The sequence below is a fragment of the Ambystoma mexicanum genome, chromosome 6q (genome assembly GCF_040938575.1).
Source record: "Ambystoma mexicanum isolate Mex_15411 chromosome 6q, UKY_AmexF1_1, whole genome shotgun sequence".
Taxonomy (NCBI): Eukaryota; Metazoa; Chordata; class Amphibia; order Caudata; family Ambystomatidae; genus Ambystoma; species Ambystoma mexicanum.
In genome coordinates this window covers 891,416,810-891,488,898 of record NC_090937.1, presented here as the reverse complement: position 1 = coordinate 891,488,898, position 72,089 = coordinate 891,416,810, and positions in this window count along the sequence as shown.

Genomic DNA, 72,089 nt, shown 5'->3' with positions numbered 1-72,089 from the left:
GGCTCAGCAGTCATGGGACCCACGTCTGGGCATACCCGTCACACTCAGGGTGACTTACACAAAAAAAGAGGTGATGGCTGGAAGGTTTTGGAATTAATATTAACCTCTGGCATTGTTCTGGGCAACCCTCCAGATCAATATTCTTCACCTGCCAAGCCATTACAAAAGGGGAAAGAACATATGCAAATCAGGCTTGGTCACACCCCAAAAGTGGCAGTGCAGCCTGAACCGCTTGGTCACATCCCTTCTGCATGAGACCACAATCATCCCCAAATATGTTTTGGTGTGTTGTGCCTCATCAGTGATGAGTAGCGTGGGCCTCTTGGGCCCACAGGCACTGGACCTTCCACTCATCACCTTTTTGGCTTTAGTCTCTCCAAGAGTTGCCACTATGTTGGAAATGCTTCAGCTGGCCTGTTGTTGTTACATTACCCTGTCTGTGTCTCCATTCAATTCCAGGCCTCCTCTGAGACGCATCCACTATTTATTCTATAGAAGTCCCAAATCTGAGAGATTTTTGGAAAGTTTAATAATAATTGAAAGAGTTCTGGCCTCATTGTATGGCTATGCCTTACATATTTCTATAGTATGTTTGGGAGAGACCTGAAATTCAAGGGTCAGTTGGCATCTATTGTTTTATAATTTCCATTCTGGAACTATTCTTGTGTGATTTTGGTTTGTTATTTGTCTACATCTATTGTCCAGTCAACATAGACCACCATTGAAGAGGGTGTGGAGGGAATGTGTGAGGTAACCAAAATGAACATTGAATGTCTACAACACTGCATCCTAAACCCATCATTGTGCAGCTTGTGCATTAACGAATGAACATGAAAACAGATGTGCTGCTGAACAAAGTCCTGCTGTGTTTGAAGAACCAGACCTTGGACAGGGCCAGCAGCAGGTGTTAGTGGGTGAGGAGTTGCCGCAATGTTCAGACATGTGTGTCCATACCATTTAGAATTGGGTACTCAATGTATCAACTAAGTAAGGAGAAAGCGCTGAATCAGGCTTGCTGGTATTAGGAAGAGTCAACCTCCTAAGCATAGCACAGTGGGGTATTAGGCAGTGCCTGAAAGTACCAGAAAATCTTAGTAGAGAGTAGTCTCTATTTCTGGACACTGTGGGACATTGTAATAACTCAGTGTACTTTATAGTTAGTTGTTTGTAAAATATTAGACGTTACTCATCATGCCAAATCAAATGTTCAAGTTTATCATTAGGTGAAATTTGGAAAGAGCAGAGAACAGTTGAGGAATAACAAGATGCTAACATTATAATTTTTAAATGTTTGACTGTAATATATATATGAAAGTTAGAGTTGACATGTTACCATTCAAACTAGTGTGAAAGAGTTGGGTTAGGCAGCCTATCAGGACAACTATAGAGCCAGGCCTATCCCATAGATGGTGCAAGGACACCCCGTCCCTAGCTCCCTGGTATGCAAAGAGTCTTATATTTGCATTGATGCCTCTTTCTCTGTCTCAATGCTTTGCTGTCTCTGCCCTGAGCATGTTTGTTTCGCTAATCTTTCAGATACTGCCCCAGAGTAATGGCAAGAATAGCGGCCTGGTATTCTGATTGAAAACCCAGAGACTACACCCACCAGCATGCAACACACTCCTCATGCCGCTATAATGAAAAGTGAACCAAGGGAAGCAGCATCTTCCAGAGACCACTGACAGGGGGTACGATTATTACAATGCACCTGGGTCCAACAGCCAAAACCCACGCAGACCAGAGGAAATTGTAAGATGAATACAAGAAAATGTTCTTTCTCCCACCATTCAAGAGCTATATGGACAACACAGAACCCACCACAGACTCCTCAAACTTGCTACACTGGAACAGTGGAGCATCAATGGAGGAGCTGGAGGCAGTGGAGGTATTCACATCAGTATGAGAGACGAGAAAACACTCTCCAGAATTTGTATGCACAGTGATTTACTTGATATTCCCGGTCTGTGGACACACGCTTCCCCCCTCACCTGAAACGCTACTACCGGCATGCCAAAATTACTGGCAAATATCAAAAATGGGTGGTGATTCTGGAAGAAATGTGCCGAAAAAACAGTATTGGCACCCAGACTGTTGAATTCCCCAGTGCTGGTAATCCCGAAACTGGAATTACCGGTTCCGGAATTACCAGCAACAGAAATAGCATCATTGCAGGAACAGGAAGCTCTGCAGTGACCATTTTGAATAACAGAATCCACTTAAAATCATCCACTGCCTGCTGCCATTCACCCCATCCAACATAGCAGATTTTCCAGGGAGTGGCAAATCAAGAGTGAAAGAGGTCTGTCTCTGCAAGCCGTGTTTCACAGAGCCTGAGCTGACTGCCTAAACAGAAAATGTTGTCGCAAATTGATAGGCACTTTTTGGGGTTGGCATTTATAGGACCAGTCAGAGGAGAAAGAAGGTCATCTGGCAGGAGGTGGCTGACAAAGTGACTGTATTGATGCCCGTCCCACAGACGCCACATGACTGACACAAGCACTGGGTCGACCTGCGGCTGAGGGTCAGGAACATTCTGTCCGCCCAGCAGAGGGGATCTGCTGTCACAGGAGGAGGAACGGTGGCACCCTGACCTTGATGCCGTGTGAGGAGACATACAGCTCCATCCTGCAGATGCAGGGCATCGAGGGAGTTGGAGCAGCAGAGGCCAGAGCTGGGACCCAAAGCAATGGTGGTAAGTAAAACAAACCCCATGTAAATGCCAATTGTGTGCCCAAATAAATGAATCCCCAGGCAAAAAAACAGTAAATGGGCAAGGGAAAACGTCCAATGCTTGTCAGTCACAGCAAATGGGCCAAACTCACACATTCATGCCAGGTGTTGTGGGCAGACATAGCCATGCACAAGCACCATAGACAAAATGCACCCCCACCCCCCACACTTGGACACATGATGAGCACCCATGTGTACCAAGGGAGAAGAGCACAGTAATCATAGCCCCACTGCACACAAAACCACAAGCCACCATGGCAGACCAACAGCCAATGTGCACTTCCATTACCTACATGTAGAAGCACGCATCAAAGCAAACCGACCAACCAAACTGTGTGACAAGAGCAGGACAAACACAATGTAGCATGAGTGTAATGCAACCCACAGATATGACTCAGTGAAGACTACCTGCATTTGCATCTCACTCCAACAGGCATGTCCTCTGACAGTGACAGGGCTAGTATGTCATCTTGTCAGGTACGTGCAGGCGGGAAGGCTGCACCACCACCTCCATCAGGGCAAGCACCAACACCTCACACAGCCCAACAACCACTGCCTCCTGCAGCTCAACCACCATCACGTCCTGTAACCCAACCACCACTGCCTGTCATGAGTGTAGAACAGCAGGCCCAACCACCACCACAACCACCACAACCTGTCATGACGGCTGCACAGCCGGCCCAACCACCACCAGATATTATGACAGCTGCACAGCTGCCACCCCCACTGCCAGCTGTCAGCAAGGCCCTACCTGTTGCCAGTGGCACCACCATCCCTCCCGTGCCCTACACACCACCAATACTACACCAGCCACTGCCCTATCATGGCAGATATGGCACATAGGAGTAGGAGGATGAGCAGCCCCCTACCCAACCCCATCATTTAGCCTGGTCATTCTGAATAGCCCCACTCCACCACCCTGCCCAACATCCGGTACATGCATGTGCAGATCTGTGCTATGGAGGACTGGCAAGGGGCAATTGCTAAAATGGTCCTGCAACAGCTGTATGAGCTGCAGCTCCTGCAGGACTGAATTCGGGCCAGCAGGAGCACACAAGCCCAAGAAAGTACCTCCACTGCCCTTATCATGCGCTTCTCCCTCTGAATCCCACTAACAGTCCCCCCAACACTCATTTCACTGCAGACCCACCAGAGCACCAAGAGAGTATTTAAGTTACAAGAGTGTGTGGTACAATACCCATTGACATTGACAGTAACATGTGTGAATAATGATGCTCGGCTGTGGTGTTGTCTGTGACAGTGGAATCCCAACAGTCAGGCTGTGCATGCATGCCCATGTCTCACCAGTTCATACATATCATGGCCCTATGTGGCCTAGTCTACTGACTGATGTGCATTGGAGGGGTGTCAGTGTTACATTTTGGTACCTGTAATGCATTGCATGTGTATGTCCTTTTGGGTTTAAAATGGCCTGGTCACTGACTGATACATTGCTAGTCATATGCTACACTTGTGTGTTGTGGCCTGTTAATTGAGACGTGCGCTTGTTGGTCCTGCATGTGCAGGGTGCTTGTCGCACATGCAATTGTGACATTCCCCTCTTGGCTTGTCACTCATGCTGCAATGGACGTGTAAATGTGCATGTACTCACCAAACATCCAGGTCCTTTGTCCTTTAACCTTTGTCCTTTGATACTCCATATAAGCCAGCAGAGTGCTGTTCTGCAGGACCATGGAGTCGTGGGTTGATCCTGGGAACTGGACAAAGCAGTGAGTGTTGGTCAGGTCAGCATTCACAGGTCAACTGGACATTTAGGGTACAGTACTGCTTCTGGTTCCTGTAGACTTCCTCTGAGGTGTGGGGGGGCTACCAGTTCCACGTGTGTGCAGTTCAATGCTGCCAACACATTGGGCATGCCCACAATCACATAGCAGCGGGACTTGGTGGTGTCCACCTGTGCCTGGGTGGTTGGGAGGGTGATGTGCTGGCCCACATGGTGCAGGAGGGGCCCAGTACCTGCACCAGTACTCTGGAGAAAGCATGGTGTGAAATACCATGCAACTGGCTTACAGAGTGATGTAATGTGCCAGTGCCCAGCAAGTGCAGGACCAACACCAAATTCAACAGCTGTGGTATGGCTGTCCTGATGTCAATCTTGCTCCCAACGTCATCCTGGATGAGGATCAGAAGGTCATGAATGGTCTCTCATTTTAGGCGGCTCGGAGTGTACTTCTGGCTGCCTGTGAGGGCCCATGGTTTGTAAGCGATCACGGCACACCTTCACCTCAACTGCATCCCCATCCTCCTCCTCCTTCTGTCCCTGGCCTCCTGTTGCCACTGCTGCTGCTCCAGCACCATCTTATTCACATCAGCATGCACACCTACATCTCCATGGAAACAACAATTAGTTTTTGCATAGTTGTGTTATGAAGAGTTTGTGCAGTGGGTAGGGCACTTTAGTACTGTTCCTGTGTGCATTGGGTGTACCTGGGTGGATTGGGTGCACATGTGGCCTCATTCACCTGGGTCCATTTACTGCCAGCTATGTGGTGGTAGTGTCTCTGGCTTGTATTTTCTGGTAATACTGGCAAATATCTGCCTCTATTATCAGCAAGTCCATGCTCATAAAGTGCTAGTAATAACATTGTGCCGATATTTCCGGCTCATGTTTCAGGCATTGCAGTATTTCCATTGCCTGTGTTACTGGCCTTCGTAATTCCGTCAGAGATATTACTGGTGCTGGTAAAACTGGTGAGTGGGTTCTGTGTAACCCAAACTTTGCCAGTCATGCAAAAGTGCTAGTACCCTGTAATACCGGCACTTTTACAGGATACCAGCAAACTTCTAATGACCCCCTTAGTCTTCAGTGAGAGGTGTTTGGGTGATGTCGGAAAAGGTGCAGGATATTCAAGAGACCAGATATGAATGTGCATTAGGTGGAGGAAGAGTTGTAGGAGAGTACTGAGATGTTTGGAGACAGTGATTGTAAGCTGTTGGGGTTGAGAGAGTGTTACCAATTTTGCTCTATATCTGTATGTGAGTAAGTGAAAATAAGAGGGAGCTAAATAAAGAGGAAGATCGGGAGGGAAGAGAGGAGTAGATGTAGGATGGGTGAGAGAAGGAACAGGATCAGGAGGAAGGAGGAGAGCAATGATAGGAGGTGTGAGAGGAGTATAGGATAAGAAGAAAAGAGAAGAGTAGACATAGATGTGAGTGGAGGAATGTGGTCATGAGGGAAAAAGAGAGCAGATATAGGAGGAGTGAGAGGAAGAGCAAGATCAGGAGGCACGAAGTAAGTAAAGACAGGAGGAGTGGGAGAGGGAGTAAGATTAGGAGGGAGGAGGGGGAGAGTAGAGAGAATGAGAGGGAAGAGAGTGAGGTCTACAGGTAAAGTTGAGAGGAGGAGGGAAGGGAAGAGTGAAAATAAAAACTGAAAGGCAATCTACAGAGAGGAACGTTATGGCAGGACTTTCAGACTACCATGATTTAGGTCATCTAGAAAGTCCCTGAGGGAGAGAAGGAAATATAATGCCACAGCCTTTAGGCTTTCACAGAATAGGGGATGTCTGGACATCAGAGGAAACCTGTCTATAGTGAACTAATATTATATTAAGTATTTCATACAGTAGGGGGCATGGGATATAAAGGTGGTAGCTCACTTCAGGACAACCATACAGGGACCACCCTAGACTCGGATCCCCAGTTGCCTTAATTTGTATGATGTATCTCAATAAAAAGTCACTGTCATTGTAAAATGAGTCATTGACCATGTTGTCTCACTGGGCATCACACATATCCTGGCTGCTAAACACACAATGATGTCAGGTTTGCACTGGCCTCTGTAGCAATAGGCAAATTCTCAAAATTAAGAGCCAACATGCTAGTGTGGTTCTGTTATTTGGTCAACATGGGCCATTTTGATAAATTACATGTGTTCAGTTAAATCTTTGACTAGTGTCACTGAAACAATATTGTTTAGAATACAAACTTAGGTAGATCCTTTATCCAAAATTCCATTTTAGGAATTACCCAAGCACTTATTAAGAAATCTGCCACAAAAACAATAATTTGCCATTTGCGAGTGTGGGGCATTTTTTTAGGATTGACTGGCCATAGTTTAATCTCCAGTCCATTCCTCAGTGATACTCCAATGAACCTCTTTATTTAAGAGTCATTGACAGCGATACCGTCTAAACTAAGATATAACCATATTATAGATACATGGATGGATGCCTGGACAGATGGATAAAAACAGAATCACAAAACATGCTACCCCAAAGCCCTTTGGAGTACCAAAAGAACATTAACATACAATGTCAACATTTCCATACAAAATGAGTTTTCCTGTAATGTGGGCATCAGCTGAAACTGCTGACAATGGCAACAAATTGATATATCATCCATTCAACTAGGGTGATGTACAGGAAGGACATCTTTGCTGAAACTGCTTTGCACCTTGAGTTCTTCCATTGATCTTGTAAAAAGTTTTTTATACAGTTTAAAAAAACATGTACAAATAGAAATCACATATAAATATAAATCATCTTCATACTTACATATATATATATATATCATATAAAAAATATGTCAAATTTTTTTTCAGAATTAAGAAATCGTAGAAAACAGCACTATTATTCAAGAACAAAATTAATACATCCCCTTTTACTCTGAAGGAAAGAAAGAGAAGATTTTAAAATCAAAAGATAAAATAGAATAGTTATGCATACAAACAATAATACAAAAAGGAAGAAAACACTGCAGAGGGAGAAAGATAAGCCAGAAGCCTCAATTGGAATGATATAGCATAGTTACAATTTCACGGGTACGGTCATATTTTACAACTCCTCTAACAATTTTACATCCTCTTCAAACTTTCTCAAGAGCTTATCAGCACTTTTCCACACCTGAGTTATGGCTTTGATCTTTCTCCAACTATAGCCAGATACACATCTCAACCAGAAAGATTCACAGGCTATATCGCCCATGTCTTCAACAAATCTAGAATAATACTGTTCGTAAGCAGATCTCATGCCAGGACATTTCGTAAGTATATGTCTTTCTGATTCCACTTTCTCACTATCAAGACATATTCTACAAGATCTTTCATTAAGTGGGATACCGGCCCATGCACGTTTTATCTCTAGCACATTAAGGGGATTAAGCCTGATATTCAAAAAGATACGGTGTGTTACTATAGAAGGAAGGGGTTTTAGATATTCTTGAGGTTCCTTATAACTGAATGTCATCATGGAAAAGGTATGTAAGGACATCATGCTGGCAACCTTCCCTTGGCTTCTGACCCAGTCAAACTTCTCAGCACAATTTTTTTATGATTTTACCAGGGCACCTTCGCCATGTTCCCAGCAAGGGGTCCAACCTATCATCACAAAGAAACACTTGTTAATGGCCCGAAATGTATTCGTTCATGTCCCAGAGCCACTATCCAAAGCAGTTTGTAAATCAGACAGAAAGGAGTTAGGTGTTGAAAACATAATCCGTATGTACAACTCAGCTCTATTTATATTAATCAGAGAAGAGAGAGATATTAATCCCATCTCCAATCTAATAGTGTATAGTTGCTAAACCCCAATATTCTGCGCCAAATTAGACCTTCAATTTTTTCTGCCCAAGAAGACCAATCTACATAAAATGCCTCAAGAGCATAGAGGAAGGCAGCAGATCATTTCTGTCTGTAAATAGTGCGTATATCAAGTGGGCTATACCCTGAAGTTTCTTTTTTTTTTTAAAGAACAATACCGCCCCCATTGTGGCAAGTGCCTTGGTTCTCTTATTCAGTTGTAAATGTTCATTAGCACTGATCATATCTGAGCTAACTTCATATCCAAGGTACTTGTATGTAGTCACCCTTTTAATATTTCCAATAGGGCATGGTATAGTCGCATTCTTGCACCTTTTGAGACCTATGGCCAACATTTTGTTGATGTTTTTTTAGGCCATTTTTGTCAGCATAGGCACATACGGCTTTTGCACTATTACAGATCCTGATATAGGTATTATCAAAAATTACAATGTCAACAGTGTAACAGATCCATCCCAGCTTATTACTGCCAATACTGGGAAATGCATTCAATTTATCAACAAATATTTCCCCAAAAACCATGAAAAGATTAAAAAAACATAGGGGCAAGAGCACAGCCCTGTCATACTCCCATCCTAACTGATATCCTATCAGAAATCAGGCCCAGATAATTAAGTCTTACCCATGTGTTGTTTTGTTCATACATTAGCTTACATTTGTTTAATAAATGATCTGGCATGCCCAGGTGCTCACGTTTTATCCAAAGCAAACTTCTGTTTACAACATCAAATTTGGATGAGAAATCCACAAAAAGAGTACAAAGAGGTAAATCCGAGGGACTATTGGCCTGCTTAATGAGAGTATTCACCAGAATGATATTATCAATAGTGGCACAACCCCTGCAGAACCCAGTTTGGGCTTTGTCCAAGATGTTTTTATGGGCTATCCACATATTTATTTCAAAAAGGACAAATGTGCCGAAAACATTGGTAGGCACATCTGTGAGGGTCAATAGACGATAATGATCAGGCAGGCTCCTCTGTCCACTTTTAAATATAGTTATATTTATGGAGGTATTCTATGACTTGGGTATGTCTCCAGTATATATAACTTTCCAATAGATAATAACTAGTATATCAGGCCAGATGTTGGCATTCTCCTTGATGATAATGTTGCACGGACCATCATGGCCAGGAGCTCGAGATGTTTTCAATTTCTTGATAATATCCCGAACATCATCTCAATTTATTTTAAGATTTTGTATAAAATGTGTTTCCAAAATCCCATTATCTCCCCTACATTTTTCCTCAAGGTATTTTACCAAATGTTCACTGTCTATACAACAAACCAATTCTTGATTACCTTTTTTGGTTACCGCTCTAAAATGTGCCCACAATTTTTTGCTTTCACCTGCCAGAAGAATATTGACCAAAGTTTGTCAATTGACATTGTAATTAGAGACGCGATACAGATGTAGCCAATTCCTACAGAGATTCTTTATTTTCTGCTTCTCCAAGTTATAGTGGGCACACGAAAAGGAGATATATTCCTGGGCTTTAACTGCTTTGAGCATTTTTTTCTTTTCACAGTTTATAATCTTGTCAAAGGGAGAGACATGATGAGATGTTGTGGGGAGTGGAAGCAGTTTTTGTCCAATTGGCATCATACCATGCATGCATAGTGAGACCCATTCAACAGCCTTCAGCCGAAAATGTAGCCATATCTTCAATTTGGAGGCTCTTACTGCAATTGCTGGATTTGGCTAAGTTTCCGTCAGACCAACCCAGTCGCTTACCTCCTCCCAGCACAATAACCTCCCCAATGTTATCAAAAGTTGACACTTCAAGGGTCTTCAATGTTAGAGTACAGATTAGTAGGGAATGGTCACTGAATTGGGTAGGCTGAATGTGGAATCAAGACAAGAGGTCGAAGAGACATGTACTGAGATAAATATATGTTACGCTCACCTGGTCTCTGCGGAGGTGTTGGGGCACTGTTGGAGCCCTCCCGGGGGTGAGGTCGCTCAGGTCTGACTTTGCCCTCTGTGCTTATTTGGTGACTGGTGGTAATAGGTGATGCTGCTCGGGACTGCTCCTGCGTGGAGAATAGGTGATGTGAGTATGCCAGCTTGTGCGCCTGATCCCGTTCCAGACCCCTTCTCCCAAACCGTGGTACCTGTGGGATGCGCTGTCCCTGGAAAGCTCACCTGTTGATTAGTTTTGGTGAGCACTCCGTCCTGCTGCTTCTGGCAGGGGCGCTTGTATGATCTGGACCGAGTTCCTTCACTGGTCCCTTGCACGTGGAAGTCCAGTCCTGCTGCGACTAAGCCACTATACAACAGGTAAGTGTTCCTGTTTGCCTTTGTCTTTCCTCATCTGTTTTTGTTGTATTGTAAAGTTTGTTGTCTTGTATTGCTGTCCGTTCCCCTTTTGATGTTTGCTCTTTTTCTTTCTTCCCTTGCAGGTAATGTTGCCAGCCCGGCAGAAGCTGCAGAGCTTGAGGCGACAGCCAGAGGGAATGAGGAATGAAGCTGCAGTGGTACAGTAGCTGGTAAGTTGTTAACTAGGGGGCGCGCAGGGTGCAAATGCGGTGCGGCCCTTGGACGGATGTTCTAACCTTGTCTTTCTTCTTCTTCACAGGGTCCAAGTTCGTGGATGTGGAGTGCAGTGCTGCGGTGTCGGGATCAAGATCACTGGATCGTGGATGTCAGGAGATGAGTCTGCAGATGAAGCAATGAAGCACCGGTTTCCTGCAGGTGAGTATGCATTAGAATGCCTGGTTTGAAAAGTAAGTAAACTGGTCCAAGCAGCGGGGAGCGTCATTTTGCACACGAGTGCACAGTAACGCGAAGAACTGGCCTTAAGGATGGAGCAGCTTATATAGCTGAGCTTCTGAAGCCACGCCCACTAGGTTCAGCCTGCCTGCCACACTCTGCCACACCTGATGAGTCAGCACATGAAGACCAGGCCTAGGGAGCCATACACGATGAGTCAGCACATGAGGATGTTCTCTGGAATAAAGGCTTTCAGCTCCTGGAAAGTTCTTGTAAAATAAAAACACTCCTGCACTGAAATAAAGTAAAAGCACTAAAATAATAAAGTGTTCCTGCTCACATCTCTCCTAAGGCGCCAGGACTCAGTCCAACCAGGGCCCTGGTGTTAATAGGTCCCAGAGGGACATAAGTGAGTCAAGTGACCCATTGCCCCATCACTAGATGGTGTGGGTTTTGTGTTCTGGGGCCAGTGGCCAAGACAATATAGTCTATGGCAGAGGAGTAGTGCCCACTGGTCCAAGTTGGCTAAATCCCTGTTCTTCCCTTCCCAAATCCATTTGCCATATACAGATCAACATCATCAAGAAAAACCCTCCACCTTTCCAATTTTACATTACATTTTCTTTCCGCCTCATCCCTATTCTTCTCATTCTGGCAATCAGGCAAGTTCTTGACATTTAGATCTCCCCCAATCATAACATTTACCTCTCCACCAAAAACAAATGTATCAGTCAAATACTGATATTTTCAATTGGATATCAAGGGTGCATTCATCTCCCGGTGGATCATAGATATTTACCAGGACAATTTTAAGCTCACCATCAAGCAGAATTGCAACCAACAGCAGATTAGCAATGCTGTCCATTTAAATACATTTGGAGGATTTTATATTATTTCTAAGCAATATGGCTAAACCTCCAAAGGCTCACACCCTTCCCCATTCTTTGCCTGCTCAAAATATACAGTATGGCCATCAGAGACGAGGTTAAGTAACAGCCACGTCTCCTGTAGAAACATTATTTCAGCATACTCAAGCAAGCTGTATGATCCAGCCTTGCTGAAAAGATGACAGTGGCCACGAGTGTTCCAGGAGAATATAGCTAATTTACCTCATTTCTGGTTATTACTTGGTGGCAAAAGGAGCATAGCCACTCCCAGTGTGAATTGATGATATCATCTTTAACCTCTTGGATCTTTGATTTTGTACCTTGTCAGGCGCCATCATTTTTTGTCTCCCGGAATTTTGTCTGTTTTTTAGGCATTTGATAAGCGTCAACTTCGTACCCATGTTTGTTTTGTTTAGATCAGATCTCACATTTCAGATAAGCATTACCACCGCCTCAGAGAAGCAGTGAACCGCGGTCAGATCTTTGGAGCATTGCTCCACAAACTTGAAATCACTGCTCTTCACAATTCTCAGAGACAATTGTGAGTGAAATATCTCAAGCAGCATGCTTCTATTTATAGGCTTTTTTAATTTATTCCACCCTGTAGAGATAGTAAAAGATTTCTTAGGCAGGAACCAATAATTATCCTTCATTTTTGACCCACCATCCATATTAGCCTTTAGATTGGAACCGGGATAGGCAGGCACACTATCCCAAACTTTAGCAACTTTCTGAACAGGTGTTTCAACAGATATTATGCTGCTTTCAGTTGTAGTATCCATTTGTTCCGTGTTGGTATCACTTGTACTTGATTCCAGAGTGACCTTTTCAGATTCTTTAGACTTATTTTTTTTTATTGTTCATTTATAACGCGGTTAATACAAGCAAGTGGTTTCTAAGCACGGGATCAAGATTCGAAGAACCTGTATTGCACTGTGTTGCCTTGCTTCCAAGACAAACGCGTTGCACCTGAGCTAATCTTCATCCCTCTGCACCAGTATGCTCATTTTCAATCACAAAGGCATGCAAACCATTCATTATAAAGTTTATAGATTAGGTCAAAACAAATTCGATAGCACAGACAACCTATGAGAAACAATATAGACAAAACACATATTAGAGAAAATGATGTCAATTAACTCAATAATGGAACCCTCAGGCTGAGGGTGCGGAACCTGATCTCCACACAGCGCCAACACAGCAGTGGGACAGGTGGAGGACCCCCTTCCCCACTGAGGCTGCAAACATGGGTGGAGCGCTGCAGCAGTGTCCTCCACCTTCAGGGCATCCATGGGATCAGGGATGCTGAGGCAGGAGTGAGTCCACCTGCAGATGCTCGTAAGTACGCAAATATGAATGCCATATGAGTGTATGTTGAAGCCAGGAGTGGCCCAAAGGACCCATTTCCAACCCCCCCTGCCCCCAGGCAGTGCATGACTGGGTCAAAGGACCCATTAACAATCCCCCCGAGGCAGTGCATGACTGGGCCAAAGGACTCATTAACAACCCCCCCAGGCAGTGCATGCCTGGGCCAAAGGACCCATTAACAACCCCCCCCAAGGCAGTGCATGACTGGGCCAAAGGACCCATTAACAACCTACCCCCCCAGACAGTGCATGACTGGGCCAAAGGACCCATCATGATCCAGATGGTGATCCATATCACTGCAATGCATTACCGGCAACAAGCCGATGCATGTAAATGCTACTATTAAATGATCAACCTGTATGATGCTTGTGATGCACCCATTAGGCACCACCACATAACTAAATGCATGCCCTCTGTGTCCCCACAGCCGTATCGAGTGACAGTGATACTGCACAACAGCCCAGGCAATCAGCTCCTGCACGTGTGCAAGCAAGCATCCCTGCCCATGAGGATGCTGCCAGCAGTTCGGCATCTCTGTCCCCAGTAGCAACTGTAACACATGTGCTGGCCACCATCACCAACATCTCCACCATCTCCACACTGCCTGATGCAAGACAGGTGCCACGGGCACCCATCATGCCAATGCAACCCACCACAAAGAGCATCTGCACTGCAGTGGAGGCAGCATGTAGTGACAACAGTGCCCCGGCAGTGCAGTCTGATGAAGGGCCACATGGGGAGGTTCCCACCCTGGATGACTTGGAATCGTTCCATCAGCTGGAGTTCAGCCCCCCATCACTCCACAGTCCTATGAGGTCACCTACCCCCTCAATGGCAGAGCTAAATTCCTGCATGCAGAGGATGGAGGAGCAGCAGGCTACCCTCACCCAGCTGGTGGAGAGGCAGCTTGATGAATCTAGGCTGCAGAGGGAGTGCTACAGCACATCTGTACGTCGCCTCTCAAGGTCCATTGGACACTTTGCCAGCACTATAGTCACACTGGCACGCCATGTGCGGGAGGGCAATGACAACACCTCGAGGATCATTGTGTCCATGTTGATTGGCCAACAGGCAAATCTTGCACATTTGCCTCCTATTCCAGATTCTGTGCCATCCAGTACCACCACCCCATCCAGCTCCACCACTGCCAGTCCACGGAGACACTCGAGTCGGCTAACAGGGCTCTCGGGCAAGGATGCACAAGCACAGAAGTGCATACGGAAATGATGGTATGTGTGTCGGGCACTGCAGGACACATGTGGACTAGAAGGGTGTGAGGGGGTGGGTACGTTTGGGTGGTGGGGGAGGTCCATTAGGGGGTTTGTGAATTGGGGCCTGGTTGGGGGTGGGTACGTTTGGGTGGTGGGGGAGGTCCATTAGGGGGTTTGTGTATTGCGGCCTGGTTGGGGGTGGGTACATTTGGATGGTGGGGGCGGTCCATTAGGGGGTTTGTGTATTGGGGCCTGGTTGGGGGTGGGTACGTTTGGGTGGTGGGGGAGGTCCATTAGGGAGTTTGTGTATTGGGGCCTGGTTGGGGTTGGGTACGTTTGGGTGGTGGGTGGGCACGGGTGTACAGCTTTCCTAACCATTGCACCTCCTTCCCTGTTGTGATTTCATCAATATATCATCATTTTAAAAAAAACATACATGAGTGGACATCCATCATTTCATTTGCAGTACAACAATTCATTTACTGGCATCACCATATCCATGCAATGCTGTGAATGTGCTGTCTCTCAAAAGTAAATGTGAATCAGTGGATCCTGTGCTTATTGTCCATCTAGTAGACCCCCAGGTGGAGGTTGTGCCATCCCATCCCCATCTCCATCTCCGTCTACGTCTCCATCCCCATCTTCATCATCTGCGTCTGCGTCTGGGGGCTTGGAATGTTCCTGCGCAGGCACAGATTGTGCAGCATGGCACAAACAAGCGTCATTTTACCCGTCTTCACTGGGCTGTACAGCAGTGAACCGCCAGATCTGCTCAAACAGCAGAACCGGGCTTTCAGTAGTCCAAATGACCTCTCAATCATGCCACGTGTGCGGACATGTGGCCTGTTGTACGCCTCTTCATGTCTGTTTCTTGGCCTCCGTACAGGCGTCATCAGCCATGGCGTGAGTGCATATCCAGCATCACCTACATGGGATGTAGATGTGGGGGACATGTCAGTGTTTGTAGTATCATGTCTTCATCAGATACAGTTTGATCTTGTGTCTATTGTTCATTCATGCATATGTGGCATGCAGTGGTTGGACCTGTGGGTGGTTCTGTTCTTTGGCCATCGTAGAGGACGTTGGCAACTGGACATTGACCAACGCATTGGTGTGCATGTGTACTCTGCCCTGCGGGTGACATTGGCTTGTGAGTATGGCATTGTGCAGTGATGTGCACACATGGCAGAGTCAGTCCACTGTGATGATGTATTCGATGCAGGACGTCTCATGTACAGGCATCATGTGCATTGGGAGGGCAGTGTTGCATATTGTGGGTGTGGGTTTGCAGTGGCTCCAGGTGTATGTGCCAGCGGCAGTTCAAGCTGTGTGTGTCATGTTGCAGGGTGTGTACGGGGACACTGTGGCAACCTGTTATGTGTTGCTTTGTGATGTTTGGGTTCTTCTGTCTATTCAGTTGATGGGCCGGGGGGTGATGCATGTGCAGTCTCAGCGGCACACTCACATTGCTCATTGCCCTGGACACACACACACCACTTCCACAGGGCCGGTGCATTGGCATCTGTACTCACCCAATAGCCATGTGCTTTGTCCAGCATAGTGATCCATGTACCGTGGCAATGTGGAATTCCGCAGTACCATTGAGTCATGGGTTGAGCCTGGGAAATGTGCGCAGCAATGTGTTATTACTTGCGTGGCATCACATACCATCTGTACATTCAGTGAGTGGTACTGTTTCCTCTTGCGGAACAACATCTCGATTGCACGTGGTACTGTCAGCTCAATGTGGGTGCAGTCGACTGCACCTATGCAATTTGGCATGCCTGCTATGGCATGGAAAGCCAACTTGGTGGCAATTACCTGGGGGAGGGTACGGGGTAGGGCAATCTGTTCAGACACATGGTGCAACAGGGCATCCAGTACCTGTACCAGGATTTTTGAGAAACAGGCTTGTGATAGGCCGTGCAGCTCACCAACTGTGTGTTGATAGGTACCGGTGCCAAGAAAATGCAGAACAGACACAACCTTCAGGAGGGGGGGGTGGCGGTGGGGGTGTCTATGTGGCTGCTGATGTTGTCCTCTATCATGGCAGTGATGTACAGGATTGTTGGACCGTCCAGCCAGTATAATGTGTGGATCTGTCCTGGGGTAAGGTTCCAGGGTGAGGCCCTGATGCGTGGTATTGCAGGCTGCCTGTGGGGTGGTGCCGGCTGGACAATGGGGTTTGCCATGAGTACAGGGTTAGCTGGTTGCCACCTGCGCCTCCTACCCCTCTGCCTCCTCCTCTGCAACATAACTGCCATCATGTGCAGTGCTGCTTGTTGGTTGAGTAGGCCCAGTCCCAATGCTACTAGAGCTGCTGCCTGCATAGTTCTGTTTGGAGTTGGCCTGGGTGTGCCCCTTTTGTAGGCTCCCAGTGGCCTGCTGGGTCCAGCTGGGCTGATTTGGTGCACCTGTGCCCTGATTCAGGTCACCATGCACTGTATAACGTCATGTTCACGGTGACGGCGGTACCACCACCGTGATCACAGTTTTAACGCCATTTTTCTGGCAGTGTTTCCATGTCCGCGCTACTTGTGATGCTCGCGGTGTTTAGTATTGCTGTTAACGGAGGGGTTTCCGTGCAGGCAGAGTTTACGGGAGCTTAAACTCTGCGGTGGCGGTTGAAGGTGGTGCTATTTCTGGGTCCGCAGGTCATGATTAGGCGGACGTGGAAACGGTGCCGGTATGGTTATACCGGCGGCATTAAGTCAGGACCGGTGTACTTGTAATGAGGCCTAATTTGTTTCCACAGTACATGTTAAAAGACCGTATTGTAGCTAGTATTTGAAAAGGCACATTACCAAAGAATGCCTACTGCAATGCAGACACAACAGCTGAGATCTTTTCGTAGCAAAACTATTTCAATTAAAAATCCATTCATCACTTTACATATTCCCCCACCAATACTTCCTGCATCAGTAGAATATATAATTTTTAATGTAAAACACTTACTTTGACTCATGTAGAGAATGACGGAGTTGTTTATAATCTCACCAGCATGTAGAAATGGATTTGGTATATCAAAAATGAACCCTCTGAAATAGGTTCAATCTGTGACAACAAGCCGCAAGACACAATCACAGATAATAAAGTGGGAACTGTGAAAGGCTATTTTGCTATGTATTGGAAAAGGGAGAAACGTCTGACTTTCCATGGTGGCACATGATTGCGTAACAGCATTGACAGAGTGTTTAATCCACCAGCCACACCTGTCAGCCACTGGGCATGTGTTATGTTTGTGCCATAAAAGCGGTCGACATTAACTTGCCCAGTTCGGACTAACTATTACCACAAGAAGGCTGTGGCAACGAAGGATGATTCTCAGTTTTAAAGGCATACAAATGTAAGTGGTGTTCCATAGAAAACTCAGTTACAATTCATCACCATGAGGTCCACAGCAGGTGTACCAATGATTGATTGGGAAAGTGCGCAAGGGGTGACCATTCCTTTTACGCTAAAGCAGCATTGCACTTTCCAGTACAAAATCTTGTATTTGAATAATGGGAGTGAGCATGCCACAACATTGTCAAAACGTTCCTTTCTCCCCTTCCTTCCCTCTCCCCCTCCCTTGCTAACCCTCCATCTGCCAATGCTACTGGGGTCTGGTCCCTTCAGAGTCATACAAGGAACAGACTACACCACAACAGTCCCCCCAACATCCTCTGCCAGCACTTGCCATCTGGATCCCTTCCCCAGACTAGCCCAGTTGGGTCCTCCCTGTTCACCTCACTCACCCCCCCTTCCCCTGGCACTTCCCACCTTGGCCCTCCCAGCACTTGCCAGCCCCCACACTTGGGGGTAACCCACTCCTGTATTTCTCCCTCTACCCTCTCCCACTCGCACTTATCACCTTGCCATGCACTTGCACAGTAGGATTGTCACAAGGCCAATATAACAGTTGTGTGTTTGTTCTACTTTTTTGATTCCCATGTCCCCCACCCCCAACTTGTCTTGTGGCACCTTTAAACACCTGTGTATAGACGCCATACAAATGTCCAATAAAATAAAAATAAAAATGTTGTAGATCTGTAATCAACAAAGCCAATGTGTCGTTTTTGTAAGAAATGTGCACCATGTCCTTTAGCAGAGTCAAAACGTATTTATATTAACGTTAGGCCCAAGGGCTTCATCAAGAACATGGGTAGCAACCAACATGGGTGGTAGTTGCTCCCATGGGCTACATTGTATGAATATACTTTCCATTAGCTCAAGTGTCGTCTCCCTGGCCCAGCCGTGTCCTGTCCTGTCCTGTCCTTCTCTCCCCTCCACCATGTCTGGTGGAGGGGCCAGTTCTCTGCATTTCAACCCATGTTTTACTGGATCAAGTTAGTACCATGGGTCCATTGTGTGCACAGGTGGTAATGCAAAATCGGCTATCTCATTGGTACCTTAATAAGCATGGGTAATTGTCCTTTACATCCTGTAGGAATCCACACTTGGCAAGAGACAAGCGGGCATTGGACACCAAACCACAACACAGTGATCTGTCCCTTTGCCAACAGGAATTCTTTCGAGGTACTTTACTTTGAAAGAATTCTGCCAACAAACCTTATCGCAATATTTAAGGGGTAAAAGGGGTGGGGAAGGGAGACTATTGAAGGCAAAGTGGACGCTTGGAGAGGAACCTCGCCCCTAATAAAAAAAAGAATAATAATTTGCTGAGTTTTGTCAGCAGAATTCCGACGAAGTAAAGTACTTCATAGCAATTCCTGTCGGCAAAATGACATGGAACCGTGCTATGAGCTTTGCAGGAGTTTACCCCTTTATTGCATATTACTCAGCAACCACAGTCATTATAAGAATAGCATATGAGAAAGATATCATAACAGGTACTTGAAGTGCTGCAAGCACACAGACATGGACCCATCACACTTGAAATGGGGCCTGGTCTGGCATTTTGAATCACGTGCAGGTGGATGGCAGACAAGGGTTGAGCGTTGGCCACATGGTTGATAGTAGACCATGATATACTGTAGATGGTAACTTGTGCTCCCACCGTTAAGCACCTGCAAACAATCCTCTATATTGTATCTCTGTATTCTTTTGTTTTATTTATGATTGGAGAGACTTCAATCAAACACGCAATCAGTACCTCGGGCCGTTTTGCTGGATACTCACCCATCAGCACAGCTTTTTGTAGAATGAAAACCAAAATGAACAAATAATTATGAATTAACAATGGAATTACAGTAGGGGGGATACATTTGATCATGCAGTGGGCCACCTGAAGCCCTGAAACAGGCATACAAATGTTGACTGCCACTAAACTGAGATGTTAATTGCTCCAGAATTATGTATTTACTTAATGAAAAATGACATTGGAGGTGGGATTAAAATGTGCTCAGACCATCAAACGATCAATTTTGCGATTTTGAAGGCCATAAAAGCAACATATTCTTCAACACAGACCGAGCACCTATGTCTCCATGTATTTGGGTCATCTTTGTGATGACCTGATCTGCAGGACAGTGGTTAATGTGACATGATGAAGATGGCTAAAATCATGGATGTGTCTGGTCATGGCGAATCTAACCCTACAAACACAAAGCGGTCCTTGGCTTTCTATTCTTGATAAAATACAATATGAGTGGTGTATTTATCAGTAAATCACTTAACAGGAATCGAAACAGTTAACAAACAGACATATGAGTAACATAAACATTTAAATCATTAAAGGCTCTGCTAAGTGGAGGTAAAGTTCTCCCCACTCCAAGATTGCACATGTTAATCAAGCGATGTGCTTAAACAGTAGCAATTAAAAGGTGTGCCTTTCTTTGTATAAGAGGACATTTCATCATGTGACATGTGGGTATGGGAACATTTTTTACATGAAAATTGCTTTTTATATCTAGAACTGCACCAACGAGACAGTAGAAAGGTTCAGTTCGTTTTTTTCCTTAGGCGCATTGGCAATGAAGAAAATAGAAAAAAAAGCATATGCTGGAGGCTGCTCTCTTAGACATATGTTAAGCGGAAAACCTGTGCAGTTCCCTCTGGGACCACTGAAAAAGATTTAGGCTTACAGGTGTTGGCAGTAAACCCACTTGGTAGCTGGCTGCACCACACAGATTCACCTGGTAGCTGTGGCTGAGCAGTCAGACCTCTCTCAAGAAAAGTTAGGCAGTATGTGGAGTATACACAATAGGGCGATCTACACAGTAGAACAAGCAAACACGGAACAGAGCTTGGGTGTAAAGATATATAGGTTTTTATTTATAACAACACATCTATGAAAAACACTCTGGCACTAATACGGCAAACAACTTCAATTACAATTACTAAGTAAATCAATCCCCCTAACAATAGTTCGACAAGTCTAGATTCAACGGCACCACTTATTTGCAGACAGAGGTGAATGCTTTAACCTAGATGGCACTCTAGTATTCGTTAGGATGGGAGAGAAAAAAAGGCAGGGTATGAAATCAACTCAGTACCAACACTTTTACGAACAAATGCAAGGCAAGTAAGGCAGGGTCTACTGTAGATCGCAAAGTCAGAGGCCAGGCCCACTCGGAGAGGGGCAAGACGATATGTCCCAAAAAGTATCACAGTGGCAATGCACTTCAAGTCTTTGTCGCAAATTGTTATAGAAAGATTGGACCAGTTCAGAATAGAAAGTTAAGAAAGCTTGGAGGCGACCCAATGGAGAGGCGAGGATTAAGACACCTCACGCTACCCGTCACGAGGGAAGCCAGGCGGACACGGTACCTTGTATGTGGAGAGACAGCTCCAGCGGGGGCAGTTGTTCCTGGTGGTGGATGCAAGTCGGGGCTTTGCCAAGAGAGAAGAGATGATCTCGTCGTCGATTGAAAGTGACGATCGTTGCACCACCAGGGAAGAGACCAGCCGTGGAGTGCTCCGTCACAATGCACCACTTTTTGGTCGCGGTACAGTGGATAGTGGCTATCCGGTTGCCGGGGTGCTCTGCACGGGCAATTCGACCACTACGTCCTGGAACAAAGAAAAAGCAAAGGGGACTGGTTGTTCCCACCAGTCAGGGGAAGAAGACTCTCCGGCGGGGAGATCTCCTCTGTCGTCGGGAAGTGGTGAGTCGGTTCAGCAGGGCTCCACCGGAGGTGTCGTCGTTGCAGGTCGGCTCAGCGTTACCCTTGTCAGATTCTTAGGTCCTGTGGCGACTTCTGAAGATCCAGTCCCAAAAGCCCTGCTTTTATGCAGAAAACCCCCATTCATTCAGCCTAGCTGTCAATCAAAACACACTAAGTGGTGAGCGGGGTGGCTCACCACTTGGGCCAATCACACCAGAGTGCGACTTGAGTTGGCAAGGCAACTCAGTCCAGGGTGCCTAAACCCCCTCCCACACCCCCTGTGGTACCCAGACAGAATGGCACCACTTTGGTGGGCTTCTGTGTAGAAGCCCGCCAAAAGTGGAACAAAGGGCTCAACCTTTGGTTTAGGAGTCACAGAGACGAACACAGACGCCATTTTTAAAAACCGAGTTCTGGCAGAAAATACCAACCGATAGATTTATTTAAGACAAATAAACCAATGGTATGTTAGAGATTGACGAGGAAAAGTATCAACCTCCAACAATGGGAAGAATCCCATAGGGTTATATTCGGGGTCGAATATAACAAGTAGTTTCCACTGCCACCAGCCAAAACTTGACGAGGGGGGACGGGACAGTGCCCCCTCGAATAACAGACCATGGGGTAATCGAATTACCCTTACCAGTGCGTCCACAATAGGATGGTTTGTACTAGTTCTGTTAGTAAATTTAGGTCTAGTAAAGCCAATGGTGACTTTACATGCCCGGGGAGACAGGAGTCAGTCCCCGGGTATGGAGTCTATGGTGGGGGTCCCCTAGGACGCCCCGGTGTTACGGCACGGAGGGTGCGTTGTAACACATATAGCAAAACATATGAGACCCTATGGAGTAAAAGACCCCATAGCCCATCGAACACATTGACATTCACAGGAATTAACCACATTCATGTCCAAGAGTGGGAGAAAAGAGTCTCACTCTTGGCAGGATGGAAAAAAAACAAACTCCAGAAATCCAGCAAAGCTGCTGGGGGACTCACTAGGTTAGGACATTCAGCCTAAACATAGAATTCTCCCTAACAACATAGACTCCCATATCAAGGCAAAGGATGCATCGTGTATTGGAAGATTTTACAAATGTCAATGACAAGTACTGCATCTGCAATGAGGTACTGTTACTCAGGACGATCATCAATGTTGTTCAAGAAGCCTTCAACCACTTATGGTGCATCCTAATCAATAAGATGTCAACATCTGCTGGCAGTTCAGTAAACAGATATGTCTCCAGAAATGCAGCAGGTAGCTGCGTTGTTTCCTAATACATGTAAATTGTTCCTCAAATATCTTAAATGGCAGAAATGTCACTTGATTTACATAACATATCACAGGTCAGAAACATGCCGATTTTCTATTTCAAGGCAGTGTCTCTAACATGCTGCTTCACATAATTTATTGCTAGTTTAAAATAGCATACTAAGGTTGCATGAAACTATATGTATTTTCTAATTTGCAGGCACATTTTACATACAAGCAAAATGTCCTACATGAACTTTTTCAATTACAAGGATGTGTACAAAGAGGATTAATATTTATACATATACAAGCTCTACCATGTATGAATATTTGAATGCAGTTATTATTATTATTATTATTATTATTATTATTATTATTATTATTATTATTATTATTATTATTATTATTATCAGGGTATTTATTGAATGCAGACCTAGCTTTGGGAAGCACCGGAACGCTTTACAGTCAGAGGGGGAAGAACACAGTTGGGAAGCAGAGAAAAGAATAGCAGGGAACTAACATGGGAGGGTGGGCAATTGTCAGCATGAGAGGAAGATAGCAGCAAACAAATCACTGAGGGGGTAATTCATGGAATAAATGTGTGCCGAAATTACTGGCGCAAGCGTGAAAAAACCGGCACATGCGTGCGATTCATGGAAGGTCCTGCACGTGTATTTACCGGGATGTGGCGCATACTGGCGCACACGTCACTTCCACATTGTTAACGCTGTGCGCAACCCGCACAGCAACGGTGCACAACATCAGTGCATACATCAAAAAGGGGGTGGAACAAGGGGCAGAACACACGGAATGGGGAACAACATGTGAAAATAAGGGCGTAACTGGGGAAGTACCGCTGGGAAGTACACGGAACGCCCACACGCACGCGAACTACACGTATTCATGGAATCGAATAGGGAAAACACACTCAAGTCAAAACGCCTGCACACGCACAATTACGTCCGCCACACGAAAGCAGACGGAAGCGCCCCTGCGCAACATAAACGTGCGCACAAACAACAAACAAGCATATACAGCTACGATGAATGTCCCGTTCCTCGGAGCAGTGATCGTGGGACACCGCAGGAGGAGGAGAATAGCCAGGCCCCGCATTTTATTGCCCAGGACCAGCCTTTTTGGGATGCCTGATGACCAGGTCTATGGCCGGTATAGGTTTCCACCTCATATCGTCCTAGAGCTGGTCATGGAGTGGGAGGATGAACTCCCATCACCCACCCTGTACTCCCAAGCATTGATCCCCTTGGAGCAGGTGCTCATTTTTTGGCCACTGGGTCATTTCAGCGGACAACTGCCAAAGTGGGGGGCATCTCACAGCCCACGCAGTTACGTTGCCTACACCAGGTGTTGGCAATCATCACTGTGGCCCCTCAGTCCGCAGGCACATATACATGCCCAGGGTATAGTTAATATGTCGAATGACATATTTTCGAATGCAATAATGCTGAAGAAAAATGCCGAAAAAAATGATTTCGTTTTTTTTTTAATAGGGTCCCCCAATCCCATGTTTTTTAAAAAAAATTACAATGTATTTTTATTAGCTAAACCCAAAAAAAACATATAAATAAAAAAAAAAATGTTGCCATTATTTTTTTGGACATTTATGCATTTGAAATTTTTTTTTTGACATTTTAACTGGATACCCATTCCCAGAACACCTGCAGGAAAGCAGGCCGTGGTCCTGGACTTCTACAGGGTGGCACACTTCCCCAATGTGCTTGGTGCCAAAGATTGCACCCATGTGGCCCTACGTCCACCTAGGGCGCTGAGCACATCTATCAAAACCGCAAGCACTGGTATTCCATACACGTGCAGGTGGTATGTGATGCCAATGGAATCATCACCTCTGTCTATGCAAACTATCCTGGGTCGACCCATGATAGTTTCATGTTCAGAATGTCTGCCCCGAGCCGGGCCCTGGAAGCTGGGAAGCATGGCGACACATGGCTTTTAGGTGAGTACAAATGCCTGTGCACATGCATACATGTGACACACAGACAAATACACAAGCCCAACTAATGACAACCATTATCACCTTACCAGGGGACAGTGCCTACCCTCTGAGCACCTACATGATGACGCCCATACGGAATCCCACCACACCACCCCAGGTAAGATACAACGCAGCCCATATTGCAACAAGGGCCATAGTGGAGTGCACATTCGGAGTTCTTAAGTCGCGCTGCTGCTCCCTTGACTGCTCTGGTGGACAGCTACTATATGCACCCCCAGTAGTGTGCAGAATCATTGTGGCAGCATGTGTCCTGCACAACGTTGCAACACGGCATGGCATACCGGTGGACATGGTGGTGCCCCCACATCCCCAACCACACGCATGGCCGCTGCGCATTGGAGGGGATAGGGCATGTGGCGAGGCAGCCCGTACCCAGCTTGTGGCCACATTTTTCATCTAAACTCCATCCCCTGCAGAGTGCACACAGGCCTGGCACATACCAGGTCACAATCGATAATGAGAAAGGGACAGTTAACTGTCAAAACCTTACCACCCTGAGAATGTGTCCACGGAAGTTTCGAATTGTGTGCATCCCTAGCTAATGCAACACAACCAATCCCATGTGACCAAAGGAAACACATGCAAGGTACTTCCCACTCCCTCTTGCTAAACAGGGCATGAAAGGACTGGTATGCCACCCAAACCCTCCCAACACCCCTGAACCCCATCTACCACACCATACCATGGAATGCAACGGCAGAACATCCAACCATATGCACAGCACATGACACAATATTCATGAAGTGCCACGTGAGAAATGTAAATAGGCACCAGACAATTATACCTGACATGGAATCGGAAGAAATGACTGACCAAAACCTCACACCATGAAAATGGTGCCACAAATGCATGCCACCAGTGGTGCAACCAACAACAGTCAGAATACCTGTTGCCATGCACATTGGACAAATAAATTGCCATATCAAACACCGCTCACTGGACAGCACAGTGAGTGTGCATTGCATTGGTCAAAACCCTTCTGCATCATTTAAAAAAAAATGGCATTCAACCAAATAGTACCCTGTCATGCATGCACACGATCAATGACTCAGAAGTGAACATGGATTGTCGTGACACAGCATGCTTGAGAAGGCAATCTGGGTGCACACGTTTGCATGGTGTCAATGTAGTTGGGGGGGCATTGCCTAAGCGTATTTGTCCGTAGGGACATGCATAGAATACATGCATGTGAAATGAAGTGGGTGTCAGTGTCCCGTACACAGCACATGTGAACATAGCACCAACGACCCGACCCCCCTGTGTGTCAAACCACACCTATCCCCTGACACCTCAAAATAAAGCACAACATTGCATCAGCCATTGACCAGCAGACCATATCATGGACAGAGTACCCCACATCGACAATGGCAGACAGTGACCCATTACTGAATAATATAAATCCATAATACGACCTACACACAAAGTTCATCAAAGCGCATCAATGATGGAGGGAACAAGGGAGAAGAACAGTACATTCCTACATGTCCTTCAAACAGTCCACAGTGTGATAGTGCACTGTAAAATCAAAGTACATATTACAAGTGCCTGGAACAATAAGGGAGAGTCTAGGGAGGGAAATGTTGGATGACATAACTAGCATCAACATTCCTATGCCTGACGGCAATAGTCGCAGTGCAAGAGTCACATAAAGAAGTGAGTGAGGGAAGAGGAGGGAAGAGGTGAGGAGAGTAACAAAGCAAGTGACAAACTGTGATAGGTCCACAAAGAATCTAGATAGTGCTGGGTAGGGGGAGAAGAAACACAGAAGGGAATGGGGGAACAGCCGACCTGTAATCAGTGGTGGAGGGACTAATGATAAAAGTAACTGGGAAAATTATACTTAAAATGTGGAAGGTGGGGTGTGGAAGTATGGAGACAGAAGGGCAAATGCCCGTAAAGAACAAGCGCCTATGTATCACCATGGCTGATGGCAATTGGGGTAGTGGTGCAAAATGACAGCCAGAGTACAAGGAGGAGGGTAAAGGGTGGCAGAAAGGGAGAGGGAGGAGAGAAGGGAGGATAGGGCCAAGCTCAAAATGCCTAATGGGGAAGATGGTGAAAGAAAGCACACACAGGGGGCAGAGGGAAACCTGATGGTGCAGGACAGTAGGGGATGTGATGATGAAGGGGGTGATACAGAGGGACACTGACAGGGGCAGGGGAGACAGGGGGCATTCAAGTGACTGAGAAGACATGTGGACAGGTCTAGACAGGGCCTCCTTTGTGGGTTTTTAGTAGTGGTGGCAGGCTCAAGCATCCTGGTTGGCTGGATTGTCACAAGGGCCAAGTGCAAACAGTGGGAGGCGGGAGCAGGTCTAGGACACAAACAGGAAATTCAAATCACGAACAATGCACTCATAACTCAAATGGCACATCAAAACACCAGCCAGGGTTGCAACATGGCCAAAGTGGTGCTAGCAGGGAATGTGTGGTTGTTGAAATGCGTGGTGACAGGGCTAACTCAGCATGCAGGCTTCATGTGGCATATCAAAATCACTGGTGGGAAACTGTCCCAATTCAACATTCTCAGCACATGGACCCCTCCCACCATCAGTGTGTTGTACACAGCCAAAGGGTGCATGGTATCAGCTACACCAGGAAGTGCATTAACATAGACAGTCAATACATAACGAACATCTCAAGCAACATGATGAAATGCACAGTCAGCATAATACTCACCAAAGTGAAGTGCAGACAAGCATTGGAGAAACCATCTGGAATACCCACTAGGGGTGTAAACACAAGTAGAACTGCAGGCTGGCCACAGATATGACGGAATCGCAATGCCCATGTGTGATATGCTGCTACACCGAGCCATCCTTGCGAGCCCATGGAAAAGGGAAGCAGGAGTAGCATATGTGTCAGGACCCCAAGCAAAACATATACACAAGACAAGCCCGAAAAGCCTAAATGGGCCCAGCTGGAACACACAGTGGATGCCTTCCGATGCCACAAAGCACCACACTGTCACATGTATGAACAATTGACAAAATAAAATGGCAAACAAAAATCTACAGAAAATACAAATAAAATCAAATAATCAATTGAAATAAAAAATGAAAAGAGTAATGAAAAAAAAGAATAAGAAAATAAAAACAATTAAGAAATCCAGAAAAAAAATTAAAAGCAAAAAAATACAAATCATTGTAAAAGAACAACAAAATAAAGTAAAAAACAAAAAATAAAATGAAAAATGAAAATAAAAAAAATAACATACCAAAAACCATACAATTTGGATGAAAAATCAAAAATATTTGTCGAAAAAAAAACCTGCTGGAAAAAAAATGTGTATTAAAAAAAAATCAAAAATGGCCATATATGACCCGCGGGTTGGAGGGGCACCCAGGAGGGGGGAGATACAGGGTGCACCTCAACACCCACATGTGTAGATGTTGAGATGAGATTAAAAAAAAACTCACTGGGCTCAGCGCCTGCACGGCCCGACCTATGTGGGAGATAGGTTATCATCGTCACCCTCTGGATGGAAATCAGAAGGTGGACGTGGTGCAGTTGACTCACCACGCCTAGCCGCGCCTTGCCCCTCAATGGCAGCAAGCATGCGGGTCTGGTAAGCCAGGTCCTGCCTGGCAATGAGACTGAGGTCAACATGCATTACCTCACGTGTCACACGTGCTTCCTCCTACAGGGACTGATGTGTGAGATGGAGTTCTGCCTGCATGGCCTCACATGACAAACGGAGTGACTACAGGCTTGCATGGAGTTCAGCTGAGATGGTTCTTTCAAACTGTACCATCCTGTCTTCTGTCCGTCTACTCTCATCCATCATGAGGTCAGCTAGAGTAGATTGGAGGGCTTGGTGTTCCACCCTCAGGGCCTCACGGTGTGCCTCTGCTTGAGCATTAAGTATTTCACGCAGAGCCACCATTTCAGCCTGGTGCGCCCTGTCAGACGCTGCCATGCCCAGCCTGAGTGAGCGGCACGTGGACTGCATAGCCCGCTGCTGGAGCACCATTTACCTTACAGATGGGAGAATGGAATGGGCCATACTTTCCATACCTTGAGCAATCATCTCAACTGCTCCCCCCTGTTGCTGTGCTATAGCAATCATGGAACGCTACCACTCAGTTGACCCCGGTGGCACATGGCCACTGCATTGCTGGGCACCACACCTGCTGGGCCTAGGGAGTCGTGGACCTTGCTGGGTTGGTGCCGCCCGGGCTGCAGGACTGCATCCCTCCGTCGACCTGATGCCACATGAACATGGCCAACTGGTGGCAAGTGTGACCGTGCACCCGTAACCACCACAGGCAGACGTTCCAACCCTGCCTGGACCCCTACTGTAGATGTCGCAGACAGAAGATCATCCAATACAGGATCACTTACCAGCGATGACACGTCATGATGCAGATCCGGCTCAACATAGTGGTCAGAGGATACATAAGAGCCTGACTCAGAGTCAGCACTGGACACGATGGCCTGGAGCACCTGTGGGTTTTCGTGGGCTGCCACCCCACGACCACCACTGGAGCTTAGTTGGTCATGTGAACTGACCACCGTGTCTGAGATGACATCTTCATCCTCTGCCGTCAGTGCATCATCACCTGCAACATAAAGAAAAGAAACAAGGACACGCATGTCAGTAGCACATACCACACACATACAGTTCACAACATTGACAGCCAAATAATGAAACAGCCATGTCACAGGCAACTCAAACCCCAACATGCATCCAGTGGCATTGCAATGCAAGGCCATCCCAAAAGCAGAAAAGGATGTGTGCAAAATGTGAAGGCAACACATGTATTGCAGGTTGCACATCACCTGCATCACACACAACCTCTAGCAGGCATATATCCAATGCCAAAATGAGAGATGGGAACAAATAGATTGCACCTAGCATAAGCATGTGTGAACACACAAATAGACACAGCTAGAAATCTAACCAAACACACCATGATACATGTAACATGCATGTTCATGTGCAGCAATCAACTATGTGAATACCTTTCCATACAGTGAAAGGAGGGACATGGGTACATACATGTCACGTCAACATCACACAGTAGCATCATGTTTGCATGTTGAAGGGCTTAACTTGGCACAGGAGTGGGTGTGTGTGGTGCAGTGCATTTGTAGCCCCTCAACCTACAACATCAACACGTACGTAGTGATGACAATATTCAAACATGATGGCAGTGTAATGGCAATTACAGCCATCATGTGCAACTGACATGCACCAGGTAGCATGGTTTCCATTAAACACCCATCCCTGGCCAATACCAGGGAGGCACTGCATGGCAATGACATGTTCCACACAGAACTGTGCATTGCCAGGCAGTGTAGGCGTGCATCTATGGCATTTCATCATTAAAATGTCACTACGGCTGATGAGAAGTGGACGTGATGGAGTAGAGTTGAGGAATCATCCATACTACATCCATGCATGTAGAAGACAACACCAGTTGAAAGGAGGCCTTGGGCCTGTAACAGGGGGAGCTATGTGATGCAGATGTGCACAGCCTAAAGTCGTGCGTGATGACACACACATTATGTTTTTAATACATTTATTCTAACTTTCACACGCGATTTCACTAGCGCGGCGGGGTACGTGCATTCCGGGGGTGTGTGTGGATTTTCACGCGCGTTTTCGATAACGCGGGTGGGGTGCATGTATTCCGAGGGGTGCACAGGGAGTTTTCCACGCCTTTTCACTGGTGCAAGCGTGGTACGCGTATTCTGAGGGGTGCCTGGGGAGTTTTCCATGCATTTACTTGGTTGGGGGGCTGTATGCTGGTCCACTGGCCTTTGTGCCATGTCAGGGATTTGTGCGATGTTTTTGGCACACAGTGCAGGGTTTGGGGCGTAACTGGCGCTGCTGCAGGGTCGCTGCTCCACTCTGTGCCACGGCTGGTTATGGATGTTAGTATCCATGAATACGCTGTGCCATAAAATGGGTTTAGGTGCAAGCGCCTGGAGCAGACTGTCGCATGCGCACTCTGTGCGCCAGCCGCGTGCGCCACTTGTGCGCTAGATTCTATGAATTAACCCTGAGTCTCAGGTAGGGTGGGGAGTGCAGGGTGTGTGGACCTAGGTGTTCAGTAGGAGCCATTCCTTGAAAAGATTGGTCTTGAGCTCTTTCCCAAACTGTATCCAGTTGAATTGAGTGCATCCTTGCTAAGCATGAAACAGTTCTGATATAAACAGAAACACCTGCATGTTGTGAATTATCGACAAATTGAGTTTTTTCAAACATTATCAGTGGCTCGGGCAAAGCAATTTCAAGTTGTTTATGCTAAAGTAGTATAGTTGAAGATGCATGGTTTGATATTGGGATCAGTCTTATTCTGCTGTAGGCATCAGCATGCTCGGGCAGATGAGGGAATGAGCTTTAGATGTGGAAGCGGTAGACAATTAATAGGGCTGAAAGGAAGAAGATTCAGGACATTAAAATAGCCTTTAGTTAAGGGACCTGTAGAAAAGTGAAAAATGACTTTGTTGTGGGACAGGTAGGAACATTAAAATATTATATGCCATCTCTGTGTAACTGCTTCTTACACTAACACATACCATTGACCACCTTGCATGACCTAAATACATGTTATGTTTTTGCTAGTGGGTGGAAGAGAAATACACAGTATTATTTTGATTAATGAAGGGGATGAGATCACATTCAGTAACTCTAAGTAACTGTGTCATCTTAAGTGTCAATACCAAATACTTTATAATATTTAGAAGTTGAAGAGAAAACTAGTTACCATGTTCAGTAGGCCAAAGGAGATGATCTTATTTTCTTAGTGGCAATATGAGAACTAGTTGCAGAGAAAAGTAATTATACTTCTTGGTCGGTTGAAGGAGATTATATTCAGTGTCTGTAAATGAGTGTTTCTTCTTTAAGTGGCCATAGCAAATACCAGTTGTAGAGAAAATGTCTTATATTTCTTAGAAGGCTGAAGGGGATTATTTGAAATAACTCTGTGTGACTGTGCCATCTTTCTGTGGCCCATCAAAATAACAGATAGTATTTGCAGAAAACGAAATAATGTTATATAATTCTTCATAGGCACTGGGAAATTGTTTTCAATGACTGAGTCTGTTAGTGGCCACTCTAAATAAAGTGTATTATATTTTTTTCAAATTCAGTAACTCTTATTCAACATTTGTAACTGAGTGTCTTGACTTTCAGTATCAAGAACAATTGCTTGTCAGTATATACACAGAAAAGTATTATGATACACCTTCAAATATAAAAGGGATATGGGATTTATTGTTGTTCTATAGAACATTCCTTTGAGCATCTGTGCCCACCTTTGTTCTGTCTGGTTGATAGTCATAATGTAGAAAAAAAATGTCAACTTACAAAAATGTCGAAAAAAAATGTAGAAAACAATAATGTCGAAAGCCTATACATATAATCAAAAGAGTCAATTTTTAGAAAAAAAAATGTCGAAAAAAAAATGTCATTTAGCACTATCAATAAATACATAAACAAGAAGAGTATCATTTACTAGGGGGGGGTCCCCCCAACCCCCCTCACCCAACACCCCCCTGCCACCCTCCCCACCCCCCCACCACCTTCTCACCCCTCATACTCAACACATTTTAATTATATATATATATATATTTATTCAATAAATAAATAAACAAGAAGAGTATCATTTACTAGGGGGGTCCCCCAACCCCCTCACCCAACACCCCCCTGTCACCCCCCTCACCCCCCACCACCCTCTCACCCCTCATACTCAACACATTTTAATTATATATATATTTATTTATTTATTTATTCAATAAATAAATAAACAAGAAGAATATCATTTACTAGGGGGGTACCCCCCAACCCCCCTCACCAAACACCCCCCTGCCACACCCCCACCCCCCCGACCACCCTCTCACCGCTCATACTCAACACATTTTAATTATATATATGTATTTATTTTTTTCAAAAAATTCGAAAAAATGTAGAAAAAATTCGACATTATTGGTTTTCGACATTATTGGTTTCTAAAAATTTTTTCGACATTTGGACTTTCGACATTATTGCATTCTACATTATGACTGACCACCGTTCTGTCTATCTCAAATGCAGCAAGCCAGACTTGCAGGGAGAACCAACTGGCATCAGGTAATATTCTTCCCGTCTGGGTACCTGTCTCACTGTATGGCTCCCAAGTCTCTCCTAGAATCTGCTCTGGGATACTTTCTGCAATCATTCCCCCCCTTGGATACAGATGTGTATTCAATCCAATCTGCTCTCTCCTACAGCAATGTTGTCTTCACACAATCCTGCTGACGACTCTTAGTTTTAGTTCGTTCTCCCTAAAACCTTCTGTGTTGTGCCTTATATAGATTGCAGAATAAACCTTCTTACGGTGTTGTTCCTATCTCAGCTCTCATTGGAGTATCAATCAAATTGATAGCTTATTCTAGTGATGTCACTCCTAGGAAACACCTCCTGTATCTCTTAGGTAAAAAGTCCATCATGGGCTTTCCAAAGAGATTAGCAAAAGCTAAGGATCCACCACACCCTGTAGGATGATGTTATTTGGCCTTGTACTGAAATTAAATACATCTAGTTTCATTAAATTGGCTTTATACTTGTACCATAAGTCTATAAAGTATCTATTGACGTGTGGATCTTTCTAGGGGAATGTATGTGATGTTGCAGGGCTCTGTGACTTTAAAGCTGCCAGTCATAACATGCTATCCTTTTATTTGCAGCAATGCTGGTCAAATGTTGATTATTGTTATATTTTTAGATTCAGCTCATCGTTACCCCCATGCCAATATATTCAATTTAGTTCTACAGCTTTCAGATCCGGAGTTATTAACATATTTATGAAGCTCATTTTTAACATTCAAAACAGTCATTGTGATTAAAGGCATTTGATGTTTTCCTTTGCCCTACTTCACAAGTAAAAACACATAAATTCTGTTTCCGTGAAATGACAGGCAAGATCTACACATTCAGATTGCATATGGAGTTCTTATAATTGTTCTTTTGAAGCTTGGCCCCTTCCTTATCTATCTATCAACTAAAATGAGAACTCCCGCTAATATTCTTACCTGCAGCTGGTCTTTTAATGAACTCCCCCATCTGTAAAAATATAATACATGTTCCTTTAGTGTCATCAGATTCGAACAGACCCTCTTTTAAAAGACACTTGGGGTCTAATTTACAAATCGTGTTCCAATGGGATTTTTTCCCTTTGGAAAATATGTTTATAAATCAGGCCCTTGATTTATTGGTGGGATTGGCCTATCAAACTAATGGACATATCTAATTTTGGAATAGTCAAGAGGACCACTGGAAAGAGTGAATGTAGCTGTATTTGCAAAGTTAAATGTCAAAATGCAAGATGGATTGGTGCTTGTTGCATACACTTGTTTACAAAATACTGAGTTCTCAAGGCCAAAAATAAACTCTGAAGCCAGGCCCAGAGCTAGTGTTTTCATTTTCAAAAAAGAATCATCCCATATTATGACATTGAATGGAAGAGGCACCTTCCTTTCAATCTGCAGTCTCAGGAAATTGAATTCCCTATTTGAAAAATCAAGATTTTAAACACAGGTCACATTGGCTGTGGTGAGCCTTCTATCTGAAATATTGTAATTTCTATAAACAGATGTATCACTCTGCAATGAACATTTCATTATGTGAACCTGTTACTTTGAAAAACACCATCACTTATTTTTTTTCATCCAGCAACAAAAACATTTGAATTCTTATAAATATGGCATTTAAAATAGGCTGAAAATGATTGTTCACATAATTTAACCAGCTTGACCCCAATTTCATTTTTGGGCAAGGCACCCTATGACAGCAGACAACAGCTGTTTATCAAATGTTTGCACACACATTAATAACATTACAGACAAGAGTTGTATAGATTGAACCTATGGATGATCCAGGAGGAGCAATTGTAGAGGTGCAGTTAGCTGGTTGTCTGCTCCACCACTTCCCCACACTGAAGATGAGTCTGAGTATAATGATGATGGTGATGATGATTGTGACAAAAGTAAAGGCGTTGACCCATCTGAGTTGAATCTGCACTATCAAACACATTTGGAAAGCAATGACCCATATTATGAAGAGGGCAATGCCTCTGATATAGGAGGGAATAGCTAAGCTATTGTTCCACCGTTGGTCATTGTCTTTCAAAAACAGCACATCAGATCTAAAAGTGCAACATGTCAGCATATGGTAGCCATTGCACCAACTGCACAACCACCACTAGCAGCATTGCAGGCAGAGGAGCATAGTATAGCATGTCTTCCTGATCCAGGAAGGGACAAAGACTGCAAGATCTTCATGCTAGGTGACAGAATGAGAGAATCTGTGTACCTGCATGTTCAGCAATTCAACTGTGTGCCACAGAGATCTGTGCTCAAGATGGCTATCACATCTTTGGGCCATGATCCACCACCATGCACAGGACAGACATGAACCTAGAAGACCTCTACTGCACCCACTCACAACCATTAGACGGTCACCCTGTCACCACCAATATGCACTACTAATGTCACCCCAAAAAGCCGTTGCTGCTGCAATGGCGGAATCTAGTGACAGAGTGTAGTGTCTTTGACGAACTAGTGATAGATGCCTATACGGTTTGAGCTGCCATTGCTTTGTTCATGAGTCTTGCACCCAATATTTCATATCTGTAATAATGCACAGCAAGATAATAATACGATTATAAGAGGACAGCCAATAGTACGTCTGACCATTTTGTTAAGTCCTTCCTGTGAAACATCTGAAAATAATTGAATTATCTGTCTTAGGCCATCAATGACAATACGATGGCAAATTCACAGAAATACCCAAGTCGAAAGTTCAAAAACAAGGCTGCTTATGTATGTTGACAGGTAATTCACATTAGGCCCTCTTTCAAGTCTTCCATTGTTGGTGCCTACTTTACTCTTTCAATGTAATTTTGACATAGTATTATTATTATTAGTATTGTACTTATTGCGCTCAGGCCTAGCTTCAATTTAGTGATGGCTTGGTCCATTTGTATGCTTCTACATAATGCCAAAACAAAGTGTATTTTCTCCATCTATGTCAGAAGATCGAAACATGCAATAGGTCCTATCGTTCAGAGATTTCATGCAGTAGATGAGGAATATAAGTAATTATGGTAAGAACGGGTGAAGCAGGATTCATTAGATTTATGCTTTCTGACGATTGTGTGGCAATGTTCCAGCAGAATAGATGGCAACCATGTGGCCAACAATTGGCACATTCTTTGCACTCCATTTTCAATTAGTTAATGTCATGCAAATGAATTACTTAGTTTTCTTTTCAATATGTTCACTTCCTTTTGATGTATTCAGACAATGGTGCAATTATGCAACTTCTGCAAATTCTTGTGAAATGATCATACATTTAGAAAACCAGTCCATTAATATTTAGGGACTATTATGCTTGCTCTTAGAGTAGTCAGTCAACCTGGCTACCTCTTGCCCAATGACCATCCAATCTTCTACATGAGGGTATGGTGATATTGGAACATGTGCCCTTCCAAGGAATCCCTGCCTTTTGCTTCATCTACCCCAATGTATGCTCACCTGGAAATACAAAAGCAGGTACCACCATGACACATCTTGTGGTCCTACATGCTTGCCCAAAGAGCAGCACACCCACAGATCTACAATAAGCTCTTGCCGTACCTGGAATTATGTGCCTGTAAACCCAATTAAACACCCATACTGCGCTTGGTCCTTTAACTCTGTCTTCTGTGTCCATAACCCCCATTGTGGCCTTCTAGCTAGGTCTATAAACCTAAATAAGTCAATTTCCGACCAGTCCTCCCCTTGCATATCTACTATCTCTGAGACAAGGATTGCCTGTGCTTGCACCACCTCCTCCACCTCACCGTTTGCCATCTCGCCCTGTGGCCATGGCAAACCCTGCATCTATGTCAGCCCTGCCTCCGCCCCCTCGACCCACTGTGCTAATAGGAAAGCATCTATCACAATTGCCTCCTCCTCAAATCTTGCCCCCCTGTTTCAGTGACAACCTACCCCACAGCTATGTCTTCTTCTCAAATGACTAACCCTCAACTCAGATAACACTTGCTTTGGACGTAGAAATCTGGCTCCTGCACGCCCCAAAATAACAAGAGGCACACCATTCTACTACCAGACCTCCACCTGGCCATCAGTAGCCCCATCAGTCCACCATTGCATCCTCCAAATCCCTACCCGAATATTTCATTGCTATTCCCTTGTTAGGAAAGACTTATACACCAGACAAAATCAACAAAGACAAGTGGCAGACTAGGGCAAACAGATTAATTCAAACCGGGTTCTTAGAAATGCAAAAGGGAAGTGGAACAGTGAAAACAAAGTTGAAAACATGTTGGGGCCAGGCAAAGTGAGGATACAAATAAAAGAGGGTACCTAATAAATAGATAAAGGGGAGAAAATGGAGAACAGAAGCAACTCAAATGTAATGCACTTTCAGAAAGTTCAACAAACGCCTTCAAAGCCTACCAAACCCCCTCTAAAATACATGTTGCGGGATTGCCCTGTTAAACAGCTGCTCATGCAGCCTTACTAAACCCACAAAGAGAAAGTGAAAGTGGTTTGGTCCTTTGTATGGGTCTTGACCTACGAGAGTACATGGAGTCTTCCCAAGTGATTCAGACACTCTGTTTCACCCAAACAGGCAGAAGATTTTCTGGCACGATGGTTATTGGCTGACTGCAAGTCCTGCGAGATCCCATGGGAACAACACCTTGGATTGTGAATGTAACTGACATCATTGCATGCTGACATACCGTATCAGAGGAAAATAAAAATCGACTAACTTCGCACCTCTAAAAAGAAATTAGGTAACAGGACAGGGGAACACACATGGACAATCTTCAAACAAGGAGACGGGCACACGTATTGTGGTGTTCACATTGTTTTATAATGATTAGATAGATTCTCACGCAGAGACTGTGACAATGGTGCTAGTTGTAAAGTAAGGCGAGATTGTTGCCATCCAAAAAACTGAACCTGTAAACGTTCTTGGAAATTGTATTTAGAAAGTCTCACTTGCGTTTCCAGAAATGTGCGCAATGCTCAGGCATTTGGCACAAGCTTTTGTCTTCTGCTCCTTATTCTGCAGGATTATCAGTGAATGCGTCAAGGAAGTTGTGTATGTGCAAATACTCATTAAGGTATTGCTCGGTGCATTAGCACAAATGGTCACAGTGAGTACCCCTGCTTGCACACATAAGTCTCGTCAATTAGAGAAATACATTTTTTTTTCTATTCAACTTTTATTTTAACCTAGCAGATTATTAATATTCATAAATGAAAGCCAATGTGGCAGGCATAGGGCACATATTCTGCTCAACAAAACGTGCCAGGTAGTTGATCACTTGTCAGTGGTTTGTGCTGTCTTTTAATGTGTTACTGTTGTATTTCAGCAGCCTATACTGTGACATTTGGTGGTCATTACTTTAATCCTCCAGCGTTTATTTTTAGCACAACATTTTTTTTAACGCTCACGGCTTTGCCGCAAAGCAGAAAAAGAAAATAGATCTAGCTAAAATGACATTTGCCTTTACGTTGTGGCATTTATTCTGCATTATTATGCCAAATACAGATTGCAATTTTAGAGCCATTACTCAAGTCTGACCTTTGTTTACAGAATAAATAATGTTAGCCATGCATGTGTGAAACTGCATGCAATCAGAGTGGCCAGCCAAGCCTCCATGCACGTGGGAGTACAACATGCCACAAAGATGGGATCGATTTAACAGAAACACATTTCAGATGAGGACTGCAGAAATATATGTTGACATTCAAAATTGCTTCGGCTTTTGATAAAAGAAAAAAAGGCAATCAGTTAGCATTTTCCGTTCCGTAAGAAGTGGAGCCTCAAATAAAAGCAGCATATTAAAATAAATCGGCATACTCACACTACAATATTTTTGGCAAAATACTAAAGAATGTGTTGGTTGTCAGTGAATAATTGCACCACATATATCTCTCTTTATATAGCTTATAGTGAAACAGCCACTGAACTATAGTTAAGGTATCAAGTTCCATAAAACCCCGAAAATGTAATTGCTAATAACTTTTGACTTGCATCACAGATTTGGCTATTTTGCAAACAAAAGGCTAGTCACGCCCCCACCACCTCGACAGACTGGAAATTGTGAAAAATATTCATCAACAAATGAAAAAGTTATTCAAAAAGAGAAATTATGTTTTTGTCCTACTCCGATTCATTTTCTCATAGAGAAAAAGTCCACATTCCTGCGCGGCGCACATTAAAGGCTGGACAGAATGGGACCAGGTAGGAAACAACTTGGGAACAAAGTTGTGACTCGATTTCCGGGATGGGTCTGGGGTTATTCTGTCCATTAGTTGTTAAAATATTTGATGGAGAAGGGACCTTTCTCTCAAAAAGATAGCTTTATATGGCCCATGATGCATTGCAGCAGATAGGCTGAGAGGCTTTTCAGAAAAGAAAAAGCAGCAATTTCCCCACAAAATTCTGTTCCCAATAACTTTTGATTTGCTGGATGGTTGTGGATGAAATTTTCTAAACAAATCGGTTGTCAAGGGCCTCCCTGAAACTGCACATTTTGGGAACAATACATTATAAAACAGAAAAGCTATTAAGATAACAAAAGACCACGGTTTTACAGTTTTCAGCCCAGTCATTTTCCCATAGAGAAAAAGAGCAGTTTTTGAACAGCCGTAGCACAACTCTGGGCAGATGTGGACCAAATAAAAAGCAAGCAAGCACAAAGCGTCGACCTACATTTCTTGACTCTTTTAGGGTAAACCCATCCAGTAGTTTCTAAAATATCTGACTAAGGATGGGGGTGTCCCATGCTTCTTAAAACCTTTATATTGGTCTTGGTTTGCAGAGGCTGAGTGAGGATTATACATTTTTAGATAGATTTGGATAACATTTTCCAATCAAATAGTTTGTCAAGAGGTCCACTGAACTGGACATTTTGGGAAAGAATTTGTTAGAAAATGAAAAAGTAATTATGGAGACATAAAATGCTGTTTTCAGCCTACTCGTATTAATTTTCATATAGAGAAAAAGTGCAGATTTTGAAGAGGTGTAGCGTGAAAACCATTGACAGACTTAGACCGAATAAGAAAAAATGTGGACACAGAGCATTTACCCAATTTCCATGACTGGTTTGGAGTAAACCCATCCAGCAGTTTTAAAAATACTCAACAGAGAACGAGGTGCCCTCTCCACCTTAAAACCTTTATATCGGTCTTGGTGCTTTGCAGCTCAGAGGCTCAGAGAAATACTAATAATTTATGACTTGCTGGATGGATGTGGATGACATTTTCTAAACCACAGGTTTATGAAGCCCCTGAGCCCGGAACTGGAAATGTTGGAACAATTAGCCGATTTTTTTAAAGAAAACATAAAAAGGCAGTTTTCAGCCTTCTCCCATTTGTTTTGCCCTAGAGAAAAAGTGCAGTTTTTTAACAGCTGTAGCCCGAAAAACGCTTGGCAGATTTGGACCAAATTAGAAACAATTTGGGCACAAATCATTGAAATATTTGTTTGACTGGTTTGGGGTAAGGTCATCCAGTAGTTTTATTGTTATTTGACATGGAGCAGAGTGCCCCCTTCTTCCTTAAAACCTTGATATCGGTCTTGGTGCTTTGCAGCAGAGAGGTTGAGAGAGGCTAAAAACCTTTGACTCAATGGATGTGTATGAAATCTTCTAAACCAAAGGTTTGTCAAGGGCCCCCCAAACTGAAAATGTTGGTAACAATTTGTCAAAAAATTAAAAGGACATTAATAAAACATTCAAAATGCAGTTTTAAGCCTACTCTCATTCATTTTCGGATAGAGAAAATGTGCAGATTGTGAACAACTGTAAGGTGAAAACCTCTGGTCACATTTGGACCAAACTTTGGAATGAACTCCCCCACAACCTTACAGAGTCTAATGACGTTCTCAACATCAGAAAGAGAATTTGTTTATGTAGTCAGTTCTAGGGGAACACTGATATGTTTTGAACAACAGCGCTAAAATGGCCTGGCCGTGGATGCTATATAAATACAAATACCAATAGCAATAGTAATAGCAGTCACATCAAGCTAGAGGTCGGGAGTGGGAAAGAAGACACCACATGAAGTTGGGTATTTGGGTGTGGGATGGGGAGCCTTAAATGGGTAGAAAATGTTCCGTTTATCTGAGTAGACCCCGTGAATCTTGCCACCATAAGACACGCTCAGAACAAAATGTGTGTCACAAGAAGCGTTGAGTAATAGGGGGTTATGGGAGTATGTTAACGAGGGAAAAGGCAACCGATGTCGTATTTGATGTCCTGGGTCTTAGTCTTAGCAATGCTCAGTGGTGGCACAAGTTATGGTTGCTTAGCTTACCATAACTGGCGAATTTCAGTGGTTTTTCGGTTTTACTTTGAACCATAACGTACTTTTAACAAAGTTTTTTTACTGAATTTCATAGATTTTTAGTAGCGCAACTTAACCATAACGTCCCTTTAACAACGTTTTTTTTACTGAATTTCATAGGTTTTTAGTAGCGCAACTTAACCATAATGTGCCTTTAACAAAGTTCTTTTACTGAATTTCATAGGTTTTTAGTAAAGCGATTTAACCATAGCGTCCCTTTTTCAAAGTTTTTTTCCTGAATTTCATAGGTTTTTAGTAGCACAACTTAACTATAACGTCCCTTTAACAAAGTTTTTGTTACTGAATACACATATTCATAGTGTACATTTGAAAGATGTTCACTAGGATTCCCTTACTTTATATATACATGTAACATAGAACATACTGAACCCCCAGCTAGTGATTTTGAAGTCCGCGTATTGTGCGTATGTCCGCGGACAGACGTGGACAACATCAGCACTACCCAAAAACTCAGCGGGTATCTTAAATTGTTCTATCATGCCATATGAACACTGCAGAAGTTCAAAAAGCAGCATACAAACACATTATATGTAATAATATATAAGAAGTGGAACCTATATATCTAACACATCAACCATCCATTTAAATATCATATGTACTAAAATGGTATATACCAAAAGAAAAAAGATATGCTTCCAACATAATTACCTCACAGAAATTGCACAACTAGGACCAACAGCAGACCTACAAAACAGTAAGAACACAATTTACCAGAAGCTAGTAAGTAAACTTCCTTTTTCTTATATATTTCGAAACCTTCTGTATTAGGTACAGTAAAAGTAATATATATATATATATATATATATATATATATATATATATACAAATATATATATTACATGACTGTAGTGGCCATGTAGTTATGGTTAAGTTGCTGTTTCCATAGGAAGAGCACTTTTTGGGCAGCTTATAATTTCGCTCCCCCTGGACGAATCCTCACCTGCAAAGTTTTGTGAGGTTTGGTCCAGGGCGGGCAAAGTTATAAGGGGGGTCCCAAAACTTTTTTTTTTCCCATAGTCATAATGGGAAAAAACTTTGCTCACGCCTACAGCCCGAACCGCTGGACGGATTTACACCAATTTTGCAGCAGGAACGGCGTAGTTTTTAAAAAAAAGACAAAAATGTAAGTAAAAAAATTAGTGATATCTGTGTCCGCTTCTCGGACACACTTCCCTGTTTGCTCCGCGGACAGAACGGGGATTGGGCAAGCGACTTGTGTGATGTCTGCGGACATCTCACGCGCTCTCCCATTGGCAGCAGTAAAGCGTGCAGTGCGTCTTATTTTCAGAGACGCCCGCCATCTTAGTTTATTGTTCGTATATTGGCATCTGTGGCAAGCTCTGCGGTGACTTCAGACTTCACAAGTGATTATCACAAGTAACAAGCGAAAATTCCGATGTGATAAGATCAGAGGACAGCGGGGCCTCCAATGGGGCTGTGTGAGGCTCATGTGGATTACACTTCCTGAACGTCCAAAGCTGCTGCAGACTAGCAGGAGACACGCCATCGGTACACGGTGGCCTGCAAAGGACCGAGGAGCGGATATCTCGTTCCCCCCACCCCCGCTCATTACCCGTGTCTCCCTACTGTATCCCCCACCCCCTGCTCATTACCCGTGTCTACCTCCTGTACCCCCACACCCCTGCTCATGCCCGTGTCTCTCTCCTGTTACCCCCACCCCCTCTCATTACCCGTGTCTCCCTCCTGTACCCCCACCCCCCGCTCATGCCCGTATCTCACTCGTGTTCCCCCCACCCCCGCTCATTACCCGTGTCTCTCTCTTGTTTCCCCTCACCCCCCGCACATTACCGTGTCTCCCTCCTGTACCCCCCACCCCCTGCTCATGCTGTGTCTCTCTCTTCTTTTCCCCACCCCCCGCTCATGCCCCGTGTCTCCCTCGTGTTTCCCCCCAGCCCCCGCTCATGCCCCGTGTCTCCCCTGTTCCCCCCCACCCCCCGCTCATGCCATGTGTCTACCTCCTGTAACCCCCACCCCTGCTCATGCCCCGTGTCTCCCTCCTGTTGCCCCCCACCCCAGCTCATGCCCTGTGTCTCTCTCCTGTTACCCCCCACCCCCCGCTCATGCCCCGTGTCTCCCTCTTGTTGCCCCAACATCCGCTCATGCCCCGTGTCTCCCTCGTGTTCCCCCCACCCCTGCTCATGCCCGTGTCTCTCTCCTGTTACCCCCACCCCCTCTCATTACCCGTGTCTCCCTCCTGTACCCCCCACCCCCCGCTCATGCCGTGTCTCCCTCGTGTTCCCCCCACCCCCAGCTCATTACCCGTGTCTCTCTATTGTTTCTCCTCACCCCCCACTCATTACCGGGTCTCCCTCCTGTACCCCCCACCCCCTGCTCATGCCCGTGTCTCTCTCTTGATTTCCCCACCCCCCGCTCATGCCCCGTATCTCCCTCGTGTTCCCCCCCACCCCCCACTCATGCCCATGCCCCGTGTCTCCCCTGTTCCCCCCACCCCCCGCTCATGCCCCGTTTCTCCCTCCTGTAACCCCCCACCCCCCGCTCATGCTCCGTGTCTCCCTCCTGTTGCCCCCCACCCCCCGCTCATGCCCAATGTCTCTCTCCTGTTACCCCCACCCCCCACTCATGCCCCGTGTCTCCCTCTTGTTGCCCCCCACCCCCTGCTCATGCCCCGTGTCTCCCTCGTGTTCCCCCCACCCCCCGATCATGCCCCATGTCTCCCTCCTTTTGCCCCCACCCCCCGCTCATGCCCCGTGTCTCTCTCCTGTTACCCCCACCCTCGCTCATGACCCGTGTCTCCCTCGTGTTCCCCCCACACCCCACTCATGCCCCGTGTCTCCCTACTGTTGCCCTCCGCTCATGCCCCGTGTCTCTCTCTTGTTGCCCCCCACCCCCCGGTCATGCCCCGTGTCTCCCTGCTGTTGCCCTCCACCCCCCAGTCATGCCCCGTGTCTCCCTGCTGTTGCCCCCCACCCCCTGCTCATGCCCTGTGTCTCTCTTCTGTTACCCCTCTCTCATGCCTCGTGTCTCCCTCATGTTCCCCCAACTCCCGCTCATGCCCCGTGTCTCCCTGCTGTTGCCCCACACCCCCGCTCATGCTCGTGTCTCTCTCTTGTTTCCCCCACCCCCGCTCATGCCCCGTGTCTCCCTCGTGTTCACCCCACCCCCCATTCATGCCCCGTGTCTCACACCTGTTGCCCCCCACCCCCGCTCATGCCCCGTGTCTCTCTCCTTTTACCCCCACCCCCTGCTCATGCCCGTGTCTCCCTCTTATTGCCCCTCATGCCACATGTCTCTCCTGTTCCCCCACACCCCCGCTCATGCCCCGTGTCTCCCTCCTGTTCCCCCCACCCCCGCTCATGCCCCGTGTCTCCCTCGTGTTCCCCCCTCCCCCCGCTCATGCCCCGTGTCTCCCCTTTTCCCCCCACCCCCCGCTCATGCCCCGTGTCTCCCTCCTGTTTCCCCCAACCCCCGCTCATGACCCGTGTCTCCCTCCTGTTCCCCCCACCCCCAGCTCATGCCCCGTGTCTCTCTCCTGTTACCCCCACTCCCCGCTCATGCCCCGTGTCTCCCTCTTGTTGCCCCCCAACCCCCGCTCATGCCGTGTCTCCCTCGTGTTCCCCCCACCCCCTGCTAATGCCCCGTGTCTCCCTCCTGTTGCCCCCACCCTCCGCTCATGCCCCATGTCTTTCTCCTGTTACCCCCACCCCCCGCTCATGCCCTGTGTCTCCCTCTTATTGCCCATCATGCCCGTGTCTCCCTCGTGTTCCCCACACCCCCCGCTCATGCCCCATGTCTCCCTCGTGTTCCCCCCACCCCCCGCATATGCTCTGTGTCTCCCTGCTGTTGCCCCCGCTCATGCCCCGTGTCTCTCTCCTGTTGCCACCCACCCCCCGGTCATGCCCCATGTCTCCCTGCTGTTGCCCTCCACACCCTGTTCATGCCCCGTGTATCCCTGCTTTTGCCCCCCACCCCTTGCTCATGCCCCGTGTCTCTCTCCTGTTGCCCCCCCACCCCCGCTCATGCCCCGTGTCTCTCTCCTGTTACCCCCACCCCCGCTCATGCACCGTGTCTCTCTCCTGTTACCCCCCACCCCCTCTCATGCCCCGTGTCTCGCTCGTGTTCCCTGCACCCTTCGCTCATGCCCCGTGTCTCCTTGCTGTTGCCCCCCACCCTCCGCTCATGCCCCGTGTCTCCCTGCTGTTGCCCCCCGCTCATGCCCCGTGTCTCTCTCCTGTTACCCCCCACCCCCTCTCATGCCCAGTGTCTCCCTCGTGTTCCCTGCACCCTTTGCTCATGCCCCGTGTCCCCTTGCTGTTTCCCCCCCACCCCCCACTCATGCCCCGTGTCTCCCTCCTGTTGCCCCCCACCCCCCGCTCATGCCCGTGTCTGTCTCCTGTTAACCCCCACCCCCCGCTCATGTCCCGTGTCTCCCTGCTGTTGCCCCCCACCCACCTCTCATGCCCCGTTTCTCCCTGCTGTTGCCCCACGCTCATGCCCCGTGTCTCTCTCCTGTTGCCCCCCACCCCCTGGTCATGCCCCGTGTCTCCCTGCTGTTGCCCTCTACCCCCTGCTCATGCCCCGTGTCTCTCTCCTGTTACCCCCCACCCCCCTCTCATGCCCCGTGTCTCCCTTGTGTTCCCCCCACCACCCGCTCATGCCCCGTGTCTCCCTGCTGTTGCCCCCCACCCCCGCTCATGCCCTGTGTCTCCCTCCTGTTGCCCCCCACTCCCCGCTCATGCCCCATGTCTCTCTCCTGTTACCCAGAAAAAGAGGAAATGGAGTCAAAAGGCTACCCTGACCCAAGACGGGAAAGGAGGTCACAACATTTGCAGCGAAGCTAGGTAATGGCTAGCTTATTAAGACAAACACCATTAAAGACGGCGAGAGTATCAAGAAAAAACAAGTTTATTTAACACTAACACGATAAACATATTTTCAGAAAACGAGACATATTTTCAAAAAGTGTGCTATTGCATTCAGGATGTGCAACCGTGAGCACATAAATATCTGCTATTTCGTGGGTTAGTAGGCAGAGTGAAAACTTAGTACATGTATTGCTTGGAATCACAATACGATTGTTTTGTCGACACAAAGACTGGTGTTTCTGGTTCGGTGTATTCATTGGTGTTGTTGCAGGTGGAGCCGCGCTGCTTGGATGTACCGAACGGTCTTCAGGACTTATACGTTGTGGTTGGAGTCATGATGGTGAAGTGTGTCCATCTAAATTTTGTGAGAGAGGACTGGGTTAGTCTGGGGGCGGTGTTGTCAAAGATTTGTATGATTTTCAAGAAAAAGAATGCTGCAAATAAAAGGACCTACCGTGGTCGGATAATTATACGTCTGGGTTGAGGTCCAAATTAATTGGCAGGCATCTGCGGTAACGTCAGATGTCAGGAGCTGTAAGTGAACAATTAAATGAAAAAAAGGGTGATTACCCTATTGGGCACCGAATGTTTGCAAATGCCTATAAAGTGATTCGGTGCCGTAGAGAGAACCGCCTGTGTTGAGTACAAGTGGTCGTGCACAGTTTTAGTATAAAGGATTGGCGGTGCTTCCAGTGCTGGTTGGGTTGAAATACCTCACTGCTGATGTGGGGAGCCTAGTAACGGCGTGTGGAACATGGATGCAGGTCAAGTTGGTTTAGCGTACGTCTGAAAACCTGGGCTTAGAACCTAGGGGGTTGAGTTTCGGAGGGCATGGCGGAATGAACATGCGCAGTGAGGTATTTCAACCCAACCAGCACTGGAAGCACCGCCAATCCTTTACTAAAACTGTGCACGACCACTTGTACTCAACACAGGCGGTTCTCAATATTTAGATGGACACACTTCACCATCATGACTCCAACCACAACGTATAAGTCCTGAAGACCATTCGGTACATCCAAGCAGCGCGGCTCCACCTTGTACAGCCACTGCAACAACACCAATGAATACACCGAACCAGAAACACCAGTCTTTGTGTCGACAAAACGATCGTATTGTGATTCCAAGCAATACATGTACTAAGTTTTCACTCTGCCTACTAACCCACGAAATAGCAGATATTTATGTGCTCACGGTTGCACATCCTGAATGCAATAACACCCTTTTTGAAATTATGTCTCGTTTTCTGAAAATATGTTTATCGTGTTAGTGTTAAATAAACTTGTTTTTTCTTGATACTCTCGCCGTCTTTAATGGTGTTTGTCTTAATAAGCTAGCCATTACCTAGCTTTGCTGCAAATGTTGTGACCTCCTTTCCCGTCTTGGGTCAGGGTAGCCTTTTGACTCCATTTCCTCTTTTTCTAGTATACCCACCCTCAGGAGTCAGGCCCCCTTCACAAAAAAGAGGGTTCCGCCCAATTTTTCTCTCATCTCTCCTGTTAACCTCCACCCCCCGCTCATGCCCCGTGTCTCCCTCTTGTCTCCCTGCACCCTTCACTCATCCCCCGTGTCTCCCTCGTGTTCCCCCCACCCCCCGCTCATGCCCTGTGTCTCCCCTGTTCCCCCGCAACCCCGCTCATGCCCTGTGTCTCCCTCCTGTTTCCCCCACCCGCTCGCATTGCCCCGTGTCTCCCTCCTGTTGCCCCCCACCCCCCGATCATGTCCCGTGTCTCTCTCCTGTTACCCCCCATGCCCCGCTCATGCCCCGTGTATCCTGTTGCCCCCACCCCCGGTCATGCCCCGTGTCTCTCTCCTGTTACCCCCACACCTCTCTCAGGCCCCGTGTCTCTCTCCTGTTACCCCCCACACCCCGGTTATGCCCCGTGTCTCCCTGCTGTTGCCCCCCACCCCCTGCTCATGCCCCGTGTCTCCCTGCTGTTGCCCCCCACCCCCCGGTTATGCCCCGTGTCTCCCTGCTGTTGCCCCCCACCCCCTGCTCATGCCCCGTGTCTCTCTCCTGTTACCCCCACCCACCTCTCATGCCCCATGTCTCTCTCCTGTTAACCCCCACCCCTCTCTCATGCCCCGTGTCTCTCTCCTGTTGCCCCCCACCACCCGCTCATGCCACGTGTCTCTCTCCTGTTACCCCCACCCCCCGCTCATGCCCCGTGTCTCTCTCCTGTTACCCCCCAACCCCCTCTCATGCCCCGTGTCTCCCTTGTGTTCCCCCCCACCCCCCGCTCATCCCCCGTGTCTCCCTCGTGTTCCCCCCACCCCCCGCTCATGCCCCGTGTCTCCCTGCTGTTGCCCCCCGCTCATGCCCCGTTTCTCTCTACTGTTGCCCCAACCCCCTGGTCATGCCCCGTGTCTCCCCGCTGTTGCCCTCCACCCCGGTCATGCCCCGTGTCTCACTGCTGTTGCCCCCCACCCCTTGTTCATGCCCCGTGTCTCTCTACTGTTACCCCCCACCCCCCTCTCATGCCCTGTGTGTCTCCCTTGTGTTCCCCCCACCCCCGCTCATGCCCTGTGTCTCCCTGCTGTTGTCCCCAACTCCCGCTCATGCCCTGTGTCTCCCTCCTGTTGCCCCCCACTCCCTGCTCATGCCCCGTGTTTCCCTCCTGTTACAACCCACCCCCCGCTCATGCCCTGTGTCTCCCTCGGGTTCCCCCCACCCCCTGCTCATGCCCCGTGTCTCACTCCTGTTGCCCCCCACCCCCTGCTCATGCCCCGTGTCTCTCTCCTGTTACCCCCACTCCCATCTCATGCCCCATGTCTCCCTGCTGTTGCCCCCCTCCCCCAGTCATGCCTGTGTCTCCCTGCTGTTGCCCCCCACCCCCTGCTCATGCCCGTGTCTCTCTCCTGCTACCCCCACCCCCCTCTCATGCCCCGTGTCTCTCTCCTGTTACCCCCCACCCCCCTTTCATGCCCCGAGTCTCTCTCCTGTTGTCCCCCACCCCCCGGTCATGCCCCCTGTCTCCCTGTTGTTGCCCCCCACCCCCGCTCATGCCCCGTGTCACTCTCCTGTTACCCCCACCCCCGCTAATGCACCGTGTGTCTCTCTCCTGTTACCTCCACCCCCCTCTCATGCCCCGTGTCTCCCTCATGTTCCCTGCACCCTTCACTCATGCCCCGTGTCTCCTTGCTGTTGCCCCCACCCTCCACTCATGCCCCATGTCTCCCTGCTGTTGCCCCCCGCTCATGCCCCGTGTCTCTCTCCTGTTACCCCCCACCCCCCTCTCATGCCCCGTGTCTCCCTCGTGTTCCCTGCACCCTTCGCTCATGCCCCGTGTCTACTTGCTGTTGCCCCCCCACCCCCCACTCATGCCCCGTGTCTCCCTCCTGTTGCCCCCCACCCCCTCTCATGCCCCGTTTCTCCCTGCTGTTGCCCCCCGCTTATGTCCGTGTCTCTCTCCGGTTGCCCCCCACCCCCCGCTCATGCCCCGTGTCTCCCTGCTGTTGCCACCCACCCCCTCTCATGCCCCGTTTCTCCCTGCTGTTGCCCCCCGCTTATGTCCGTGTCTCTCTCCGGTTGCCCCCCACCCCCCGCTCATGCCCCGTGTCTTTCTCCTGTTAACCCCACCCCCTGCTCATGCCCTGTATCTCTCTCCTGTTACCCCCCACCCCCCTCTCATGCCCCGTGTCTCCCTCGTGTTCCCTGCACCCTTCGCTCATGCCCCGTGTCTCCTTGCTGTTGCCTCCCACCCTCCGCTCATGCCCGTGTCTCCCTGCTGTTGCCCCCGCTCATGCCCCGTGTCTATCCCCTGTTACTCCCCACCCCCGCTCATGCCCCGTTTCTCCCTCGTGTTCCCCCCACCCCCTGCTCATGCCCCGTGTCTACTTGCTGTTGCCCCCCCAACAATGCCCCGTGTCTCCCTCCTGTTGCCCCCACCCCTGCTCATGCCTGTGTCTGTCTCCTGTTACCCCCCACCTCCCGCTCATGTCCCGTGTCTCCCTGCTGTTGCCCCCCACCCCCTCTCATGCCCCGTTTCTCCCTGCTGTTGCCCCCCGCTCATGCTCCGTGTCTCTCTCCTGTTGCCCCCCACCCCTTGGTCATGCCCCGTGTCTCCCTGCTGTAGCCCCCACCCCCCGCTCATGCCCCAATTATCTCTCCTGTTACCCCCCATCTGCTGCTCATGCCACGTGTCTCTCTCGTGTTCCCCCCACTCCCCCGCTAATGCCCCGGGTCTCTCTGCTGTTGCCCCCACCCCCGCTCATGCCCTGTGTCTCCCTGCTGTAGCGCCCAGCCCCCACTCACGCCCCATGTCTCCCTCGTGTTCCCCCCACCCCCGCTCATGCCCCGTGTCTCCCTCATGTTCCCCCCACCCCCCGCTCATGCCCCGTGTCTCCCTCCTGTTGCCCCCCTCCCACCGCTCATGCCCTGTGTCTCTCTCTTGTTACACCCCAGCCCCTCTCATGCCCCGTGTCTCTCTCCTGTTACCCCCTGCCTCTCTCTCATGCCCTGTGTCTCTATCCTGTTACCCACACCCCGCTCTCATGCCCCGTGTCTCTCTCCTGTTGCCCCCCACCCCTTGGTCATGCCCTGTGTCTCCCTGCTGTTGCTCCCCACCCCCCGCTCATGCCCGCGTATCTCTCTCCTGTTACCGTCACACCCCCTCATATGCCCCGTGTCTCTCTCCTGTTGCCCCCCACCCCGGTCATGCCCCGTGTCTCCCTGCTGTTGCCCCCAGCCCCGCTCCTGCCCCGTGTCTCTCTCCTGTTACCCCCCACCCCCACTCATGCCCCGTGTCTCCCTGCTGTTGCCCCCCAGCCCCGCTCATGCCCCGTGTCTCTCTCCTGTTACCCCCCACCCCCACTCATGCCCCGTGTCTCCCTGCTGTTGCACCCCACCCCCGCTTATGCCCTGTGTCTCTCTCCTGTTGCCCCCCCACCCCCAGTCATGCCCCGTGTCTCCCTGCTGTTGCCCCCCACCCCCCGCTCATGCCCCGTGTCTCTCTCCTGTTGCCCCCCACCCCCTGTTCATTCCCCGTGTCTCTCTACTGTTACCCCCCACCCCCCTCTCATGCCCCATGTGTCTCCCTCGTGTTCCCCCCACCCCCGCTCATGCCCCGTGTCTCCCTGCCGTTGCCCCCCACCCCCCGCTCATGCCCCGTGTCTCCCTTGTGTTCCCCCCACCCCCCGCTCATACCCCGTGTCTCACTCCTGTTGCCCCCCACCCCCTGCTCATGCCCCGTGTCTCGCTCCTGTTACCCCCACTCCCATCTCATGCCCCATGTCTCCCTGCTGTTGCCCCCCTGCCCCGGTCATGTCCCGTGTCTCCCTGCTGTTGCCCCCCACCCCCTGCTCATGCCTGTGTCTCTCTCCTGCTACCCCCACCCCCCTCTCATGCCCCGTGTCTCTCTCCTGTTACCCCCTACCCCCTCTCATGCTCCGAGTCTCCCTCCTGTTGGCCCCCCACCCCCCGGTCATGCCCCGTGTCTCTCTGCTGTTGCCTCCCACCCCCGGTCATGCCCCGTGTCTCTCTCCTGTTAACCCCACCCCCGCTCATGCACCGTGTCTCTCTCCTGTTACCCCCCACCCCCGTCTCATGCCCCGTGTCTCCCTCGTGTTACCCCCCACCCCCCTCTCATGCCCCGTGTCTCCCTCGTGTTTCCCACACCCCCCCGCTCATGCCCCGTGTCTCCCTGCTGTTGCCCCCCACCCCCGCTCATGCCCCGTGTCTCTCTCCTGTTACTCCCCACCCCCCGCTCATGCCCCGTGTCTCTCTCCTGTTCCCCCCACTCATGCCCCGTGTCTCCTTCCTGTTGCCCCCCACCCCCCACTCATGCTCCGTGTCTCCCTCCTGTTGCCCCCCACTCCCGCTCATGCCCCATGTCTGTCTCCTGTTACCCCCCACCCCCGCTCATGTCCCATGTCTCCCTGCTGTTGCCCCCCACCATCGCTCATGCCCTGTTTCTCCCTGCTGTTGCCCCACGCTCATGCCCCGTGTCTTTCTCCTGTTGCCCCCCCACGCCCTGGTTATGCCCCGTGTCTCCCTGCTGTAGCCCCCACCCCCTGCTCATGCCCCGATTCTCTCTCCTGTTACCCCCAACCCCCGCTCATGCCACGTTTCTCCCTCGTGCTCCCCCCACCCCCCGCTCATGCCCTATGTCTCTCTCCTGTTGCCCCCCACCCCTGCTCATGCCCTGTGTCTCCCTGCTGTAGCCCCCAGCCCCCGCTCATGCCCCATGTCGCCCTCGTGTTCCCCCCCGCTTCCCCCCCCGCTCATGCCCCGTGTCTCCCTCGTGTTCCCCCTACCCCCCGCTCATGCCCCGTGTCTCCCTGCTGTTGCTCCCCACCCTCCGCTCATGCCCCGTGTCTCTCTCCTGTTACACCCCAGCCCCCTCTCATGCCGCGTGTCTCTCTCCTGTTACCCCCCGCCCCTCTCTCATGACCTGTGTCTCTTTCCTGTTACCCACACCCCCCTCTCATGCCCCTGTGTCTCTCTCCTGTTACCCACACCCCCCTCTCATGCCCTGTGTCTCTCTCCTGTTGCCCCCACCCCCTGGTCATGCCCTGTGTCTCCCTGCTGTTGCTCCCCACCCCCCGCTCATGCCCCGCGTCTCTCTCTCCTGTTACCCCCACCCTCCTCTCATGCCCTGTGTCTCTCTCCTGTTGCCCCCCACCCCGGTCATGCCCCGTGTCTCCCTGCTGTTGCCCCCAACCCCCGCTCATGCCCTGTGTCTCTCTCCTGTTACCCTCCACCCCCACTCATGCCCCGTGCCTCCCTGCTGTTGCCCCCGCTCATGAACCGTGTCTCTCTCCTGTTGCCCCCAACCCCCAGTCATGCCCCGTGTCTCCCTGCTGTTGCCCCCCACCCCCCTCTCATGCCCCGTGTGTCTCCCTCGTGTTCACCCCACCCCCGCTCATGCCCGTGTCTCCCTGCTGTTGCCCCCAACCCCCGCTCATGCCCTGTGTCTCCCTCCTTTTGCCCCCCACCCCCTGCTCATACCCCGTGTCTCCCTCCTGTTACTCCCCACCCCCCGCTCATGCCCCGTGTCTCCCTTGTGTTCCCCCGACCCCCCGCTCATGCCCTGTGTCTCACTCCTGTTGCCCCCACCCCCGCTCATGACCCGTGTCTCTCTCCTGTTGCCCCCAACCCCCAGTCATGCCCCGTGTCTCCCTGCTGTTGCCCCCCACCCCCCTCTCATGCCCCGTGTGTCTCCCTCGTGTTCACCCCACCCCCGCTCATGCCCGTGTCTCCCTGCTGTTGCCCCCCACCCCCCGCTCATGCCCCGTGTCTCCCTCCTGTTACCCCCACCCCCCACTCTTGCCCCGTGTCTCCCTTGTGTTCCCCCGACACCCCGCTCATGCCCCGTGTCTCTCTCCTGTTACCCCAACTCCCATCTCATGCCCCATGTCTCCCTGCTGTTGCCCCCCTCCCCCGGTCATGTCCCGTGTCTCCCTGCTATTGCCCCCCACCCCCTGCTCATGCCCGTGTCTCTCTCCTGCTACCCCCACCCCCCTCTCATGCCCCGTGTCTCTCTCCTGCTACCCCCCACCCCCCTCTCATGCTCTGAGTCTCTCTCCTGTTGCCCCCCCACCCCCCAGTCATGCCCCGTGTCTCCCTGCTGTTACCCCCACCCCCACTCATGCCCCGTGTCTCTCTCCTGTTACCCCCACCCCCGCTCATGCACCGTGTCTCTCTCCTGTTACCCCCCACTCCCCTCTCATGCCCCGTGTCTCCCTCGTGTTCCCCGCACCCCCCGCTCATGCCCCGTGTCTCCCTGCTGTTGCCCCCCACCCTAGCTCATGCCCCATGTCTCCCTGCTGTTGCCCCCCGCTCATGCCCCGTGTCTCTCTCCTGTTACTCCCCACCCCCCGCTCATGCCCCGTGTCTCTCTCGTGTTCCCCCCACCCCCCACTCATGCCCCGTGTCTCCTTGCTGTTGCCCCCCCACCCCCCACTCATGCCCCGTGTCTCCCTGCTGTTGCCCCCCTCCCCCGGTCATGTCCCGTGTCTCCCTGCTATTGCCCCCCACCCATGAGCGGGGGTGTGGGCTGCAGCAGGGAGACACGGTCATGACCAGGGGGTGGGGGGAACAGGAGAGAGACACAGGGCATGAGCGGGGGCAACAGCAGGGAGGAACGGGGCATGAGCGGGGGTTGGGGGGCAACAGCAGGGAGGACACGGGACATGAGCGGGGGTGGGGGGTAACAGGAGACAGACACGGGCATGAGTGGGGGGTGGGGGGCAACAGGAGGAAGACACGGGGCATGAGTGGGGTGTGGGGGGGCAACAGCAAGGAGACACGGGGCATGAACGGGGGGTGGGGGGAACACGAGGGTGACCCCTCGATCATGCCCCGTGTCTCCCTGCTGTTACTCCCCACCCCCGCTCATGCCCCGTGTCTCTCTCGTGTTCCCCGCACCCCCCACTCATGCCCCATGTCTCATTGCTGTTGCCCCCCACCCCCCACTCATGCCCCGTGTCTCCCTCCTGTTGCCCCCCACCCCCGCTCATGCCCCGTGTCCCTCTCCTGATGCCCCCCACCCCCCAGTCCTGCCCTGTGTCTCCCGGCTGTTGCCCCCCACCCCCCGCTCATGCCCCATGTCTCTCTCCTGTTGCCCCCCACCCCCTGGTCATGCCCTGTGTCTCCCTGTTGTTTCCCTCCACCCCAGCTCATGCCCCGTGTCTCTCTCCTGTTCCCCCCACCCCCTGTCATGCCCCGTGTCTCCCTGCTGTTGCCCCTCACACCCTGCTCATGCCCTGTGTCTCCCTGCTGTAGCCACAACCCCCCGCTCATACCCCGTGTCTCCCTCGTGTTCCCCCCACCCCCGCTCATGCCCCGTGTTTCCCTGCTGTTGCCCCCACCCTCTGCTCATGCCCCGTGTCTCTGTCCCGTTACCCCCCCAGCCCCCTCTCATGCCCCATGTCTGTCTCCTGTTACCTCCCACCCCCCTCTCATGCCCATTGTATCTCTCCTGTTACCCCCACCTCCTTCTCATGCCCAGTGTCTCTCTCCTGTTGCCCCCACCCTCCGCTCATGCCCCGTGTCTCCATGTTGTTGCCCCCAACCCCCGCTCATGCCCCATGTCTCTCTGCCTCTCTGCTGTTGCTCCCCACCCCTGCTCATGCCCCACGTCTCTCTCTCCTGTCACTCCAACCCCCCTCTCATGCCCTGTGTCTCTCTCCTGTTGCCCCCCACCCCCGGTCATGTCCCATGTCTCCCTGCTGTTGCCCCCCAACCCCCGCTCATGCCCCGTGTCTCTCTCCTGTTACCTCCCACCCCCGCTCAAGCCCCGTGTCTCGATGCTTTTGCCCCCCACCCCCGGTCATGCCCTGTGTATCCCTGCTGTTGCCCCCCACCCTCCGCTCATGCCCCGTGTCTCCATGTTGTTGCCCACCAACCCCCGCTCATGCCCCATGTCTCTCTGCTGTTGCTCCCCACCCCCCGCTCATGCCCCACGTCTCTCTCTCCTGTTACCCCCACCCCCTCTCATGCCCCGTGTCTCTCTCCTGTTGCCCCCCACCCTCCGCTCATGCCCCGTGTCCCTCTCCTGTTACCCCCCCAGCCCCCTCTCATGCCCTGTGTCTCTCTCCTGTTATCCCCCCGTCCCCCTCTCATGCCCTGTGTCTCTCTCCTGTTTCCCACACCCCTCTCTCATGCCCCTTGTCTCTCTCCTGTTGCCCCCCACCCCCTGGTCATGCCCTGTGTCTCCCTGATGTTGCCCCCCACCCCCCGCTCATGCCCCGTGTCTCTCTCCTGTTACCTCCCACCCCCGCTCATGCCCTGTGTCTCTCTCCTGTTGCCCCCACCCCTGGTAATGCCCCATGTCTCCCTGCTGTTGCCCCCACCCCCCGCTCATGACCTGTGTCTCTCTCCTGTTGCCCCCCACCCCCCAGTCATGCCAGTGCCTCCCTGCTGTTGCCACACACACCCTGCTCATGCCCTGTGTCGCCCTGCTGTTGCCCCCCACCCCCCGCTCATGCCCCGTGTCTCTCTCCTGTTGCCCCCCACCCCCGCTCATGCCCCGTGTCCCTCTCCTGTTGCCCCCCACCCCCCAGTCCTGCCCTGTGTCTCCCGGCTGTTGCCCCCCACCCCCCGCTCATGCCCCATGTCTCTCTCCTGTTGCCCCCACCCCCTGGTCATGCCCTGTGTCTCCCTGTTGTTTCCCTCCACCCCAGCTCATGCCCCGTGTCTCTCTCCTGTTCCCCCCACCCCCCGTCATGCCCCGTGTCTCCCTGCTGTTGTCCCTCACACCCTGCTCATGCCCTGTGTCTCCCTGCTGTAGCCACAACCCCCCGCTCATACCCCGTGTCTCCCTCGTGTTCCCCCCACCCCCGCTCATGCCCCGTGTTTCCCTGCTGTTGCCCCCACACTCTGCTCATGCCCCGTGTCTCTGTCCCGTTACCCCCCCAGCCCCCTCTCATGCCCCATGTCTGTCTCCTGTTACCCCCCACCCCCCTCTCATGCCCATTGTATCTCTCCTGTTACCCCCACCTCCTTCTCATGCCCAGTGTCTCTCTCCTGTTGCCCCCACCCTCCGCTCATGCCCCGTGTCTCCATGTTGTTGCCCCCAACCCCCGCTCATGCCCCATGTCTCTCTGCTGTTGCTCCCCACCCACGCTCATGCCCCACGTCTCTCTCTCCTGTCACTCCAACCCCCCTCTCATGCCCAGTGTCTCTCTCCTGTTGCCCCCCACCCCCGGTCATGCCCCGTGTCTCTCTCCTGTTACCTCCCACCCCCGCTCATGCCCCGTGTCTCGATGCTTTTGCCCCCCACCCCCGGTCATGCCCTGTGTATCCCTGCTGTTGCCCCCCACCCTCCGCTCATGCCCCGTGTCTCCATGTTGTTGCCCACCAACCCCCGCTCATGCCCCATGTCTCTCTGCTGTTGCTCCCCACCCCCCGCTCATGCCCCACGTCTCTCTCTCCTGTTACCCCCACCCCCCTCTCATGCCCCGTGTCTCTCTCCTGTTGCCCCCACCCTCCGCTCATGCCCCGTGTCCATCTCCTGTTACCCCCCCAGCCCCCTCTCATGCCCTGTGTCTCTCTCCTGTTACCCCCCCGTCCCCCTCTCATGCCCTGTGTCTCTCTCCTGTTTCCCACACCCCTCTCTCATGCCCCTTGTCTCTCTCCTGTTGCCCCCCACCCCCGGTAATGCCCCATGTCTCCCTGCTGTTGCCCCCACCCCCCGCTCATGCCCTGTGTCTCTCTCCTGTTGCCCCCCACCCCCCAGTCATGCCAGTGCCTCCCTGCTGTTGCCGCACACACCCTGCTCATGCCCTGTGTCGCCCTGCTGTTGCCCCCCAACCCCCGCTCATGCCCCGTGTCTCTCTCCTGTTGCCCCCCACCCCCGCTCATGCCCTGTGTCTCCCTGCTGTAGCCCCACCCCCCTCTCATGCCCCGTGTCTCTCTCCTGTTGCCCCCACCCTCCGCTCATGCCCCGTGTCCATCTCCTGTTACCCCCCCAGCCCCCTCTCATGCCCTGTGTCTCTCTCCTGTTACCCCCCCGTCCCCCTCTCATGCCCTGTGTCTCTCTCCTGTTTCCCACACCCCTCTCTCATGCCCCTTGTCTCTCTCCTGTTGCCCCCCACCCCCTGGTCATGCCCTGTGTCTCCCTGCTGTTGCCCCCCACCCCGCGCTCATGCCCCGTGTCTCTCTCCTGTTACCTCCCACCCCCGCTCATGCCCTGTGTCTCTCTCCTGTTGCCCCCCACCCCCGGTAATGCCCCATGTCTCCCTGCTGTTGCCCCCACCCCCCGCTCATGCCCTGTGTCTCTCTCCTGTTGCCCCCCACCCCCCAGTCATGCCAGTGCCTCCCTGCTGTTGCCGCACACACCCTGCTCATGCCCTGTGTCGCCCTGCTGTTGCCCCCCAACCCCCGCTCATGCCCCGTGTCTCTCTCCTGTTGCCCCCCACCCCCGCTCATGCCCTGTGTCTCCCTGCTGTAGCCCCAACCCTGCGCTCATACCCCGTTGTGTCTCCCTCGTGTTCCCCCCACCCCCGCTCACACCCCGTGTCTCCCTTGTGTTCCCCCCACCCCCGCTGATGCCCCGTGTCTCCCTCATGTTCCCCCCACCACCGCTCATGCCCCGTGTCCCTCTCCTGTTACCCCCTCAGCCCCCTCTCATGCCCTGTGTCTCTCTCCTGTTACCCCCCGTCCCCCTCTCATGCCCTGTGTCTCTCTCCTGTTTCCCACACCCCTCTCTCATGCCCCTTGTCTCTCTCCTGTTGCCCCCCACCCCCTGGTCATGCCCTGTGTCTCCCTGTTGTTGCTCCCCACCCCCCGCTCATACCCCGTGTCTCTCTCTCCTGTTACCCCCACCCCCCTCTCATGCCGCGTGTCTCTCTCCTGTTGCCCCCCACCCCAGGTCATGCCCCATGTCTCCCTGCTGTTGCCCCCACCCCCCGCTCATGCCCTGTGTCTCTCTCCTGTTGCCCCCCACCCCCCAGTCATGCCAGTGTCTCCCTGCTGTTGCCGCACACCCCCTGCTCATGCCCTGTGTCGCCCTGCTGTTGCCCCCCACCCCCACTCATGCCCCGTGTCTCTCTCCTGTTGCCCCCCACCCCCGCTCATGCCCTGTGTCTCCCTGCTGTAGCCCCAACCCCGCGCTCATACCCCGTCGTGTCTCCCTCGTGTTCCCCCCACCCCCGCTCACACTCCGTGTCTCCCTTGTGTTCGGCCCCCCCAGCTGATGCCCCGTGTCTCCCTCATGTTCCCCCCACCACCGCTCATGCCCCGTGTCTCCCTGCTATTGCCCCCCACCCTCCGCTCATGCCCCGTGTCCATCTCCTGTTACCCCCCAGCCCCCTCTCATGCCCTGTGTCTCTCTCCTGTTACCTCCCCGTCCCCCTCTCATGCCCTGTGTCTCTCTCCTGTTTCCCACACCCCTCTCTCATGCCCCTTGTCTCTCTCCTGTTGCCCCCCACCCCCTGGTCATTCCCTGTGTCTCCCTGCTGTTGCTCCCCACCCCCCGCTCATGCCCTGCGTCTCTCTCTCCTGTTACCCCCACCCCCTCTCATGCCCTGTGTCTCTCTCCTGTTGCCCCCCACCCCCGGTCATGCCCCGTGTCTCCCCGATGTTGCCCCCCAACCCCCGCTCATGCCCTGTGTCTCTCTCCTGTTACCTCCCACCCCCGCCCATGCCCCGTGTCTCCCTGCTGTTGCCCCACACCCCCCGCTCAATCTCCGTGTCTCTCTCCTGTTGCCCCCCACCCCTCGGTCATGCCCCGTGTCTCTCTGCTGTAGCCCCCACCCCCCGCTCATGCCCGATTCTCTCTCCTGTTACCCCCCACCCCCGGCTCATGCCACGTGTCTCCCTTGTGTTCCCCCCACCCCCCGCTCATGCCACGTGTCTCTCTCCTGTTGCCCCCCACCCCCGCTCATGCCCTGTGTCTCCCTGCTGTAGCCCCAACCCCCCGCTCGCACCCCGTGTCTCCCTTGTGTCCCCCCGCTGATGTCCCGTGTCTCCCTCATGTTCCCCCACCACCGCTCATGCCCCGTGTCTCCCTGCTATTGCCCCCATCCTCCGCTCATGCCCCGTTTCTCTCTCCTGTTACCCCTCCAACCCCCTTTCATGCCCCGTGTCTCTCTCCTGTTACCCCCCGCCTCCTCTCAAGCCCTGTGTCTCTCTCCTGTTACGCACACCCCTCTCTCATGCCCCTTGTCTCTCTCCTGTTGCCCCCCACCCCCTGGTCATGCCCTGTGTCTCCCTGTTGTTGCTCCCCACCCCCCGCTCATGCCCCGTGTCTCTCTCTCCTGTTACCCCCACCCCCCTCTCATGCCCCGTGTCTCTCTCCTGTTGCCCCCCACCCCCGGTCATGCCCCGTGTCTCCCTGCTGTTGCCCCACACCCCCTGCTCATGCCCTGTGTCTCTCTCCTGTTCCCCCACCCCCGTCATGCCCCGTGTCTCCCTGCTGTTGCACCTCACCCCCCGCTCATGCCCCGTGTCACCCTGCTGTTGCCCCAAACCCCCGGCTTATGCCCCGTGTCTCTCTCCTGTTACCCCCACCCCCTCTCATGCCCTGTGTCTCTCTCCTGTTACCCCCCACCCCCCTCTCATGCCCCGTGTAACTCTCCTGTTGCCCCCCACCCCCCGGCCATGCCCCGTGTCTCCCTGCTGTTGTCCCCCACCCCCCGCTCATGCCCTGTGTCTCTCCTCTGTTGCCCCCCACCCCCTGGTCATGCCCTGTGTCTCCCTGTTGTTGCTCCCCACCCCCCCGCTCATGTCCCGTGTCTCTCTCTCTTGTTACCCCCAACCCCCTCTCATACCCCGTGTCTCTCCTGTTGCCCCCCACCCCCGGTCATGCCCCGTGTCTCCCTGCTGTTGCCCCACACCCCCTGCTCATGCCCTGTGTCTCTCTCCTGTTCCCCCACCCCCGTCATGCCCTGTGTCTCCATGCTGTTGCACCTCACCCCCCGCTCATGCCCCGTGTCTCCCTGCTGTTGCCCCAAACCCCCCGCTCATGCCCTGTGTCTCTCTCCTGTTACCCCCACCCCCCTCTCATGCCCTGTTTCTCTCTCCTGTTACCCCCCAGCCCCCTCTCATGCCCTGTGTAACTCTCCTGTTGCCCCCCACCCCCCGGTCATGCCCCATTTCTCCCTGCTGTTGCCCCCCACCCCCTGCTCATGCCCTGTGTCTGTCTCCTGTTTCCCCCCACCCCCCGCTCATGTCCCGTGTCTCCCTGCTGTTGGCCCCCACCCCTGCTCATGCCCCGTGTCTCCCTGCTGTTGCCCCCCACCCCCCGCTCATGCCCCGTGTCTCTCTCCTGTTGCCCCCCACCCCCCGGTCATGGCCCGTGTCTCCTTGCTGTAGCCCCCACCCCCCGCTCATGCCCTGATCCTTTCTCCTGTTACCCCCCACCCCCCGCTCATGCCACGTGTCTCCCTTGTGTTCCCCCCACCCGCCGCTCATGCCCCGTGTCTCTCTCCTGTTGCCCTCCAACCCTGCTCATGCCCTGTGTCTCCCTGCTGTAGCCGCAACCCCGCGCTCATACCCTGTGTCTCCCTCGTGTTCCCCCACGCCCGCTCATGCCTTGTGTCTCCCTCATGTTCCCCCACCACGCTCATGCCCCGTGTCTCCCTGCTGTTGCCCCCCACCCTCCGCCCATGTCCCGTGTCTCTATCCTGTTACCCCCCAGCCCCCTCTCATGCCCCGTGTCTCTCTCCTGTTACCCCACTGTCGCCGTCTCATGCCCTGTGTCTCTCTCTTGTTACCCACACCCCTCTCTCATGACCCTTGTCTCTCTCCTGTTGCCCCCCACCCCCTGGCCATGCCCCGTGTCTACCTGCTGTTGCTCCCCACCCCCCGCTCATGCCCCGCGTCTCTCTCTCCTGTTACCCCCACCCCTCTCATGCCCCGTGTCTCTCTCATGTTACCTCCCACCCCCGCTCATGCTCCGTGTCTACCTGCTGTTGCCCCCCACCCCCGCACATGCCCCATGTCTCTCTCCTGTTGCCCCCCAGCCCCCGCTCATGTCCCGTGTCTCCCTGCTGTTGCCCCCCACCCCTGCTCATGCCCCGTGTCACCCTGCTGTTGTCCTCCACCCCCCGCTCATTCCCCGTGTCTCTCTCCTGTTGCCCCCCACCCCCGGTCATGCCCCGTGTCTCCTTGCTGTAGCCCCCACCCCCGCTCATGCCCCGATTCTCTCTCCTGTTACCCCCCACCCCCCGCTCATGCCACGTGTCTCCTTGCTGTAGCCCCCACCCCCGCTCATGCCCCGATTCTCTCTCAAGTTACCCCCCACCCCCCGCACATGCCCCGTGTCTCTCTCCTGTTGCCCTCCAACCCTGCGCTCATATCCCGTGTCTCCCTCATGTTCCGCCCACGCCCGCTCATGCCCTGTGTCTCCCTCATGTTCCCCCCACCACCGCTCATGCCCCGTGTCTCCCTGCTGTTGCCCCCCACCCTCCGCCAATGTCCCGTGTCTCTCTCCTGTTACCCCCCAGCCCCCTCTCATGCCCCGTGTCTCTCTCTTGTTACCCCCCGCCCCCCTCTCATGCCCTGTGTCTCTCTCCTGTTACCCACACCCCTCTCTCATGCCCCTTGTCTCTCTCCTGTTGCCCCCCACCCCCCGGCCATGCCCCGTGTCTCCCTGCTGTTGCTCCCCACCCCCCGCTCATGCCCCGCGTCTCTCTCTCCTGTTACCCTCACCCCCTCTCATGCCCCGTGTCTCTCTCCTGTTACCTCCCACCCCCGCTCATGCCCCGTGTCTACCTGCTGTTGCCCCCCACCCCCGCACATGCCCCGTGTCTCTCTCCTGTTGCCCTCCATCCCCCAGTCATGCCCCGTGTCTCCCTGCTGTTGCCCCCCACCCCCGCTCATGCCCTGTGTCTCTCTCCTGTTGCCCCCCAGCCCCCGGTCATGCCCCGTGTCTCCCTGCTGTTGCCCCACACCCCCTGCTCATGCCCCGTGTCTCTCTCCTGTTCCCCCACCCCCGTCATGCCCCGTGTCACCCTGCTGTTGCCCCCCACCCCTGCTCATGCCCCGTGTCTCTCTCCTGTTACCTCCACCCCCCTCTCATGCCCGTGTCTCTTTCCTGTTACCCCCCACCACGCTCTCATCCCCTGTGTTTCTCTCCTGTTACCCCCACCCCCCTCTCATGCCCCATGTCTCTCTGCTGTTAACCCCAACCCCCTCTCATGCCCGTGTCTCCCTCGTGTTCCCCCCACCCCCTGCTCATGCCCCGTGTCTCCCTGCTGTTGCCCCCCACCCTCCACTCATGCCCCGTGTCTCCCTGCTGTTGCCCCCCGCTCATGCCCCGTTTCTCTCTCCTATTACCCACCACCCTCCGCTCATGCATCGTGTCTCCCTCATGTTCCCCCCACCCCCCGCTCATGCCCCGGGTCTCCTTGCTGTTGACCCCCACCCCCGCTCAATCCCTGTGTCTCTCTCCTGTTGCCCCCAGCCCCCTTGTCATGCCCCGTGTCTCCCTGCTGTAGCCCCCACCACCCGCTCATGCCCCGATTCTCTCTCCTGTTACCCCCCACCCTCCCTCATGCCCTGTGTCTCCCTGCCGTAGCCTCCACCCCCTGCTCATGCCCCGTGTCTCCCTTGTTTTCCCCCCACCCCCGCTCATGCCCCGTGACTCCCTGCTGTTGCCCCCCACCCTCCGCTCATGCCCCGTGTCTCTCTCCTGTTACCCCCCAGCCCCCTCACATGCCCTGTGTCTCTCTCTTGTTACCTCCCCACCCCCCTCTCATGCCCTGTGTCTCTCTCCTGTTACCCACACCCCCCTCTCATGCCCCGTGTCTCTCTCATGTTGCCCCCCAGTCCCTGGTCATGCCCCGTGTCTCCATTCTGTTGCTCCCCACCCCCCGCTCATGACCTGTGTCTCTCTCTCCTGTTACCCCCCACCCCCCTCTCATGCCCCGTGTCTCTCTCCTGTTGCCCCCAACCCCCGGTCATGCCCTGTGTCTCCCTGCTGTTGCCCCCAACCCCCGCTCAAGCCCCGTGTCTCCCTGTTCTTGTCCCCCACCCCCGCTCATGCCCCATGTCTCTCTCCTATTACCCCCCACCCCCTTCTCATGCCCCGTGTCTCTCTCCTGTTGCCCCCCACCCTCCGCTCATGCCCCGTGTCTCCCTGTTGTTGCCCCCCACCCCCGCACATGCCCCATGTCTCTCTGATGTTGCCCCTACCTGCTCATGGCCCGTATCTCTATCCTGTTACCCCCCAACCCCCTCTCAGTCCCATGTCTCCCTTGTGTTCCTCCCAGCCCCCACTCATGCCCCGTGTCTCCCTGCTGTTGCCCCCGCCATGCCCCGTGTCTCTCTCCTGTTGCCTCCCAACCCCCGGTCATGCCCCGTGTCTCCCTGCTGTTGCCCTCCACCCCCGGTCATGCCACTTGTCTCCCTGCTGTTGCCCGCCATCCCCTGCTCATGCCCTGTGTCTCTCTACTGTTACCCCCCACCTCCTCTCATGCCCCATGTGTCTCCCTCGTGTTCCCCCCACCGTCCGCTCATGCCCCGTATCTCCCTGCTGTTGCCCCCCACCCCCGCTCATGCCCTGTGTCTCCCTCCTGTTGCCCCCTACCCCCATATCATGCCCGGTGTCTCTCTTCTGTTACCCCCCACCCCCCGCTCATGCCCCGTGTCTCCCTCTTGTTCCTCCCACCCCCCGCTCATGCCCTGTGTCTCACTCTTGTTGCCCCCCACCCCCTGCTCATGCCCCGTGTCTCTCTCCTGTTACCCCCACCGCCCGCTCATACCCTGTGTCTCCCTCTTGTTCCCCCCACCCCCCGCTCATGCCTCGTGTCTCCCTGCTGTTGCCCCCCACCCTCCACTCATGCCCCGTGTCTCCCTGCTGTTGCCCCCCGCTCATGCCCCGTGTCTCTCTCCTATTACCCACCACCCCCCGCTCATGCATCGTGTCTCCCTCGTGTTCCCCCCACCCCACGCTCATGCCCCGGGTCTCCTTGCTGTTGACCCCCACCCCCGCTCAATCCCCGTGTCTCTCTCCTGTTGCCCCCCACCCCCGTTCATGCCCCATGTCTGTCTCCTGTTACCCCCCACCCCACCGCTCATGTCCCGTGTCTCCCTGCTGTTGCCCCCCGCTCATGCCCCGTGTCTCCCTGCTGTTGCCCCCCACCCCCCGCTCATGCCCCATGTCTCTCTCCTGTTGCCCCCAGCCCCCTTGTCATGCCCCGTGTCTCCCTGCTGTAGCCCCCACCACCCGCTCATGCCCCGATTCTCTCTCCTGTTACCCCCCACCCTCCCTCATGCCCTGTGTCTCCCTGCCGTAGCCTCCACCCCCCGCTCATGCCCCGTGTCTCCCTTGTTTTCCCCCCACCCCCGCTCATGCCCCGTGACTCCCTGCTGTTGCCCCCCACCCTCCGCTCATGCCCCGTGTCTCTCTCCTGTTACCCCCCAGCCCCCTCACATGCCCTGTGTCTCTCTCTTGTTACCTCCCCACCCCCCTCTCATGCCCTGTGTCTCTCTCCTGTTACCCACACCCCCCTCTCATGCCCCGTGTCTCTCTCATGTTTCCCCCAGTCCCTGGTCATGCCCCGTGTCTCCCTGCTGTTGCTCCCCACCCCCCGCTCATGCCCTGTGTCTCTCTCTCCTGTTACACCCCACCCCCCTCTCATGCCCCGTGTCTCTCTCCTGTTGCCCCCCACCCCCGGTCATGCCCTGTGTCTCCCTGCTGTTGCCCCCAACCCCCACTCAAGCCCCGTGTCTCCCTGTTCTTGCCCCCCACCCCCGCTCATGCCCCATGTCTCTCTCCTATTACCCCACACCCCCTTCTCATGCCCCGTGTCTCTCTCCTGTTGCCCCCCACCCTCCGCTCATGCCCCGTGTCTCCCTGTTGTTGCCCCCCACCCCCGCTCATGCCCCATGTCTCTCTGATGTTGCCCCTACCCCCTCATGGCCCGTATCTCTATCCTGTTACCCCCCAACCCCCTCTCAGTCCCATGTCTCCCTTGTGTTCCCCCCAGCCCCCACTCATGCCCCGTGTCTCCCTGCTGTTGCCCCCGCCATGCCCGTGTCTCTCTCCTGTTGCCTCCCAACCCCCGGTCATGCCCCGTGTCTCCCTGCTGTTGCCCTCCACCCCCGGTCATGCCACTTGTCTCCCTGCTGTTGCCCCCCACCCCCTGCTCATGCCCTGTGTCTCTCTACTGTTACCCCCCACCTCCTCTCATGCCCCATGTGTCTCCCTCGTGTTCCCCCCACCGTCCGCTCATGCCCCGTATCTCCCTGCTGTTGCCCCCCACCCCCGCTCATGCCCTGTGTCTCCCTCCTGTTGCCCCCTACCCCCATATCATGCCCGGTGTCTCTCTTCTGTTACCCCCCACCCCCCGCTCATGCCCCGTGTCTCCCTCTTGTTCCTCCCACCCCCCGCTCATGCCCTGTGTCTCACTCTTGTTGCCCCCCACCCCCTGCTCATGCCCCGTGTCTCTCTCCTGTTACCCCCACCGCCCGCTCATGCCCTGTGTCTCCCTCTTGTTGCCCCCCACCCCCGCTCATGCCCCGTGTCTCCCTCGTGTTCCCCTCACCCCCTGCTGATGCCCCGTGTCTCCCTTCTGTTCCCCCCACCCCCTGCTCATGCCCCGTGTCTCCCTCTTGTTCCCCCCACCCCACGCTCATGCCCCGTGTCTCCCTGCTGTTGCCCCCACCCCCTCTCATGCCCCGTTTCTCCCTGCTGTTGCCCCCCGCTCATGCTCCATGTCTCTCTCCTTTTGCCCCCCACCCCCTGGTCATGCCCCGTGTCTCCCTGCTGTAGCCCCCACCCCCCGCTCATGCCCCAATTATCTCTCCTGTTACCCCCCATCCCCTGCTCATGCCACGTGTCTCTCTCGTGTTCCCCCCACTCCCCCGCTCATGCCCCGGGTCTCTCTCCTGTTGCCCTCACCCCCGCTCATGCCCTGTGTCTCCCTGCTGTAGCGCCCAGCCCCCGATCACGCCCCATGTCTCCCTCGTGTTCCCCCCACCCCCGCTCATGCCCCGTGTCTCCCTCATGTTCCCCCCACCCCCCGCTCATGCCCCGTGTCTCCCTCCTGTTGCCCCCCTCCCTCCGCTCATGCCCTGTGTCTCTCTCTTGTTACACCCCAGCCCCTCTCATGCCCTGTGTCTCTCTCCTGTTACCCCCTGCCTCTCTCTCATGCCCTGTGTCTCTATCCTGTTACCCACACCCCGCTCTCATGCCCCGTGTCTCTCTCCTGTTGCCCCCCACCCCTTGGTCATGCCCTGTGTCTCCCTGCTGTTGCTCCCCACCCCCCGCTCATGCCCGCGTATCTCTCTCCTGTTACCGTCACACCCCCTCATATGCCCCGTGTCTCTCTCCTGTTGCCCCCCACCCCGGTCATGCCCCGTGTCTCCCTGCTGTTGCCCCCCAGCCCCGCTCCTGCCCCGTCTCTCTCTCCTGTTACCCCCCACCCCCACTCATGCCCCGTGTCTCCCTGCTGTTGCCCCCCAGCCCCGCTCATGCCCCGTGTCTCTCTCCTGTTACCCCCCACCCCCACTCATGCCCCGTGTCTCCCTGCTGTTGCCCCCCACCCCCCGCTCATGCCCCGTGTCTCTCTCCTGTTGCCCCCCACCCCCTGTTCATGCCCCGTGTCTCTCTACTGTTACCCCCCACCCCCCCTCTCATGCCCCGTGTGTCTCCCTCGTGTTCCCCCCACCCCCCGCTCATGCCCCGTGTCTCCCTTGTGTTCCCCCCACCCCCCGCTCATGCCCCGTGTCTCACTCCTGTTGCCCCCCACCCCCCGCTCATGCCCCGTGTCTCTCTCCTGTTACCCCCACTCCCATCTCATGCCCCATGTCTCCCTGTTGTTGCCCCCCTGCCCCGGTCATGTCTCGTGTCTCCCTGCTGTTGTCCCTCACCCCCTGCTCATGCCCGTGTCTCTCTCCTGCTACCCCCACCCCCCTCTCATGCCCCGTGTCTCTCTCCTGTTACCCCCTACCCCCTCTCATGCTCCGAGTCTCCCTCCTGTTGCCCCCCCACCCCCCGGTCATGCCCCGTGTCTCTCTGCTGTTGCCTCCCACCCCCGGTCATGCCCCGTGTCTCTCTCCTGTTAACCCCACACCCGCTCATGCACCGTGTCTCTCTCCTGTTACCCCCCACCCCCCTCTCATGCCCCGTGTCTCCCTCGTGTTACCCCCCACCCCCCTCTCATGCCCCGTGTCTCCCTCGTGTTTCCCACACCCCCCGCTCATGCCCCGTGTCTCCCTGCTGTTGCCCCCCACCCCCGCTCATGCCCCGTGTCTCTCTCCTGTTACTCCCCACCCCCCGCTCATGCCCCCTGTCTCTCTCCTGTTCCCCCCACTCATGCCCCGTGTCTCCTTCCTGTTGCCCCCCACCCCCCACTCATGCCCCGTGTCACCCTCCTGTTGCCCCCCACCCCCGCTCATGCCCCATGTCTGTCTCCTGTTACCCCCCACCCCTGCTCATGTCCCATGTCTCCCTGCTGTTGCCCCCCACCCTCGCTCATGCCCTGTTTCTCCCTGCTGTTGCCCCACGCTCATGCCCCGTGTCTTTCTCCTGTTGCCCCCCCACGCCCTGGTTATGCCCCGTGTCTCCCTGCTGTAGCCCCCACCCCCTGCTCATGCCCCGATTCTCTCTCCTGTTACCCCCAACCCCCGCTCATGCCACGTTTCTCCCTCGTGCTCCCCCCACCCCCCGCTCATGCCCTATGTCTCTCTCCTGTTGCCCCCCACCCCTGCTCATGCCCTGTGTCTCCCTGCTGTAGCCCCCAGCCCCCGCTCATGCCCCATGTTGCCCTCGTGTTCCCCCCCGCTCATGCCCCGTGTCTCCCTCGTGTTCCCCCTACCCCCCGCTCATGCCCCGTGTCTCCCTGCTGTTGCTCCCCACCCTCCGCTCATGCCCCGTGTCTCTCTCCTGTTACACCCCAGCCCCCTCTCATGTCGCGTGTCTCTCTCCTGTTACCCCCCGCCCCTCTCTCATGCCCTGTGTCTCTTTCCTGTTACCCACACCCCCCTCTCATGCCCCTGTGTCTCTCTCCTGTTACCCACACCCCCCTCTCATGCCCTGTGTCTCTCTCCTGTTGCCCCCACCCCATGGTCATGCCCTGTGTCTCCCTGCTGTTGCTCCCCACCCCCCGCTCATGCCCCGCGTCTCTCTCTCCTGTTACCCCCACCCTCCTCTCATGCCCTGTGTCTCTCTCCTGTTGCCCCCCACCCCGGTCATGCCCCGTGTCTCCCTGCTGTTGCCCCCAACCCCTGCTCATGCCCTGTGTCTCTCTCCTGTTACCCCCCACCCCCACTCATGCCCCGTGCCTCCCTGCTGTTGCCCCCCGCTCATGAACCGTGTCTCTCTCCTGTTGCCCCCAACCCCCGCTCATGCCCGTGTCTCCCTGCTGTTGCCCCCAACCCCCGCTCATGCCCTGTGTCTCCCTCCTTTTTCCCCCCACCCCCTGCTCATACCCCGTGTCTCCCTCCTGTTACTCCCCACCCCCCGCTCATGCCCCGTGTCTCCCTTGTGTTCCCCCGACCCCCCGCTCATGCCCTGTGTCTCACTCCTGTTGCCCCCACCCCCGCTCATGACCCGTGTCTCTCTCCTGTTGCCCCCAACCCCCAGTCATGCCCCGTGTCTCCCTGCTGTTGCCCCCCACCCCCCTCTCATGCCCCGTGTGTCTCCCTCGTGTTCACCCCACCCCCGCTCATGCCCGTGTCTCCCTGCTGTTGCCCCCCACCCCCCGCTCATGCCCCGTGTCTCCCTCCTGTTACCCCCACCCCCCACTCATGCCCCGTGTCTCCCTTGTGTTCCTCCGACCCCCCGCTCATGCCCCGTGTCTCACTCCTGTTGCCCCCCACCCCCCGCTCATGCCCCGTGTCTCTCTCCTGTTACCCCAACTCCCATCTCATGCCCCATGTCTCCCTGCTGTTGCCCCCCTCCCCCGGTCATGTCCCGTGTCTCCCTGCTATTGCCCCCCACCCCCTGCTCATGCCCGTGTCTCTCTCCTGCTACCCCCACCCCCCTCTCATGCCCCGTGTCTCTCTCCTGCTACCCCCCACCCCCCTCTCATGCTCTGAGTCTCTCTCCTGTTGCCCCCCCACCCCCCAGTCATGCCCCGTGTCTCCCTGCTGTTACCCCCACCCCCGCTCATGCCCCGTGTCTCTCTCCTGTTACCCCCACCCCCGCTCATGCACCGTGTCTCTCTCCTGTTACCCCCACCCCACTCTCATGCCCCGTGTCTCCCTCGTGTTCCCCGCACCCCCCGCTCATGCCCCGTGTCTCCCTGCTGTTGCCCCCCACCCTAGCTCATGCCCCATGTCTCCCTGCTGTTGCCCCCGCTCATGCCCCGTGTCTCTCTCCTGTTACTCCCCACCCCCGCTCATGCCCCGTGTCTCTCTCGTGTTCCCCCCATCCCCCACTCATGCCCCGTGTCTCCTTGCTGTTGTCCCCCCACCCCCCACTCATGCCCCGTGTCTCCCTGCTGTTGCCCCCCTCCCCCGGTCATGTCCCGTGTCTCCCTGCTATTGCCCCCCACCCATGAGCGGGGGGTGTGGGCTGCAGCAGGGAGACACGGTCATGACCAGGGGGTGGGGGGAACAGGAGAGAGACACAGGGCATGAGCGGGGGCAACAGCAGGGAGGAACGGGGCATGAGCGGCGGTTGGGGGGCAACAGCAGGGAGGACACGGGACATGAGCGGGGGTGGGGGGTAACAGGAGACAGACACGGGCATGAGTGGGGGGTGGGGGGCAACAGGAGGAAGACACGGGGCATGAGTGGGGTGTGGGGGGGCAACAGCAAGGAGACACGGGGCATGAACGGGGGGTGGGGGGAACACGAGGGTGACCCCTCGATCATGCCCCGTGTCTCCCTGCTGTTACTCCCCACCCCCGCTCATGCCCCGTGTCTCTCTCGTGTTCCCCGCACCCCCCACACATGCCCCATGTCTCATTGCTGTTGCCCCCCACCCCCCACTCATGCCCCGTGTCTCCCTCCTGTTGCCCCCCACCCCCGCTCATGCCCCGTGTCCCTCTCCTGATGCCCCCCACCCCCCAGTCCTGCCCTGTGTCTCCCGGCTGTTGCCCCCCACCCCCCGCTCATGCCCCATGTCTCTCTCCTGTTGCCCCCCACCCCCTGGTCATGCCCTGTGTCTCCCTGTTGTTTCCCTCCACCCCAGCTCATGCCCCGTGTCTCTCTCCTATTCCCCCCACCCCCCGTCATGCCCCGTGTCTCCCTGCTGTTGCCCCTCACACCCTGCTCATGCCCTGTGTCTCCCTGCTGTAGCCACAACCCCCCGCTCATACCCTGTGTCTCCCTCGTGTTCCCCCCACCCCCGCTCATGCCCCGTGTTTCCCTGCTGTTGCCCCCACCCTCTGCTCATGCCCCGTGTCTCGGTCCCGTTACCCCCCAGCCCCCTCTCATGCCCCATGTCTGTCTCCTGTTACCTCCCACCCCCCTCTCATGCCCATTGTATCTCTCCTGTTACCCCCACCTCCTTCTCATGCCCAGTGTCTCTCTCCTGTTGCCCCCACCCTCCGCTCATGCCCCGTGTCTCCATGTTGTTGCCCCCAACCCCCGCTCATGCCCCATGTCTCTCTGCTGTTGCTCCCCACCCCCGCTCATGCCCCACGTCTCTCTCTCCTGTCACTCCAACCCCCCTCTCATGCCCTGTGTCTCTCTCCTGTTGCCCCCCACCCCCGGTCATGTCCCATGTCTCCCTGCTGTTGCCCCCCAACCCCCGCTCATGCCCCGTGTCTCTCTCCTGTTACCTCCCACCCCCGCTCATGCCCCGTGTCTCGATGCTTTTGCCCCCCACCCCCGGTCATGCCCTGTGTATCCCTGCTGTTGCCCCCCACCCTCCGCTCATGCACCGTGTCTCCATTTTGTTGCCCACCAACCCCCGCTCATGCCCCATGTCTCTCTGCTGTTGCTCCCCACCCCCCGCTCATGCCCCACGTCTCTCTCTCCTGTTACCCCCACCCCCCTCTCATGCCCCGTGTCTCTCTCCTGTTGCCCCCCACCCTCCGCTCATGCCCCGTGTCCCTCTCCTGTTACCCCCCCAGCCCCCTCTCATGCCCTGTGTCTCTCTCCTGTTACCCCCCCGTCCCCCTCTCATGCCCTGTGTCTCTCTCCTGTTTCCCACACCCCTCTCTCATGCCCCTTGTCTCTCTCCTGTTGCCCCCCACCCCCTGGTCATGCCCTGTGTCTCCCTGCTGTTGCCCCCCACCCCCCGCTCATGCCCCGTGTCTCTCTCCTGTTACCTCCCACCCCCGCTCATGCCCTGTGTCTCTCTCCTGTTGCCCCCCACCCCTGGTAATGCCCCATGTCTCCCTGCTGTTGCCCCCACCCCCCGCTCATGCCCTGTGTCTCTCTCCTGTTGCCCCCCACCCCCCAGTCATGCCAGTGCCTCCCTGCTGTTGCCGCACACACCCTGCTCATGCCCTGTGTCGCCCTGCTGTTGCCCCCCACCCCCCGCTCATGCCCCGTGTCTCTCTCCTGTTGCCCCCCACCCCCGCTCATGCCCCGTGTCCCTCTCCTGTTGCCCCCCACCCCCCAGTCCTGCCCTGTGTCTCCCGGCTGTTGCCCCCCACCCCCCGCTCATGCCCCATGTCTCTCTCCTGTTGCCCCCCACCCCCTGGTCATGCCCTGTGTCTCCCTGTTGTTTCCCTCCACCCCAGCTCATGCCCCGTGTCTCTCTCCTGTTCCCCCCACCCCC